This window comes from Microcaecilia unicolor, chromosome 1 (genome assembly GCF_901765095.1).
Source record: "Microcaecilia unicolor chromosome 1, aMicUni1.1, whole genome shotgun sequence".
NCBI lineage: Eukaryota > Metazoa > Chordata > Amphibia > Gymnophiona > Siphonopidae > Microcaecilia > Microcaecilia unicolor.
The window spans coordinates 632,651,065-632,723,153 of record NC_044031.1 but is presented as its reverse complement, the minus strand read 5'-3'; the positions used below and the strand labels follow the sequence as shown (position 1 = coordinate 632,723,153).

General features: G+C 43.3%; 2 protein-coding genes across 2 annotated transcripts; one reads left to right on the top strand and one right to left on the bottom strand.

The window, feature by feature from the left end:
* Nucleotides 1-28,385: 28,385 nt before the first annotated feature.
* LOC115460500 (vacuolar protein sorting-associated protein 28 homolog) lies at nt 28,386-54,485 on the bottom strand. The gene is made up of 6 exons (XM_030190268.1): nt 54,393-54,485; nt 49,507-49,560; nt 37,312-37,413; nt 35,909-35,962; nt 31,113-31,204; nt 28,386-28,873 (listed from the first exon to the last, which is right to left on the bottom strand). Exons 1-6 carry the CDS (start codon nt 54,483-54,485, stop codon nt 28,756-28,758), a joined length of 513 nt encoding a protein of 170 aa, XP_030046128.1. The 3' UTR covers nt 28,386-28,755.
* On the top strand, nt 49,652-66,245 carry LOC115481676 (vacuolar protein sorting-associated protein 28 homolog). Its single transcript, XM_030221000.1, has 8 exons — nt 49,652-49,753; nt 51,119-51,245; nt 54,664-54,753; nt 55,259-55,364; nt 57,482-57,583; nt 58,931-58,984; nt 63,686-63,777; nt 66,012-66,245. Exons 3-8 carry the CDS (start codon nt 54,674-54,676, stop codon nt 66,127-66,129), a joined length of 552 nt encoding a protein of 183 aa, XP_030076860.1. The 5' UTR covers nt 49,652-49,753; nt 51,119-51,245; nt 54,664-54,673; the 3' UTR covers nt 66,130-66,245.
* The last annotated feature ends 5,844 nt before the right edge of the window (nt 66,246-72,089 follow it).

The window sequence follows — 72,089 nt, the reverse complement described above, 5'->3', positions numbered from 1 at the left end:
TGCTGTCTAGATATCTCAATGCCACCTGAAATTAAACATGACCAAAACCGAGCTTCTCATTTTTCCCCCAAACCCACCTCCCCCTCCCCCATTTTCTATTTCTTTTGATGGCTCTCTCATTCTCCCTGTCTCCTCAGCTCGAAACCTTGGGGTCATCTTTGACTCTTCTCTCTCCTTCTCTGCTCATATCCAGCAGATCGCCAAGACCTGTCGTTTCTTTCTTTACAACATCCGTAAAATCCGCCCCTTTCTTTCCGAGCACTCTACCAAAACCCTCATCCGCACCCTTGTCACCTCTCGTTTAGACTACTGCAATCTGCTTCTTGCTGGCCTCCCACTTAGTCACCTCTCCCCTCTCCAATCGGTTCAAAACTCTGCTGCACGTATCGTCTTCCGCCAGGGTCTTTACTCATACTACCTCTCTCCTCAAGTCGCTTCACTGGCTCCCTATCCGTTTTCGCATCCTATTCAAACTTCTTCTACTACCTAAATGTACTCACTCTGCTGCTCCCCAGTATCTCTCCACACTCGTCCTTCCCTACACCCCTTCCCGTGCACTCCGCTCCATAGATAAATCCTTCTTATCTGTTCCCTTCTCCACTACTGCCAACTCCAGACTTTGCGCCGTCTGTCTCACTGCACCCTACGCCTGGAATAAACTTCCTGAGCCCCTACATCTTGCCCCATCCTTGGCCACCTTTAAATCTAGACTGAAAGCCCACCTCTTTAACATTGCTTTGACTCGTAACCACTTGTAACCACTCGCCTCCACCTACTCTCCTCTCCTCCTTCCTGTACACATTAATTGATTTGATTTGCTTACTTTATTTTTTGTCTATTAGATTGTAAGCTTTTGAGCAAGGACTGTCTTTCTTCTATGTTTGTGCAGCGCTGCGTATGCCTTGTAGCGCTATAGAAATGCTAAATAGTAGTAAGTAGTAATAGTAGTAGGGAGGGAGGGAAACTTCGGTCCCCTGCCACCCTACGCAGCGATTTCTCTTCGTTCCCCAGCCACCCATACCCAGCGATTTCTTCGCTCCCATGCCCCCCTCCAGCCACCCATACCCAGCGATTCTCTCGCTCCCCTGCCCCCCTCCAGCCACCCATACCAAGCGATTCTCTTCGCTCCCCTGCCCCTCCAGCCACCCATACCCAGCGATTCTCTTCGCTCCCCTGCCCCCTCCAGCCACCCATACCCAGCGATTTCTCTCGCTCCCCTGCCCCCCTCCAGCCACCCATACCCAGCGATTCTCCTCGCTTCCCTGCCCCCCTCCAGCCACCCATACCCAGCGATTCTCTTTGCTCCCCTGCCACCCATACCCAGCGATTTCTCTTCGCTCCCCTGCCCCCCCTCCAGCCACCCATACCCAGCGATTTCTCTTCGCTCCCCTGCCCCCCTCCAGCCACCCATACCCAGCGATTCTCTTTGCTCCCCTGCCACCCATACCCAGCGATTTCTCTTCGCTCCCCTGCCCTCCCTCCAGCCACCCATACCCAGTGATTCTCTTCGCTCCCCTGCCACCCATACCCAGCGATTTCTCTTCGCTCCCTTGCCCCTCCAGCCACCCATACCCAGCGATTTCTCTTCGCTCCCCTGCCCCCCTCCAGCCACCCATACCCAGCGATTCTCTCTCCCCTGCCCCCCCCCTCCAGCCACCCATACCCAGCGATTCTCTTCTCTCCCCTGCCCCCCCCCTCCAGCCACCCATACCCAGCGATTTCTTCTCTCCCCGCCCCCCCCCCCTCCAGCCACCCATACCCAGCGATTCTCCACGCTCCCCTGCCTTCCAATTTCCTACGGTCTTAATGCAATATTTCACAGTCCACATGTGTTTTAACAACCTTGAATAGTTTTGTATTGGCTGCAAATTTAATCACCTCACTCGTCTTTCCGAATTTCCATATCGTTTATAAATATGTTAAATAGAACCGGTCCCAGTACAGATTCCTGCAGCACTCCACTGTTCACTCTACTCTATTGAGATAAATGACCATTTAACTCTACCCTCTGTTTTCTGTCCAATATCCAATTTCTAATCCACAACAGAACCTTTCCTCCTATTCCATGGATCTTAATTTTCTCAGGAGTCTCTCATGAGGAACTTTATCAAAAGCTTTCTGAAAACCTAGATACACTACATCAACTGGCTCACCCGTATCCACATGTTTATTCATGCCTTCAAAGAAATGAAGCAAATTCATGAGGCAAGACTTCCCTTGTCAGAACCCATGCTGACTGTCCCATTAAACCATGTTTATCTACGTGTTCTATAATTTTATTCTTTATAATAGTTTCCACCATTTTGCCCAGCACCAACATCAGACTTACCAGTCTATAATTTCCTGGATCACCCCTAGAACCCTGTTTAAAAATCAGCATCACATTGGCCACCCTCCAATCTTCAAGCAAGTTTCTCTTCAGATTCTCTTTTAGCCTTCTTTATTAATGCTTTGCATTTGACTTGCCAGTGCTTATGCTGCTTATTTTCTTCGTTTGGGTCCTTTTTCTGTTCTTTTGGCTCTAATGGCCTCTTTTACTTCACCTTTTAACCATGCTGGCTGACTTTTTTTTTTTTCTCTTCTTTGCACCTTTGCAAATATAAGTACATAAGTATTGCCATACTGGGAAGACCAAAGGCCCATCAAGCCCAGCATCCTGTTTCCAACAGTGGCCAATCCAGGTCACAAATACCTGGCAAGATCCCAAAAAGTTCAGAACATTCTATACTGCTTATCTCAGAAATAGTGGATTTTCCCCAAGGCCATTTAATAATGGTCTATGGACTTTTCCTTTAGGAAGCCGTCCAAACCTTTTTTAAACTCTGCTAAGCTAACCGCCTTTACCACGTTCTCTGGCAATAAATTCTAGAGCTTAATTACACGTTGAGTGAAGAAACATTTTCTCCAATTTGTTTTAACTTTACTACATTGTAGCTTCATCACATGTCCCCTAGTCCTAGTATTTTTGGAAAGTGTAAACAGACGCTTCACATTTACCCATTACCCGTTCAACTCCACTCATTATTTTATAGACCTCTATCATATCTCCACTCAGCCGCCTTTTCCCCAAGCTGAAGAGCCCTAGCCGCTTTAGCCTTTCCTCATAGGGAAGTCGTCCCTGGGATGCATCTAGACTGGGCTTCCAAGATGGTATTTTTGAATAACGTCCACGCCTGATTTAGTGTCCTAACCTTTGCAGCCAATCCTTTTAGTTTCTTTTTAGCCATTTTCTTCATTTTATTATAGTTGCCCTTTTGAAAATTAAATTCAGCTACAGTAGATTTCTTTTGCGGGTTCATCCCAGATAGTAGCTCAGACTTGATGATATCATCACTGTTTCCCAGGGGACCGAACACTGCCACCTCTCGCATTATGAATTCATGCCACCAAGGACCAGATCCAAAATGGCTCCCTCTCATCGATTTCTGGACCTGCAGCTCCAAGAAGCAGTTGTTTATTACATCCAGACATTTTATCTCCCTGGCACTTCCTGATGTAATATTTATCCAGTCAATATTGGGGTCATTGCAAATCACTCATTATTATAGCATTGCCCAAGTTGCCAGCTTTCCTAATCTCTGTAAATAGTTCTTCATCCGTCTATTCGTTCTGTCCCGGCGGATGGTAGTACAGGCCTACAAGAATACTCCTTCCCTTCACACATGGAATTTCTATCCATAATGATTCCACACTGCTATCTGTGTCAGGTGGAATGTTTATTTTATTTGATTCAATTCCCTCTTTAACATATAGTACAACCCCTCCCCCCTCCAATTTGATCCTCTCTTTCATTGTGATACAATTTGTACCCTGTTAACAGGGTGTCCCATTGTCCTCTTTCCACCAAGTCTCTGAGATGCCTATTATATCTACCTCATCATTTAGTGCTATATACTCTAAATCTCCCATCTTATTTTTTAGGCTTCTAGAATTTGTATACAGGCACTTCAAATTGTGTTTTTTTCCATTGATCTACAAGCTGCTTAGAAGTTGAAGGGGATAATGTGCATCCTTTATCCTGCTCTCTCATTAAGGGAAATGGAACTTGATAAACTGCCTTTCTGAGGTTTTTGCAACTACATTCAAAGCGGTTTACATAATTCATGGGCAATGGAGGGTTAAGTGACTTGCCCAGAGTCACAAGGAGCTGCAGTGGGAATTGAACTCAATTCCCCAGGATCAGAGTCCACTGCAATAACTACTAGGCTACTCCTCCTCTCCAAGCACACCTGGGTTACTTTAATCATTGTTGAAACCTCTGTACTAGGATTCCCTAGATGTCCTCTTTCAATAGTATCCTTCAAGGATATTCCACACCGAACCATACGCTCCTGGGCGACTGTTGGCTTTCCCCCCCATTCTAGTTTAAAAGCTGCTCTATCTCCTTTTTAAAAGTTAGCACCAGCAGCCTGGTTCCATCCCAGTTAAGGTGGAGCCCATCCCTTTGGAACTGTCTCCCCCTTTCCCAGAATGTCGCCCAGTTCCTAACAAATCTGAATCTCTCATCCCTGCACCAGCTTCTCAATCACGCATTGAGACTTCGGAGCACTGCCTGCCTTTTGGGTCCTGTGCGTGGAACGGGGAGCATCTCTTAAAATGTGACCCTATAGGATCTGGACCAGCTTTATACCTAAGAGCCTAAGTTTGGCTTCCAGATCCTGCCTCCCACATTTTCCTATGTCACTGGTACCCACATGTGCCAAAACAGCTGGCTCCTCCCAGCACTATCTAAGATCCTGTCTAGATGACACATGAGGTTTCAGGCCATCCTGGGGTGTGGTCTGGTTTGGGCCATTGGGAGATTTCCCGGACTTGAGCATGGTTGAAAAATTGTGCTGATGGTTCCGGAGGTATCAGAGTGCCTTGGGACCACTGCACCACCAATTTTATTTAATTATATAAAGATGGGGAGCATGTTGTGACCCGGAAGGGTCTTGATTTGTGGCTGCATTTTAAAAATTATACGCAATCATGAATGCGCGAACGCACATGCAAGTGACACACTTTTAATTAAAGTAAGCCCAGTGGTTGCAAGGAGAAGGAGAGGGGACTCTTGTGGACTCTCTGGCGACTCCAGTGACCCTGAAACGGTGCGAAAATTTGTGCAAGCACAGTGAGGTTAACAGAGACCTGCACTGATATCTGCAATCTAAATTGAAGTGTGTGCAAAGTTTTAATTTAAAGAATTCAGGTGTGGGAAGCATGTATGTTTGCTTTGGCTTCATTTTGACTCTGTTTCTATGCAAATTGGTCCGTTTTTTTAATAAAGTTCTAATTTGAGTATTTGGGGGTTTAATGCAGATTTTTACATGGTCAGTGTTAGGCCATGGCTCTGACCTGAATTGTGCTATTAGAATTCAAAAATGAGAGTTTAAAGGTTTATTTTTAATATAAATACAGGTTGGAATGTTAGGAAGTGCTGTGTGATTGTAAGCAGTGCTCTGATTGACTGCACAAGTCACTAAGGGAACCTGTGCAGAAACAGCTTTTGGGAGAGCGACAGTTTTGAAGAAGACAGAAGCACTGAAGAGTGTCTGACTCTCTATGGTTTGAAAAAGAATTAGTGAATAAAAATTTGAAGTAGTTTTGCCTGAAAATAAAGATATAAGCTGTCAGAAGTGTGTGAGAGAAAAAAAATGTATATTTTCCAGAGAATTTAAATGAAAAATTGAACTCTGAGGGGAGTTCTGTTGGCTTCAGTTCAAACTAAAAGTTATTTCAAAGGTAAATTTTAATCTGTGACAAAAGGAAATTGTCACTGGCAATAATATATAAATTTTGTCTTAATTACTAAAGAATTTTCAGATCAGAAAGTGATTAAAAAAAAAACCTGTTCTTGACTTTACAATTTTCTTCTGGTAATAAAAATTCAGAAAGGATATCTCCATATTAAATGAGATTCTCTGTAAATTAAATTTAAAGCATAAAGACCTTTTTAGTTTAATTTGGGTGTGAAGACAAACCAAGGGTCTTGTCTTGAATTTAAAGAAATTGTTGTTACTTTATAGTGATTGTTTTAAAAAGAGTGAGTGAATGTGTGATATTCTGAAGAAGAAGACGGAAGAAACTAAAGAATGATCTGTAGTTGGAGTGAGGGAAAGTAAAATAAAAGTTTTAGTGAGGACATTCAGACAAATTTTTTTCCCGTTTTAAGGGAATTTTGTTTTATTAGGAAAGCTCAGTACAGGTATCCTGTGACAGGCAGGCACATAACAGGAGGCAACACACACTGAAGGGAGGAAGTCTCTTTCCTTTATTTTAATTTGCAGCTAGGATATTAGGGTGAAGATCAACTTCCAAGTCATCCAAGACAGATGAAAAATGAATAGCAAGAGAGCCTGAAGAACAAATAAGTAAACAAGAAAAGTAAATTAAATGACATTAGGACATTTAAACACCAAAATAAAACTTTTCCTGAAATCCATACAGAACTTGAATCTTAACAAAGAAGGTTAGAGGAATGAAATGTTTCTTGAACATATTTTGAGGAGAGTTTAATAACTACACTTAACTTTTTATACACTCTGTAGGAGAAAGAAAGAGAGAAAAAAGTTATTTAGAAGTAATTTATTGGATACTTTAAATTTAAAAGTTCTTTAGTATTGTATATTTTCCATATACAATACTTACCTGAATGTTGTTGCTGACTGATTACGTGTAAGAGAAGGAAAATAATTAGCAATCGTAGACACTAAAAAACGGATACCTAATGTGTTTTTTAACCTATTTATTTGTATATTTAATAATTTTTAAAAACTTTTAATTAGAAATACTTTAACTTATAGTGCAATAAATGTCGCACGATGTAGTATTTAAAGCAGTTACCCTTGTGTGTGATGGAAAAATTGGTAATATCTCTTGATTCTGTAAGCATTTCATCACCCAGAAAAAAATTCCCAACAAACCTACATATTTTCACCACGATTCCATCTTAAAGGGTGGAGTATTTCTTTTTGTATCACTTTCTTCTAAGAGTTGGACCTCAGACTGAGGTAACTCGGCGGCACATGACTACATAAAAAAGGTAATAAAGAAGTCTGAGTTCATCTCTCGGTGGAGAGATACAAAAGGTTTCTGGAAGAAAAGTCCATAAACAGAAAAGTAAACTTGGAGAAGACCAACTTCTTATCCCGGGGGGTATACCAGGAAATTTGTGAAATGGTATACTGGGCTTGATGGAACTTTGCTCTGACCTAGTATGGTGGTTTTTATTGTCAGGTTTTGGATAACGCATACGGACACACATGAACTGTGGGACAGAAGGAAAAGATTTTTGAATTGGGTGTGGCCATAATTTGTTTAATAGATGACTTCAGAATAAGCTAGACACATTAAAACAGTGCAAGGCGGACACTAGCGTTTTGAAGACGAACTGGGGCTGCTTTAATGATTTTTGGCCAGGTCTAGACTGAGTGTAGTATCTTCCCACTAATGGTCCAAAGCAGAGTTTCTTTCCCATGGCCCACAAGTCATTGTTTGAAATAACACTATGAAAAATGAAGCTGAACTTTCTCCAGAATAATGTTCCTTAACAATAACATGTTTCTCTCTTTTCTTTCTCTCTCTCCTTTATTTATTATTTTTTTTGTTTTTTAATAGCTCTGCTTTTCAGAAATGGCTCCTGTTTGTGCTGTGGTTGGGGGTGTGCTAGCACAGGAAATTGTAAAGGTAAAAGTCCTCCTCCATCCTTCTTCATCTGTTCTTTTTTAATGTACCATAAAGTCACTGCTGCTTACAAGGCATACTCTAGACACCTTCACCCTCCCTATGATGCGGTAGGGAAAGATGAAAACCCCCTCAAAACCTTCATGTGGCCAACAGCACCCACTATAACTTGAATGCCTCCTTGGGGCTGAAATAGGCAGCAGCAGACCCCAGTTGCTCTCATCACCCATGACACTGCCTGGCCCTTGGCTCCTCGTATGCCATGCTTACACAAAGGAGTGCTAAATGTCAGCAGGGCAGGAGTGATGGGATTGCTTCTGTCTCTTTCAGCCCAATGGGAGGCATCTAGGATAGGGGAGATCTGAGGGCAGGGCATTGGTTATGTGGGAGCAAAGCGTTTGCATATTTCTGCACAAATGTTTTGCCTTGCTAAGTGGATTTCCAGAGATCATCTTTTGCCAGAATAGTGTGGGACAGTATCTTTGCCTAATGTTAGTTTTTCTGCTTTTTTAGCAATTTTGACTATTCAAACAAGCTCTTTGGTCTAGGACACTTACTCACCTTTGTTTATGGATTGTTGTGATCATTGAGAATTTCTGAAGAAATTGCAAAGAGCCATGGTTGTATCAGGAAATATCACTACAGACTGGCAAGGATCCATGCTAAAAAACATGGCTCAGTTCTTTGAGAAGAAGGTTGATTTATTTACCCCATCTAGCAGATGGGTCTGTTTCATATGTCTGGTTTTGATCAACAAATGATTCCTGGAGCAATACATTATTCCCATTGTACTGCATTTGCCACTTATTTTCCTCATTTGCTGATCTAATTTTTTGAAGGTTTTTTTCTCTTTTGCAAGTCTGTTGCTTCTTTATACTGGTCGACTCTTACTCATTCCTTCTACTCGCCGCAATGTTGTTCAAGTTTAATGATGAAGACAAATTCTGGGTGTTTACATTCCTATTTCAACACCTTTTGCATATTTGGTTCTGATGATGCTTTTAAGTAAGCCTGAAGGGCTAATGACAATAGCTCTATAGGTATAATCTATTTCTTTTACTTGTTTATAGACATTTTATTAAGCACCAAATAAATCAACAAACAAGGACATAGTGAAGTAGTCCAAGGTAATAAAGACACACAAGTGCTGAGAGAACCAAAAAGTCAAATGAGATGAGGTTGGGAATACAAATAAATTTGGTTGAATAATGAGAAAAAGCATACAGTAACTTCTAATTATTTACAGTAACAAATAACACCCCCTTCCTCTCCTAATAATCCTCCATTCCCCTACGAGCACTAACAGGCCAGTGATGAGAGAGACATCAAGAGAAAAAACTCCCCTTCCCCCTCAATATAAGCAGTTAAGATGGGCAATTCAATAGGAATGGTTACCAAGTCTTTTCCCACTTGGGAAGAGTATGGTGCTTAAAGGGCTAGCAAACGTTCAAATCACAAAAGTACCCCAGCTTAGTAATTATTTTACCAATGAAGGAACAGAACTTTGCTTCCCATTTTCAGCCAAAGCTATCCTTGCTGTATTGGGTGCAGGTGTGCCTTGGACAGATCTCCAATATGCCTGTGCTTTTACACAAGTCCACCAAATAGTACCAATAGCATCACAGCCCCTCCAACAATATGGAGAAGCCCCTGGAAACATATGGCAAAGTCGGGCAGGAGTAAGGTACTACCTATAAAATAAAAACATTTATAGCATTTTCCTTTACTGAAACAGCCAAAGAAACTTTTGTTAAAACTTTTTCCAGTCGTCTTCTTGAATAGCGCTTCCTCTCCCAGTTTACTCTATGCAAGTTATAAAGTCTGGCATTTTTACACTGATATTTCTAAGATATGTAATAAAACCTTCAGTATCTCTAGAGTCTTGCCTTTTGGGAGTCCTCCAAAAAGGACTGGCTCCCGCAAAACCTTCTAATAGAGGGTGTGGACAAGAAGTGTTTCAGTTGAGTTTAAGCATAACTATTGTGTGTGGAAAGCTGATAATCTTTCAGAAGGGCTAGGGAAAGGGATCAAAGTATCCTCTTCAAAAGTTGTCCCTAGGGATAGGCAGGCCACTCCCACCTTTGGAAGAAACAAAGGATTGCCCGTAATCGGGGAATGGTGCAATAAGGGGGACACAAATTTGGAAAAGAGAGAATCCCAATAGAAAAAGTAGTGTCAACTATGGGGCAAGCACCCAAGCCTAAATTCCTTTGTTTACAAGGGAGCACAGAAGATGGCTTCATGTTTTTTTTCAACTGACCATAATTTGAGGTTGATCCTGGAACCACTTAACCGCAGCAAGGGCCTGAGTAGCCCGGTAGTGCCAAAGTAAGCTAGGGACTACAAGGCTCCTCAGCGTCTTATCTTTGTAAAGAAATGATCGAGGAAGGCCGGGCCTTTTGTACCAAATAAATCTAATCCATTTCTGAAGATCGGATAAAAATATTCTTGATAGCTTAAGGGGTAGCACCTGAAATAAGTATATCAGGTGTGGCAGAACATTCATTTTCAATGTAGCTAAACCACCAAACCATGAGAGATCTTATGTTCTAATAGCCATACTGGTTCAGATCAGTGGTCCATCTAGCCCAGTATACTGCTTCCAACAGTGGCCAATCCAGGTTGCAAGTCCCTGGCAGAAACCCAAATTAGTAGCAGCAGTCCATGCTACCAGTCCCAGGGCAAGCAGTGGCATCCCATGTCTGTCCTCAACAGCAGACTATGGACTTTCCTCCGGGAATTTGTCCATACTTTTTTTAAAACCCAGAAATTGCTAACCGCCATTACCACATCCTCCGGCAACGAGTTCCAGAGCTTAACTATTCTTTGAGTGAAAAAAAGATTTCCTCCAATTTGTTTTAAAATGTATTTCCATGTAATTTCATTGAGCATGCCCTGGTCTTTGTACTTTTTGAATGACAGAGAAACCAATTCACCTCCACCTGTTCCACACCACTCAGGATTTTGTAGACCTCAGTTACATCTCCCCTGAGCCGTCTCTTTTCCAAGCTGAAGAGCCCTAACCTCTTTAGCCTTTCCTCATACGGGAGCAGTTCCTTCCCCTCTATCATTTTGGTTGCTCTTCTTTGAACCTTTTCTAATTCCACTATATCTTTTTTGAGATAAGGTGACCAGAATTGAATACGATAATTATTTTGCATCCCTCTCCTAATAATTCTTAGCATCCTGTTTGCTTTTTTGGCCGCTGCCCACACTCGGCAGAAGATTTCAGCGTATTGTCTACAATGACACCTAGGTCTTTTTCTTGATTGCTGACTCCTAAAGTGGATCCTAGCATTAGATAACTATGATTCAGATTATTCTTCCCAATGTTCATCACTTTGCATTTGTCTACATTAAATTTCATCTGCCATTTGGATGCCCAGTCTTCCAGTTTCCTAAGGTCTACCTCCAATTCTTCACAATCTGCATGCGTTTTGGCAGCTTTGAATAGTTTTGTGTCGTCTGCAGATTTGTTGTCATTTGCAGATTTAATCACCTCACTTGTTCCGATTTCCATGTCATTTATAAATATGTTAAATAGCACCAGTCCCAGTACAGATGCCTGAGGCAATACTTTTCACCCTCCTCCACTGAGAAAATGGCCATTTAATCCTACCTTCTGTTTTCTGTTCAATAACCAATTCCTAATCCACAACAGAACATTGCCCCTATGCCATGACTCTTTAATTTCCTTAGGAGTCTTCATGAGGAACTTTGTCAAAAGCTTTTTGAAAATCTAAATATGCTACATCAACTGGCTCACCTTTGTCCATGTTTATTCACGCCTTCAAAGAAATGAAGCAGATTGAGGCAAGACCTCCAATAGCAGGATCCATGTTGACTCTGTCCCATTAAACCATGTTTTTCTATGTGTTCTATAATTTTATTCTTCATAATAATTTCCACTATTTTGCCTGGCACTGAAGTCAGGCTTACTGGTCTGTAATTACTCGGATCACCACTGGAACCCTTTTAAAAAAAATTGGCGTCACATTGGCCACCCTCCAGTCCTCATACAAATAGTATATTCAAAATTCCACCCCACCGCCATCCCCCATCTCTCCTCCCCATCCCCAGTCACACAACATATTCCAGTTCCAGGCCAATAAAGACCAAGGAACAACAGAATGCAGTGAGGTCCTGACTCCCCATGCTGAAAACACCCCCCCCCTCCCTCATGCTACATTGCTGATGAAAACGAATAAATAATCCCTCTCCACTAAGATCACAAATCTCAATCTCTTCTTTAAAGAGTAATAAAAAAAACAGCAACAGAGCAAACAGAAGTCAACTGTCAGAGTCCTGGTACTCAGTTCAAGCCAACCGCATCTGCGGCTACTATGGAACTGCCGTTTATGTCCTCCGGGACCTGCTGCCAACGTTGTAGTTTCACTTAGTTGCAGGTACCACAGTACTTGGGGGCTGCAGGTGTAGATGTCAACCGGCCACATGCACTATGTTCCAAGTATCAACAGAGTATGGGTATGATGTATTTTATCTGCAATCGCTAATACAGTGAAAATGGGAATGCCAATGGTAATTCATTTTAATCAGCAACTCCAGCGCCAGTTTCACTGTGCTGTTGCATCAGCATGTAACTGGATACATCTTGGTACACTGCAATCTGGGCTGCTTATATTGTGTGCCTTAGTCAAGATGAGCTCTTTATCTGCAAACTTCACAGGAATGAGCAGTGATATCACGGGCCTATTCTCTTGAGGACATCCCCAGTGATGATGTGCTCTTGCCAAACCTCTGGGACCACGTCAGAAGCATAGATTCTTTCTGCAGCCTCTATTGTTCAAGATCAAGGTTTATACAAGAGTTCTTCATAATGGATATCCAGTTGAGATGGTCGCATCTGAGAGGTGGCAAGATCATCTGCGTGTTCCTCCACTCTTTGTCTCCAAATCTTCCACGCGGCCCACCAGCTCCCGAGATTTGCACTAACATTGTCAATATGCTCAAATATCTATTCTCTGGAGCTCATCCCGAATCCTGAAGACCTGTTTGAGATTGCAGGGAATCCCCCTTTTACTTGGCCAGCAAGAGAGAAAGTCTGAATCAGGACACTGAGGCCTATGCAGAGGAGATGTGGCAATGCGCGTTCTTAGTCACATGGTGGCTTGACTGCTGTTCCTGCTCCTTATGTGTAGAATTTAAAGATTTATTCATAGGGTGGGATACCGGTGTCGGAAATGGTATTTCAAGCGGACGAGTCGGAGAAACTTACCGACTTCACAGTAAACCTGGAGGGACATAATTGGGGCCGTGCAGCAAACTGAAGAGTATCAAATCTCCTGGGACGCGGATGGTATTCATCCTAGAGTACTGGATAGAACTGAAAAATGCAGCTTGCCGGAGCTACTGTTAGTGATATGCAATTTATCCTTAAAATCCAGCGTGGTACCGGAAGATTGGAGGGTGGCCAATGTAACGCCGATTTTTAAAAAAAGGTTCCGGGAGATCCGGGAAATTATAGACCGGTGAGTCTGATGTCGGTGCCGGGGAAAATGGTAGAGGCTATTAAAAACAAAATTACAGAGCACATCCAAGGACATGGATTACTAGACCAAGGCCCAGATGCACTAAACCTTAACGACCCTCTAACAACCCTTTTAACGAAGAAATTCCTAACTGTTGCATGCATTAAAGGCCTTTTTCCGACGAAGCAAGCAGCTAACGAAAACGGAATACAAACGAGTAACTACCATTGTAATGTGGACAATTTGGGATGCACTAACAATACCGACAATTACACTGAGTCATTTACCGCAACAAATTTAATGTATGGTCAGAGCAGTCGTAAAGGCCAGAGCTGTCATCTCCCCGCTTCCCCCGCTCCATAAAAACGCAAGCTGGCATGTTTAAAAACAAAAGTGAGATAAAAAAAACAAACACACTTTCCCCTGCATAAAATCTAAACAAAAATCAAAAAAGGATCGGGAGGGGGCAAGGCACTCATCAGGAGCGTCCTGTATGGACGGCCTTGCCCCCCCCCCCCCCCCCCCCCCCCCCCGAGGTCGCTGCTGTTCCCCGCTTCTTCCCCTGTATGAAAATAAAAATCAAACTTTTGCAGTGAATGGGCCCCCCTCCTTCCTGTCTCTCTCTTCTCCTTCTCCCACCCACTGCTTCGCCGCCACTCCCCCTACCGCCTTAATGGCCGGCGCAGCACCTCTCACCTGTGTGTGAAGGCGCTGCACGGGATGGAACAGCTGCGATCGTTCTGCCTTCACCGACGTCTCTTTCCTTCTTCCTGTGCCCCACCCTCCTCTGGAAGAGAGCGAGGAATTGCAAGCTGTTTACTGGCTTGTATCTTATTTTCGTTATGTTAATGCACTCTTCAATATCGTTTTAGTCTCCTGTAATATCTTTACTTTTCTCTCAGTGATTATGCTCGATTGTTATGCCTTCCTCTAATACATCATTCTGTTCAAGTTCCTTTATCTCACAATCATCAGTCAGTGATGTCTTCAGTTTTGTTCAATTTTCCTCAAGGAAAGTTGCCTTAGCACTGTTGTTCAGACCAAAGTCAGTGTAATCTAAAGTTTTTAAATACACTGAATTATTTTGCTAATCGTTGATCACTGGAACTATAGAGCTTCAGGTCCATCAACACACGGTAAGCAACTGCTCAAATTCATTGACCAAACTCATGCTGCTACATTCCTAATCAAATTGGCTTTTGGCCACATCTCACCACCTGCATTATCTGTCACCTAAGTCAAGCTAAATCTGTTATCCTCTTTTCTATTGACCGCTGTTTTCAACATGATTGACCATTCCCTTCTACTACACCATCTTCAGAGGGATGACACCTACATCCTTTTCCTGGGCGGGCGACGCCTAATGTGAAACCTTTCATCACGTAACTATAGTTTGGGTTCCTTTTTCCCATTACATTAAGTCATTTGCCATTTGGATGGCCCAGTCTCCAAGTCTTTAAGGTCCTCTTGCAATTTTTCTCAATCCTCTTGTGATTTAACAACTTTGAATAACTTGTGTCATCAGTAAATTTAATTATCTCACTAGTTATTCCCATCTGTAGATCATTTATAAATGTTAAAAAGCAGCGGTCCCAGCACAAACCCCTGGGGAACCCCACTATCTACCCTTTCCCATTGAGAATATGGACCATTTAATCCTACTCTGTTTTCTCTCTTTTAACCAGTTTTAATCCACAATACCTCCCCATCCCATGATTTTCTAATTTCCTCAAAAATCTTTCATGAGGTACTTTGTCAAATGCCTTTTTAAAATCCAAATACACAATATTGACCGGCTCACCTTTATCCACATGCTTATTCCACTTTAAAGAAATGTAGTAAATTGGTGAGGCAAGATTCCCCCTGACTAACTCTGTTAGCTTTGTCTCATTAATCCATGCTTATGTATATGCTCTGTAATTTTGTTCTTTATAATAGTTTCTAACATTTTCCCGACTCCGTCAGGCTCACTTGGGTTACCTCTGGAACCCTTTTTAAAAATTGGTATTACACTGGTCATCCTCTAGTCTTCCAGTACCATGCTTGATTTTGAAGATGAATTGCATCTTGCTAAGAATAGCTCTGCAAGTTCATTTTTCTATTCTATCAGTACTCTATATGTGTACCATCTGGTCCAGGCAATTTGCTACTCTTCATTTGTGAAATTGCTCCATTACATCTTCCATGCTTACAGAGATTTGTTTCAGTTTCTCTGACTCATCAGCATTGAATACCATTTCTGGCACCAGTATCTGTCCCACATCTTCCTCGTGTGAAGACTGAAGCAAAGAATTCATTAAATCTCTCCACTATGGCCTTGTCTTCCCTGATTGCCCCTTTTATCTTCGGTCATCTAGTGGTCCAACTGATTCTTTGCTGGTTTCATGCTTCTAATATTCCTAAAAAAAATTATGTTTCTGTGTTTTGGGCACCCCTGACATAGTAGCCCTGACAAAACAGCCTTGTAACAAAACAGCCCTTGTCTAAACAGCCCTAACAAAATAGCCTTCTAATGTCGAACAAATAGCCCTAACAAAATTGCCCCCTAAAAAAAAAATAACACACCACAAAAAAGATGATAAACTACAAGTGAAATCTTCACTGATAAAGGCTCCTACCAGCATTGCATTGTATAAAGCGCATATAAACTAAACAAATTCTTATTTACCAACTGGTATTCATGATCTGTTCTGCTGTTTAAGGAAACTATCTTCCATCAACATGCTAATTAAAGAAAAACAAAACAATATTGTCATCATTTTCTGTAGTCTTGCCAACCTAACCAGTTTAGCAAGGTAAGATTATTAGGAAAAAAAATGCAGTGTTCCACAAGGTAAGTTCTCCCCCTGTCTGGTACTGTTCGGGTTACTTTGTCAGAGGCCATATTCTGGGCAGTTCTGATCAGGCTGTTTTGTCGGGGGGGGGGGGGGGGGGGTAATTTGTCAGGGGCTATATTGTGGGCAGGCTGTTTTGACAGTGCTGTTGGGAGCTTTTTTTGTCAGGGCTATTTGACTGGGTACCAAATGCAGTCTTCTGAGAGGCGTACCGCTCTTGGCTGTGTTCACTTCTTACCTCTCAGATAGTCCTACACTGTTCATCTCCCTGAGTCTGCCTCCATGGCGTCTCCTCTGGTTGCTGGTGTACCTCAAGGGTCAATTCTCTCTCCTGCTCTTTTTGATATCTTCTTGTCACCATTACTGACACTTCTTCAGTCCTTAGACTGTGGTTGTTATACTGATGATATACAGGTTCTCAGTATTGATTGACCCTATTGATCATCCCTTGCAGATGAGTTCTCTTACTCAAAAACTTACTAAAGTTATATCTTGGCTCCAGATTCCCAAATCCCGATAAATCATGGGCAGTTCTGTTCACCTACCTGTGCTAACAAAGTACTAGCTGCACCTGTTGTCTTAGGCTTCCGTGCCTGTTCCACTAGTCAGTAACATCAGAATCCTGGGTGTCCTTATTTATAACTGTTTCATTTGCCTCCCTCCTCTCCTTGATATCCTCAGTTGATACAGCGCTCATTTTACAAGCCTAGACTGATTCGTTCTATTCGCCCTTTTCTTTATTCTTCTGCATTGAACATTTTAGTTCACTCTTTAGTCATTTCCAGCTGACTACTGTAGTGCTCTGTACATGAGAATCAAAATGAAAGAGCTTAGGACTTCTACAACTTATTCTAAACATAGTCATCAAGTTGTTTTACTTGACATAAGAAATACGTTCATATTGCTTCCTCTTCTGAAAGATGTCCACCCTGGCTGCCACTTTCTCATCGGCTCACTTATAAACTCCTAGTCTAGGTATACAAAGTCTGCTTTGCTGGTGAGTCCTCTCCTGCCTTCTGACTCCTTTTTGTTCCTCTAGGACCCTGCGTTCCTTGCATTACAATCGATTCGTTGCCCCCTCTTTTTGCGAGATCCATTATCCTTCCTCTTTGTAGATGCCTATGGCTGATCGCTGAGATGTCGTTAGTGCACCGCATACTGCGCTACCTATTGGTTTTCCCTTCCCTACTTTTCTTGCTGATATTATAGATCCTCTTTTCCCTATTGTTGCGAGCCTGGTATATTCTTTTCCTACTTCCTATTCTCTCTTTCTAGATTGTAAGCCACTCCGATGCCTGTTTGATAGCAGAATAGAATGCCCCTATATTAAACTTGAAACTTGTTGTAACGTGTGGATCATTACTATCTTTTTTTTGTTTGGTTTTTTTTTTTGAGGAGCACATGTCTAAAACAAGCTTGGAGACAAACTTATCTGGAGAAGGGCCATATAACTTCTCTCGTCATTTTCAGCCCTTAGTTCAGGGAAAGAGGTCTCTATTCTATTGGGTACTGCTGTAGCTTATACAACAGAGGCACTAGGATACCTCATCTGATGTAGGAGGCAGCTGTTCTCTTGGCTTGGGAAGATTGTATTGGGCATAGATTATGTCCAGGTAGAGTTCTTGAGCGGAAGTGCCCTAGACTGGGAAGAATGGAAGGTTTTTAGATGAAGCATTTGCCAGGATAATGTGTAAATACGGCAAGTCCCAGGTGGATTTCACTGCCACCTTACTAAATTCCAAGATGTAGACCTCCAGCAGAAGAAAGGAATTAGGAGCCAAGGGTATAGATATGTTAGTCAAGCCTTGGCCAGTTGACATCCTTCTTTGTATCTTTCCTCTATGGTGCCAGTGGGGGCAGAGTGTTAGCTGTGGATAAGTTGTGCCTGGTTCTTCTAATTTGCCCCAGGCTGACTTGAAAAGCCTTGGTAAGTGGGAGATTCTCTCTCTGTCTCTCAGAGCAGAGGCCTTCTTCACTAGGTTCTAGTTCTCCTAGAGTAACTGGTTTTTGTTCTGTTGCAGTCCTGCTATTGAAAGGGTTAGACTGAACAAGACGAGGATACTCTGCATTGATTGATGTATCCCATTTGAATGCCCAGAAACCATCTGTCTCATTTGTGCAAATCTAACATACATTACCTTGAAAGCTTGATGTCTGCAGGAGTCTGTCCTCTGAAGACTCCTATGCCCTCTATCCTGCCCTTTCTTCAGGGATTTTGGACAGGGGATTAATCTATACTTGAATACAGCTAATTGTACTGATTTTTTTTACAGGGGAGAAGTTCAAGGAAATGCTCTGGCATCTCACAGAGATGATACTGTTACTCAGAGGGGGTCAAATATGCTGTCCCTCATTTTCTACCAATAATCCTGCCATGGGATCTCAAGCTAGTTATTGGAGTTTTCTCTCTTCCTCTTTTCAAGTACTCCAGTCAACCTCTGCTGAGGATTTGCTACTCAAAACCGTGTTCTTGACAGCTGGTCTGCTCAACTTGGCAAATTTCTGAGGAGAAAGTAACCATCTGACCTACAGTAGTTTCTCATCTGAACCAGACCATTTCTTTTTAGCCTTTTGGAGGAAATAATATTGGTGGAACAACGAAGCCCTTGACTCTCATGTGCATAGCATACTTAAGGTCACTAATCCCTTTCAAAAACGTAATGGATTTTGTGCTGTTTACTAGCAAAAGAAAGGGGGAAGCAGCATCCACAGTCAGAATTTCTAGATGGAAAGAAGTTTGCTTCAGCGTAGATTGAGGGCGTGTGTGCTCATTCATTTAGGGTTGAGGCCTTCTCTGGGGTGGGGGTGTATTCATTTTCCGCAGGGGGCAGTGGTGTGATCTTCTCTGCATTCTCCAAGCACCATAGATTGGATGCTCATGCCAGGGAAGACTGCCTTTGGTATATGTGTTCTAGAGTCACCTTGACTTCCTGCCACTCAGTCTGCTTCTGCTAGGTTGCTCTGGTAATGGCAGTGAGGAAGGAGAATTTTTAAACTTTAACTGTTATTTCCTTTCCTTGATTTACCACATTAGCCTAGAACCCACCCAGGAAGGTCATGATTCTGTGCTCAGATCCTTCCAGTGAAAGGAAGAACGCTTTGCTGTTTGTTTTTATTTGTACTTCTCTCAAGGTGTATTCAGTATTCGTGTCTCTGAAAGACCTAATGGGTGATAGTCTGGGTTTGGACTTTGATATGAGTATACTGACGGAATTTCTAGCAGCTTCAGCTTACAGGAGAATAATCAGCTTGAATTTTGTTCTGTTCCCCTCTGCTGGCAGAGGAACAAACATGCTACTACTACTTACTACTATTTAGGCATTTCTATAGTTCTACAAGGCATACGCAGCGCTGTACAACATAGAAGAAAGACAGTCCCTGCTCAAAGAGCTTACAATCTAATAGACAAAAATAATTAAAAAGTAATCAAATCAATTAATGTGAACGGGAAGGAAGAGAGGAGGGTAGGTGGAGGCGAGTGGTTTACAAGTGGTTCGAGGTCAAAAGCAATGTTAAAGAGGTGGGTTTTCAGTCTAGATTTAAGGTGGCCAAGGATGGGGCAAGACGTAGGGGCTCAGGAAGTTTATTCCAGGCGTAGGGTGCAGCGAGACAGAAGGCGCAGAAGTCTGGATGTTGGCAGTAGTGGAGAAGGGAACCGATTAAGAAGGATTTATCCATGGAGCGGAGTGCACGGGAAGGGGTTGTAGGGAAGGAAGTGTGGAGAGATACTGGGGAGCAGCAGAGTGAATACATTTAAGGTTAGTAGAAGATTTGAACAGGATGCGAAACGGATAGGGAGCCAGTGAAGGGTCTTGGAGGAGAGGGGTTAGTATGAGTAAAGGCGCCCTGGCGGAAAATGAGACGGCAGCAGAGTTTTGAACATGCTCATCTGGACTGATGTGGTAAGATCCAAGGGAGGAAAACTAACACTTTTGGTTGTTGTAATGCTTGCAGGGTAGATGTTGCTCTCTTGCCCGCCATCTAGAATTGTCTAGTGAAAAAAGAGTGGGACAGTCTGATCATTTAGTTCAGTTTTAATAAAAAAAAAGTTGACCTGGAAATGTCTTCCTTGTCCCCCACATCCTCCCCATACTCCATATTACCCTTCTTTTGGCTCACTTGAATTTTTCCTCTGCAGGCCTTATCACAGAGGAGACCCACCTCACAACCTCTTCTTCTTTGATGGAATTAAGGCAACAGGATTGTGGACTGCATGGGTCCCAAATGAGGGCAGTATTCCCGGTTTCTGGTCAGAAGCCTGAAGACGGGAACCACAGGCCGTGTAATTTTGCCTCTCAGTGTACGAAGGAGTGGCTGCTCTGCTCATCAACCCACGCAGCTTAAAATGCTACTAGTTTAATTTCACTGTTTTTCTGTCTTCCAAATGTCAACTGTAGAGTAGCAATGAAATGGAACACTGACACTGAGTAGTAGAAATAGTGTAATGATTTTTAAATGGAGCAGATTGGGGAGCTGAGTTGGAATTGCTGCAGGGCATTGCTCAGAAGCCTCTTGTATGAGAATAAGGTTTAGGTTTATTCACTATTAGTTGATGGCAGTTTAGCAGTGGTAAGATCCTGTGAAACCTGCTGGATCTCCTGCCTCTCATCTGTGCTTAAAAGGAAAATAGAATGTAGTGGTAATCTTGCCCGTGTCCAACAGCTTTATGGCCTGTGGTTCCGGGTACCTGTCTGACAGGAAGCAGCTATCTAGTTGTGGGGATTATTATTTAACTGCAAACGGGGCATTACACATGGGCTGGCTGTAATAAAACATTGTTAGTGTAAGTTATGTATCACAGCTCTATTGTGTTAAATGGGTTGCAATTTATAATGTATAAGTGTGCTGACACAGTGGTGAGTTTTTATTACATTGGCCATTAATGCAGCTCTTTACAGTTTACGCTGAAGTATAAACCTGCCTACTCCATGATCTCTCCTCCTTTCCTCTGTCAGTCTTATTCTTGCTTCCCTCTTTTTTGCCCAGACATTTTTGTATTTTTCAATTTTTAAACAAGTGTAAAAAAAAGCTAAGTTTTTGGATTAAAAATGTTAAAAAGTGGTGTATGTTGTATGTGTATCTGAGCAGTGTTGACCTCTGAGTATTAATGGGGTGGCTGGTTCATGATTCACTGCTGTAGACATTTCACCGGGGAAGGAGTAAAAAGCAAGGATGATGCCTACAGCTTGATTTTTTTTTTAGTAGTAAGCAGAATTTGACTGCTATAATTACACAAAAAGCATAAGGGAATACCTGCGTTAGCCACAGAAATGTTTTTTTTAATGAATTGTTCCTGCACACCTGCTATGCAGGTAGATATTTGCTTATTTGAAGAGTTGTTCCCAGGGCTGGGGTATGGTTTATTGTAAGCATTTATATTTTATCCCTTCACTACAGTAACTTTCAGAGTGGATTTCAGTCAATGAAGTACACAGCAAGGAAAACACTAATAATATATTGGTATTTTCTTTTTATTGAAGTCTCAAAATTATATGCATGTTGTAAGCTAGAGAGAGCAAGACCTTCCCAGCCAGGTTTGTTTTCAGGGTATCCACAATAATAGGCATGAAAGATTGTGAATATACTGAAAACCTGAGTGGCTTGAAATACAGCTTGTTCTACTCCTTCCAGCCCCCCCCCCCCCCCCCAACCTCCAAAAAATAAAATGATCTATATAATTGAAAAGCACCCTTCCAAAACTGACTCGGTCCATATTTTTCCCCTTTCAGTTTTGAGCTATACAGTTAACTCATGGACTGAGGGAGGTTTGGCACATCTGGGGACAAATGGCCTGGCCAACAATAGTAAGCTCAGAGCACAGTTCCAGAAGCTTGGGGAGAGACTAAGTCTTTGGTTCAAACTGCAGCTTTCTCTGAAGTAATTCCTACATGTGAGAAGGGAGAGGGAAAACTACATAAAACAGAGGAAGGTTTTAGTTACATAGGAGGATGGGGTAGTATGTGGCAAAATAACAGGCTGTACTTTGATAGGCTACATCTTTCTGTGACAGGAAAAGATCCTTGGGGACAAATTCAGACAGTGTGTTTCTAGACATTTAAACTAGAGGGCGGGAGTGACAAAAGGAGACAAGGAAACTCAAAGTCGTCCCCAGAAAAAAAACATGATGGCAGAGGCAAAGGTCATGTAAATATAGAAAACCCTCCAAACTCACATAGCACATGGAAAGCAATGAGCACAAATGCTCATAGTCTAAGTAAAAAGCTTCAAGATTTGCAAGCGCTGATGTTTGAGGAAGACTTGGATATTGTTGCTATTACAGAGACATGGTTCAATGATTCCCATGAATGGGATGCAACCATACCATGCTATAATCTTTTTAGGGAGGGCTGAAGAGGTGGGGGAATGTTGCTGTATGTGAAAAACAATATGAGAGCTGCTGAAATGTGGGGAGCCTAGGGAAAGGAAGCGGCTGTATGGATCATCCTGGAAAGAGAAGATGGAACCTGTATCCACACAGGTGTTATCTACAGACCTCTGGCACAAATGGAGAAGCTGGACAAGGATCTGATAGAAAATATTCATAAACTTGGTATGAAGGGGGAGGAGGCACTATTGTTGGGAGATTTTAACTTGCCTGATGTGGATTGGAATGTCCCGTCAGCAGAATCAGAAAGAAGTAGAGAGATCATGGATGCCTATCAAAGCACCTTACTCAGACAAATGGTGACGGAAACCCATGAGGGAAGGATTGATCTAGTGCTCACAAATGGAGGAAGTGTTCCAATGTCTGTGTCGGTGCCCACCTAGGTAATAGTGATCATCTCACAACATGGTTGATATAGGAGCAAAAGTGGAGTGCAGATGCACAAAAACTCAAAGTACTGGATTTCATACGTACTGATTTTGGTAAAATGGGGGAGTACCTGAAGAAAGAGCTGATGGCAGGGGTAGGCATTGCAGAAGTGGAAGTGTAATGGTACAAGCTGAAAACTGCTATAAATATGGCAGCTGATTTTTACACAAGGAAAGTACCAAAAAAAAAAAAAAAAAGAGAAACAGGAAGCTTGTATGGATCTCCACATGGCTGAAAAAAAAAGAGCAGAAGAAGCTTCGTTCAAGAAATACAGGAGAATGCAATGGGAAATTCTGGCCCTTTGGTGGCTGACTCCGGCAGACCTGCGCAATGAAGGTGTTGGGTCCAGTTCTTGATTTCCATGGGGGTGAGGTGTGGACCCGGATTACCTCAGATCAGTGGGTGCTCGAGGTAGTCTGTGACTGCTGTGCACTGGAATTCGCCCGTCCTTTGGTGGATGCCTTCATGGCGTCCTTGCCAGGCTCCTTGGAAAGTGCTGGCAGTTTGGCAGTCTGTTCATTGTCTGTGGCTTTAAGGGCAGTGGTTCCCGTCCCCAAGTTGGAATGTGGCACAGGTCGTAATTCCATCTATTTTATGGTTCCCAAAAAAGAGAGTTCCTACCAGCTTATTCTGGATCGCAGATGGGTAAATCACACTCCTCAACTCTTTCCTTTCTCAGTGAAACCTTGCGCTCCATTATTCCTGGCTTGTGCAGCCTGGAGAGTTCCTGTCGTCATTGGACCTGACTGAGTCATACCTCCATATCCCTATTCACCTGACTCATCAGCATTTTCCTTCGCATCGCTGTTTTGGGAAGGCATCAATTTTGCACGCGCCCCCTTTGGTTTGGCCACAACCTCCCCATACGTTTTCCAAGGTGATGATGGTGGTGGCAGCAATGGGCAAGGAGGGCATTTTGGGTGGCCAATGTGACACAGATTTTTAAAAGGGTTCCAGGGGTGATCTGGGAAATTACAGACCAGTAGGCCTGTGTCGGTACCGGCGAAAAATAGTGGAAACTATTATAAGTAATAAAATTACAAAACACATAGATAAACATTTAATGGGGACAGAGCATGGATTCAGCCAAGGGAAATCTTGCTTCACCAATTTGCTTAATTTCTTTGAAGGTGTGGATAAAGGTGAGCCCGTTGATGTAGTGTAGCTAGATTTTCAGAAAGCTTTTGGTAAAGTTCCTCATGAGAGACTCCTGACAAAATTAGTCATGGGATAGGAGACAAGGTTCTAGTGTGGATTAGGAAATGATTATTGGACAGAAAACAGAGGGGTAGGGGTGAATGGTCATTCCTCTCAATGGACGAAGTGGGACAGTGGAGTGCCGCAGGGATATGTACTGGAACCAGTGCTGTTTAACATATTTACAAACAATATGGAAAATCAGAGCAAGTGAGGTAATTAACTTTGCAGATGACACAAAAATATTCAAGGTTGTTAAAACACGTGCGAACTGTTAAATATTGCAGGAAGACCTTAGGACATTGAAAGACGGCACCCAAATGTCAGATGAAATTTAATGTGGACAGATGTGAGGAGCTGCAGGAGCTTATTTCCCAGGTGTTTTCAATGCTGCGCTTCAAGGAGTTTGTTCCGAAAGCCCCTAAGATGGCAGATCTGCTTCTTAAGGAAGTTTGGAGATCCTCCTGCTCTTTCCCCATGCACCAGGATATTCAGGTGTAGTGTGCTTCATCCGATGCACATTGGAAAGAGTAATCCGAATCATAGTTACCTGATGCTAGGGCCTACCTTGGGGGTCAGCACTGTAGGTGTCATTGTAGGCAATACGCTGAAGTCTTCTGCTGTGTGCGGCAGTGGCCAAAAAAGCAAACAGTATGCTAGGAGTTATTATGAAAGGGATGGTGAATAAGACCACAAATACTATAATGCCTCTGTATCACTCCATGTTGTGACTGCATCTTGAGTATTTCATTCAGTTCTGGTCGTAGTATCTCAAAAAGGATATAGCGAAATTAGAAAAGGTTCAAAGAAGAGCGACTAAAATGATAAAGGTGACAAAACTCCTCTCGTACAAGGAAAGGCTAAAGAGGTTAGGGCTCTTAAGCTTGGAAGCTTGACAGGTGTCGTTTGGGAAGCTTGCAAGGTGCCCTTGGCCTGGATTGGCCGCTGTCGTGGACAGGATGCTGGGCTCGATGGACCCTTGGTCTTTTCCCAGTGTGGCATTACTTATGTACTTATGGAAAAGAGAGGAATGAGGAGAGATGATAATTGAGATCTACAAAAGCCGGAGTGGTGTAGAATTAGTAGAAGTAATGCCCTGGGGGGAGAAGTTATCTTTAAACTGTGACAAATTTACCATCTGCATGAAATTGTAGCTGAAAATCTAGTAAATAGCATACAGAGTTTCTAGAGGCCAACTGAGTTTGTTTTGGTTACAGTGTCGAGAGATGTGCTAGCAGTGTTAGTACACTTTTAAAGGTGATCAGTGGAAATAAAAAGAAAAGAAAATATACCTTTTTTTTATTGAACTTAATACATTTTTTGATTAGTTTTTGAATGTAACTGTTCTTCATCAGATCAGAAATAAGCAAATGTTGATAAATAACAGTAGATGTAATGAAACGTCAAAGCATTCCAGTGGCAGTCTCACAGGGTGGGGTGGGTTAGGTGTGAGGGAGAGAGCCAGGTGGCTGAGGAATAGGGAGCTATGGATGATAAGAGGGTGACAAAGATCTGGGTTTTCTAGCTCATTATAAACCATAAATTCTACTGGTTTGTCCTGTCTGAAATATTTAATCATTCTGACTCCAAAGGTCTTACGTTCCTGGATAGTCTTGGAAGTTTCCTTTTAGCATTCTCACCATAAAATGATTGATACAGTGTTCTGGTTTTGTAAAGTGTTGCCCCACAGAGGTGACATCCTGGTTGGCACTGGCATTTTTCATATGATGTCTATGTAAATTGTCTCTTTTTAGCATGTGGCTTGTTTCTCCAAATTTCACCCCTTTGTCACACTTTTTGCATTGAATTATATATACCATACTGGAAGATGTCACGCATGTTGCATATTTTTCCTTTGTGAATGACTGGGAACCTGTGAAATTTTTTGGCATAGTTTGCAGCTGGATGTATGCAAGGATGTGTGCCACTCTCTTTTTGAGTTTCTTTCGGGAGCTTGCTTCTCACTAGTTTTTGTTCTAACTTGGGTGGCTGTTGGAAGGTCAGCACTGGTTGGGATGGGAATATCTTTCAGTAGTTCATCCTCCTGGAGTAGTGGCTGTAGATCTTTTATGATTTTTCTAGCTCTGGGTTGTATGTCATTGTCTCAGGCTTTCTTTTCCTTGTACTGTAGCAGATTTTTCCTGGGTGTTTAAGGGAGGACAACATTTTTGAAGATTATTGTGAGGTTGTAGCCTTTGTGTTTTAAGGATTCAGTCAGGATTTTGAGGTGTTTTCTCTCTGTCCCCTGGGTCAGAGCCGTTATGGTGGTATCTTGTGCCGTGGCTGTGAATAATAGATTTCTTTGTATGTGAAGGGTGAAACCTGGAGTTGTGGAGGTAACTGCATTTGTCTGTAGGTTTCAGGGCACAGCTGGGGGAACTTCCACGGTCTATGTCCCAGAAACACCAAAGGAAGACCATGACCCTTATTTTATCATCCTCACTTTAATATTCCCTTATCTCTTGTTTGTCTGTCCTAATTAGATTGTAAGCTCTGTCGAGCAGGGACTGTCTCTTAAGTGTACAGTGCTGCGTACATCTAGTAGCACAACAGAAATGATTAGTAGTAGTAGTAATATAGCCATTGCTGACTGAAACTGTGGTGTCCAAAAATGGACTTTTTCTGGGGAGTAGTCCATTTTGAATTTGATTTTAGGATGGTATGTATTGAAAGAATTGTAAAATTGAGTTTTCTGCCCCCTCAGTCCAAATTATAAAAATGTCATTGATATAGCAGTAGTATTTAGGGGTTTAGTCTGATATGTATTCAAAAATGTCTCTTCCAGTTCAGCCATAAAGAGGTTAGCATATTGGGTTGAACTGGAAGAGACATTTTTGAATACATATCAGAGCTATTCCAGTGCTTCCTTTCAACTGGAGGCCTAACTCCTGAATACTTATAATACCCATATAGAACTAACTTTGTAACATTACCTGTCCCACATTTCTTTTAAAGCAGGGGTTCTCAATGCAGTTCATGGGATACACCTAGGCTTTTAAGATATCCACAATGAATATACATGAGAAGTTTGCATACACTGGTGATAGGGCATTAAAATATCTCTCATGCACCTGAGTGGCTAGGTGTGTCTTGAAGCCTGGTTTGAGAACCCATGTTCTAAAGTATACATAGTATATTTAAATCTGTCCCCATATGCTGTATGATGAAGACCACTGACCAGTTTAGTATTTATTCTTTGGACCAACTCTATCCATTTATATATTTTTTAAAGGGAAAGATGATGGGATTTGATATACCATCTTTTGGTTATTATAGTCAAAATGGTTTACATATAGGTACTTATTCTGTGCCTGGGACAATGGATGTTTACTTGACTTGCCCAGAGTCACAAGGAGCTGTAAGTGGGAATCAAACCTGGTTCTCAGGCCACTGTAGGCTGCTCCTCCACTGTATGCAAACAGATCTCATACATATTCATTGGGGAAATCCTGAAAACCCAGTTGAGTTGCAGCCCTTGAGGACTGAGGTTTCCCATCCCTGCTTTAAGGGGTTTATTTGTAAGTTGGGGGGAACTGTGTCAAAGGCTTTGTTGACATCAAGGGGGGGGGGGGGGGGAAAAGGACTTTTTTCACTTTGCTGTAGGGCTGCTGCTCTAGGCAAACACCTAGTCTGTCTTGGATTTCCAGTCTAACAAGGTCCACGGCCGAGGAGAGAGCAGCCCTGTGAACATTCCCTAACTCTACTTATAGATCATAATAGAGATGCAGGGTGGTCCTATCCCTCTATTTCTAACCCCATGACCCTGATGTTTCAAAACTGCTGTTATAATAACATAAGTGCTTTTTATTACTGATGTAAAAGGAGTACAAGTTATAATTAAATAAAACAGCAAATGTTACAGAAGACACATTTCATTCATCACTGGTATAGCAGATCTGTTTGTGCCAAATCCTGCCTAGTCCTCACCTCATTCTCATTTTGATAAATAACAAATAATACAAAGCTTGAGCATTAGAACCAAACTTTGTATTCTGGCTGCAAAAATCAGAGACTAAGGTGTCAGTGAAATGTGGCACTTCTGTCACTGCTTATCCATCAAGATTCACATACATGGTGCTGTCTAGCCATAACTCAACACTTCCCCCCCCCCCCCCCCCCCCCCCCAATTCTCACTGATGCTACCACCTCATTCATACTCTCCCACCAACATACTTGCCCTGCAACTCACATACCTCATACTCTGCATTCTCCTCCCTTCCCCTTGTTCTTTACACATCAGGTAAATGGTTTCCGACTGACACCTGCCATGACTAAACAAAAGGCCAGGACTGCTTTTAATAGGGTTGCTTCCCCTTTAGATAACTGGTCTGCCATCCTCAAATTTAGGTCCCAGCAGAGGTTTACAAATGTTACACTAATAAAAGAGAAAATTTAGTGGGGCTTTTATTGATCTCCATTGTAAAGCCAAACACCCAGGATGATACCCCACATCCGCACTCATGGATTGGCTGAGCGATGCAGCTTGCTTCTAGACCCACAATCAGTCATAACCCTGGGGGCCAATTCCTAGCATCCTATCCAATTGCTTGAGGAACACAGGTGCCACAGTTTCCACTGCCATTACCTTCATCACCATGTCTGTAATGCTAAGTTGGCCACAGTACTAGTGGATTAAAATGGAAGGCAGGAAGGTGCTCTTTATAAAGATGGATGTGGCTGATTTCTACATGGATGGCATTTTCCAGTGAGTGTCAACAAGTTCATGGAGGGAAGCATAGGCCAGGCTGGTCAGTATTCAGGAGTGAAGAAAACGGTTGAAGGCATTGTATGCAGACTCCAGATCAAAAAGCATCTGTCGGACCTGTGAATCATCCAGCTCATCTGAGGCAGACATGTTACTGAGCTTCTGTAACCTGCAATAACAAATCGGAGAGAGAGCAGAGTGAATACAGAATTCAGTTACTGCAACATTTGAGAATCTACACTTATATTTGAATATGATTAATAAGTAGCTGAGGGGAAATCATTTGAAGCTCAACATGTTAAAAACTCAGATTTTGTTATCTGACTATGCTTGGATGATATAAAAACAGATTGCTCATAAACTGTGTAATTTAGAGGTGGCCATGGGGGAAGCCACCGCTTGTCCTAGAATTTGTAGCATGGAATGCTAATTGGGTTTCTGGCAGGTATCTGTGCCCTGGATTGGTCAGTGTTGGAAACCACTGGTCTGACCCAGTATGGCTACTCTTATGTTCTTGATACTGGACTAAGTATGAAATATCAAGTCACCAAATTAACTAGTTTGATTTTTTTCTAAGTTAAAAAAAAAATCTCAATTGTCTTACAAGCTTTAAGACCTTTTAATTTTAGGATGGTGGTACAAAGTCTGATTTTTCCTTATTTTGATTATTTCTACAGTTTGTTGCTGGGTCTTACAAATAATTGCCTTAAAGCTTTGCAATAGGCACAAAATGTGACCGCCGGAGTTCTGGCTGGTGTGCCTAAGTACACTCATTACACCTATTTTAAAAAGTTTCCATTGGTTACTAATTGAGCAAACAGTAATGTTTAGTTTTTAAGGCGCTTCATAAATTGATTTCACCTACTCTTGCGTCTTTATCAGCCTAGCAGAGTTCTTTGGTGGTGTAACCGGGACTTACCAGAGGTACCCTCTTTTCATCTAATTAGAATGGCTGTGCATAGGAGATCTATGTTTAGAGTGATGGGTCCCAAGCTTTGGCATGAGCTACCAGCTTTTGTCATAAGGTTACTCCTTTCTCTCAAGGAGTTCAAGACAGTACTATTGGAAGAAGCTTATCGTAGTGTAGTCTAATGTGTATGAAATCAGTCTGGCCTATTAGCTTAAGAATAAATCTGATCTAGCCCTGGTTATTATAGTTAATATTTTTATATGTAAGTAGGAAATTGGAATGGTTTGTTTTGGAATTTTTGTATTGTTTAATTATTGTGCATGTTTTTTGTAAACCCACCCAGATAGTGTGAGATATATAATTTTTAACAAGACATTATACTAAGGTTCTGTAACTTGCAGTCACAAATCATAGGGGGACAAAAAGACAGACATGCCAGGGTCGTTATGCTCATATTAGCCCTCTCCTCAAGTCACTTCACTGGCTTCCTATCCGTTTCCGCATACAGTTCAAACTCCTCTTATTGACCTATAAGTGCATTCACTCTGCAGCTCCTCAGTACCTCTCCACTCTCATCTCTCCCTACATTCCTCTCCGGGAACTCCGTTCACTGGGTAAATCTCTCTTATCTGCACCCTTCTCCTCCACTGCTAACTCCAGACTCCGTTCCTTTTATCTTGCTACACCATATGCCTGGAATAGACTCCCTGAGCCGGTACGTCAAGCTCCATCTCTGACCGTCTTCAAATCTAAGCTAAAAGCCCACCTTTTTGATGCTGCTTTTAACTCCTAACCCTTGTTCACTGGTTCAGAACCCTTATTTTATCATCCTCACTTTAATATTCCCTTATCTCTTGTTTGTCCTAATTAGATTGTAAGCTCTGTCGAGCAGGGACTGTCTCTTCACGTTCAAGTGTACAGCACTGGGTATGTCTAGTAGCGCTATAGAAATGATAAGTAGTAGTAGTAGTGGACTTCTGCTATACACCAGCCCAAGAGTATGAGACAGAAATACACACTACTATACAACAGCCCTACAGTGTAAGCGACAGACAGACATGTTGCTGAACTTCTGCTCTACACTAGCTCCTGAGTGTGAGAAAGTTACTCAGACAGACAGACACACACACACACAAGCTGGATATTAATGGTTTACAAAGCAATACTTATTTCTACATTTGTTTACTGTCTGTTTTTAAATATATTTTATGTTTTTATAGTACTTCACATGTTTTTTTAGAGAAGCAATTTACACATTTTATGAAGAGACTTGCTAGAGGTGTGTAGGGAAATAATTTCTTTCAATTACTATCTCATTTTGTTTTTTATGTATATCATACATTTCATTATTCAGTAATAACTTGCATTATTTGGTGGACTCTGGTACAAAACAAAAAAGCCCCAGAGAATGAGACAGATGCAGTGTGGAACTTGTTTCCTTACACCTTTCCTCTCCTTTCTGTACAACAAAGTGATCGCCAGCAGTGACACCACTCACCACAAGTTGACCTTCTCTCTACCCTCAAAGTCTGGAGGCAGATGGCTCATCCGGTTCATGGTCTCCATCAGCTCTCGCAGATCTGGTTGGATCTGTGAACGAAGACCCAACAAACCACAATGGCAGCAGCGAATGCCCGTTCATCACATGAATGTATATAGACCACAGTGGCATTGTATAGCAATTCAGATCCAGTCCCCTGACACTTGGAGACTAAAGAGTTGACTGGGACAGAAATCTAACCTGTCCCTACCACAAGTAATCGCCATCCCTACCCCTGGCCCACCTAGCCCCGCCTACCACCGCACAGTCAGCTTGTTCCCCTCCCCCCCCCTACACAATTCCAAAGAAAGCCAGATTCTGAAAGCAATGAAAATGTACTTTTTAAAAATTTTGTATTTAACAGAGTACAAAATTTAAAAAGATGTACATTTTCAAAAAAGCAAACATTCATGAGCAGCATATCGCCTTAACCTCTTCCCCATATGCTCTATTTCCCCCTTTCCCCCTCGCCAATCTTTTTCCAGCCCCCCTCCTGCACCCACATTCCATCCACCCCCCTCCCTCCCATGAGTCCATCCATTCATCCACCTCCCCTCCCCTCCAGCACTGAGTCTGGGTGCCCTCTCCAACCATACCTCAATGCACCCTGGTGGATCTAATGGCCTCTTAGGGGTAGAAAAGATCCCCATTCTTTCCTGCTGGAGCTGATCCAATTGTTACCGCCGCTTCTTTAAAATGGCTGCCAAGACTTCAAGCAGTGACCTTGCAAGACTTCCGTGGAAGTCTCAGCGGCCATTTTGATGAAGCGATGGTAGCAGGCAGGAAAGAGGGGGGATCTTTCTTGCCCCGAAGAGGCCACTAGACCAGCAGGGTACATTGAGATATGTTCAGGGAGGGCAGGCCTACACTTCCGCTGGAACCCCACACACCCCGGTCCATCTCTGTGGAATCCCCGCTAACCCCATTCCCGGGCAGCTCGCTATTGGAGACCACCATACAGCAGGTTTGTGAATCTTTGCATTGCTCTGTTAAATAGAGAATATATAGCACTAGGGGGAGCAAGTGCTCCTCACAGATACTACTAAAGGGAAAACACATTTCCTTTTCTCACATTCTCAGACTCTGCTTTTATCTGAACCCTTCTAATTTTCTTTGGCCTAATGCGCAGCTCCTGCCTCTGCTTTTCACTGCCAGGGTAAGGGCTTTAACTCAAGCCTTTTCAGTGCTAGTTCAAGGCAAGCTATATACAGGAACAGTAGGTATTTTCCTGCCCCCAGAGGGCTTATAATCTAATTTTCTACCAGAGGGTTAAGTGATTTGCCCAAGATCACAAGGAACCACCATGGCATTTCAACCCTGGATTCCCTGATTCTCAGCCCACTGCTCTAACCACCAGGCTCTTACTTCCGTCTCTAGGATGAAGTAGCTTAACTTATACCACAGAAAATAAAGGTATTCTGTATTACAAAACTGTTAGTTAAATTAATGAGTCCAGTAGTTAGGTTAAATGGTGCTGTGCTACCATGTACACAAGTATGGATTATGGGACAATTCTCCAACTGGGCTCCTCTATTTAGGCACCCTGAGAATGAGGTAGGAGGGTATTTTATAAGGGAACCTGGGTGTCCAGATTCCATGATAAAACACTGATGTAACCCAACATTTAGGTGCCCACAGCTGAGTGCCACGTCCAACTGTAAGTTACATGTGTAACTGGGAGCCCCTTGCAGAAATTCTCACTGTAAGTGAATCGGGTATTTGCAGAATAGAACTCATGCGAGTAAGTGTACATGGACATGTGTAAATGCTAGTATTTTACACAATTATGCATGTAAAGGCGGATGCCCAGATTCTAGAATTACCTTTCATATCTTCAACAGGATAAGCAGATTTTGGCAACCAGATAGACTTATTTCTGCTTGTGTTTACGGATGTACATTTACCTGTTCCTTGATAAAAGTGCTGCTTATGGTGGTCCATTCGATGAAAACATCAAAACAGAATGGATTTAAGGGCTTTGTACTTTAGGGCTCTGGGTATGGCTCTTAAGAGTGCATGGGTTCTGGCATCAGGTAGTTTGAAAGGTATTCCACAGACCATGCAGAGCCTGGCAATCCTGGTGGATAATCTCTTCAACTTCCCTCTCTGTGAGAGTTGACAATGCAGCTGTCGTGTGAAAGATCCTCCCTTTGGAGCTGAGAACACTGCAGTGTTGCAGCGGAATTGTGCAGCATATCTCAAACTATGTCACTAGCATTGGTGGACACTTTTCACAAAGGTAAAGCTTTTACTACAGGCGACACAGCAAGAGGAAAAGCTGCAGGTCAAGGATGAGGAGCTACTGAAAGTTAGTTATTCCTATGATCTGCTGAACAGCTTCCAGGAAACTAAAGTCTTTGGTGTTGGGGGGTAGAATAATGCAAAGGCTGAGGTTGTTCCAGCTTCTATTACTCACTTAGGAACTCACTGAAGCACAGTTTGACCAGAAGTACCTAAACATTTCCACACAATGGAAGAAATCTTTGTTACTTTTATAATCCCATGCCTCTTTTCTACCTTGTATTTTATTTATATGTATAACCCACATATCCTTAAAACTACTCTATAAAAGATGCAGCCACTTGTTATTATGGCCACAGCTCCTGTTTTTGTACATCTCATCTTGTAGTATCTTCACTGTTTTGACATCAATTAGCACAACAGCTCTTTGATTACCAAACTCAAGATGTGGGGACATTAGTTCTAAGACCTAGGGCACTAGCCAAAATTGTTTTTAAGAGCCAGGGAAAACCTTCCCACCCTGGCTCCACTTTACCTTGTATAACTTTTCTCTTTTGCATTTTATTCTATTTTAGTACTTTTCCCCTATATTTAGTATTATTTTACCGATTCTTATAATCAGGGTTGTAGAGTCAGAGTTGATAAAAATGTACCAACTCAAACTTCAGCTTCAAAATAAAAACTTACTATATGTAATATATATATGCATTTATATATAATATATACATTATATTTACCAATACTTTAGATTGAGAACAAAAAATGTAAAGCTTAATATCGGTAGGAGTCAGAGTTGGACAATAGAAAAATAGAGTTGGAGTAAAAGGTTTGGTGTAGCAACTCCACAGCCCTGTTTATAATGTCATTTGACTTCAATATATTTTCTTTTTAACTTTTTGCCTTCTCTCTCTCCCCCCTGGCAGTGGTGACAGCAGTAGTCTTCACGTGCAGCCCAGACCAATGATAGTGTCTCTCAGTAACAGAAGCAAATTTTCATTCAGGTCTGCCATTCTAGATAACAGCACATGCACCTCCTCCTGGGCTAGTCACACTGCGGTACAAGCAGCTCTTCACTGGAGCCCACCACAGTGGAAGCGGTTCTTCTGGCCAGGACTTGAAAAGCAGAGGATCCAATTCCTTTTCTGTGCAAATGCAGTGGCAGACTTCCTTTTTAAGGCATGGGCCTGAGTACAGCAGATGCAGATCCTCCTTAGCTGGGCCAGTGCGTATGCAAAATTGTACATGTTTAATAATAATGGGAGTGATAGTAAAAAGAAATCTGTCTTGCCATATACGTGACACAGACCGTAGAAGTCTGCCAAGCACTGGACTTAGTTCCCCACAGCCAGAGTCGCTCTCTAAGCCCATTCAACACATCAATATGCATGCAGTCATTTACGATTTTTTAATTTTATATACCATCCTCTTTCTAATTAGAGGATCCTCTGTGTTCATCCCATTCCTTTTTCAATTCCATCACTGTTTTTATCTCCACTACCTCCCTCAGGAGGGCATTCCCGGCATCCACCACCTGCTCTGTGAAAAAGTACTTCCTGACGTTACTCCCAAGTCTACCACCTCACAACCTTAATTCATGTCCTCTAGTTTTACCATTTCCCCGTCTCTAGAAAAGATCTGTTTGTATATTAACACCTTTCAAGTATTTAAGCATCTGCATCATAACTCCCAAGTCCTTCCTTCCTCTAGGGTATACACAGTCAGGTCTTCCAGTCTGTTCTCCTAGGTCTTTTGGCACAACCCCCCATACCATTTTCATCACTTTCGTCTGAACTGCTTCAAGTCTTTTAATGTCCTTAGCAAGACACGGCCTCCAAAAAACACAATACTCCAGGTGGGACCTCACCAACAACTTGTACAGGGGCATCAACACCTCCTTTCTTCTGCTGGTTTATACCTCTCTCTATGCAGTCTAGCATTCTTCTATGACCACCGCCTTGTCACACTATTTTGTCACCTTCAGTCACTATCACCCCAAGATCCCTGTCTGTACATATCAGCCTCTCACCTCCTAGGACACACAGCTCCTTAGAATTTCTACTCCCCATGTGCATCATCACTCTACCCTTCTTTGCTTTAAACTTTAACTGCCAAATATTAGACTATTATTCTAATTTTTGCAGATCACTTCATTTCACAAAATCATGGCATTTGCTCAGACAGCATGCTACGCTCCAGGCTTGGCTTCTGGTAACATGAGATACTGTCCTCAAAAACCGACAGCCATGAATCAGGACAACCATCCAATCAATCCTCAAGTTTAACTCATGATGCAATTTATAGATTTTTCCCATCTACTGGATTAATCCGTTCATTAAGCAAATAAAAAAGGAGAAGATTCCAAAATACCTTTGTTCAATTATTTAGCACCAGGAGAGAATACAGCAACAATTGAAACTGAAACAAGATCTTTCTCTTAACTAGAACCATGTTTTGGTAGCACTACATGAAATATGGTTAGACACGTAAAGGAATGTCTTAGGAGTCTTTCTGACCTCATCCATGGCACGAATCTCCAGACGTAGCTTGTCCATCACTGTGATAAAGAGCTGAAAGAAAGCAAATGAGTCAACACAGATGCCTCACTACACCATGCAGCCCGCAGTACAAAAAAACTTTACAGAAAGGCATTTTACAGTGTTTGGACCTGGCACGCACACTGATACTTATAGCGCTCCTAGACTTACACAGCGCAGTACATGTTATATGCAGTACTTTCTCTGTCCCTGGTAGGCTCACAATCTAAGGTGTGTTTTGGTTTTTTTTTTGGTACCTGGAGTAATGGAGGGTTAAGTGACTTGTCTAGGGTCACAAGGAGCTGAAGTGGGAATCAAACCCAGTTCCCCAGGATGTCAGCTCACTGCACTAACCATTAAACTACTCCTCCACTCCATGTCAATAAGGGCTAAATCCTCAGCAGCCAATCACACAGCAGGTAATAAGAGTAATTTTCAAAAGCTATTTGCTGGTCTAAATGTTCTTTGAATCTACCCACCCTATATGCAAGGACAAGTCCATATGCTGGACCGTAATGCATGCACTTGGACCTTCAACTTAATGGAGGCATTCCTGGAGACAGGTTCAGGACAATGGCTGCTACAACATATGTTTTGCATTTTCAAAACCATGCACTTTCTTTTAGCTGTAAAAAGTACCCTCAGAAAACAGGTGCAATCTCTGCAGAACGTTTTGATGTGGGGTGTTTTAAAAGATTTTAAATAACTAAAATAAAATAAAGGGAAAGCATATACATACTTTCCCTTTGTACCTGCAGACTTCATATCTGCCCATACAGTTTTGAAAGTTACCCTCAATATGCATGCATTGTGTCCTTTCATTCACCTGTATGCCAGGGGCGTTGCCAGATCTTGATTTTTGGGGAGGCCAAACATTTCCTCACAGTTCTACCCCCCTCCACCAATGCTGCCCCACCAAATCATACCTTTGTTGGCAGGGATGCTCAAGCCCTACCAGCTGAAGGGATTCTTAACGGAGCCTCCGTTCGTGCTGTTTGAGCAACATGAAAGTCAGCAGGGTGCTCTGCCCTCTGACACTGGCACTTCCATGCATATTCAGTTTAATGCTTGAAATGAGCATGCACAGAAATGCCAGCATCAGTGGCTGGAGCACCCCATCGACTTCCTGCTGCTCAGGCACCAGACAGGAGCTTGGGCAGAGAATCTCTTTGGCTGGTGGGGCTTGAGCATCCTCGCCAGCCAGGCATCTGGTGTCACAATTCTGGAAGAGGCCTGAGCCAAAAAAAAAGGGGGGGGCAGACCCCCCTCTCCCCCGGTGGCTATACCCCTGCTGTGTGTGAGCCATATTACTTATCCCAAGGATGACTTCCAGGTAAACACGTCACTGACAGCCAAGGATGCTCATGTTAATGGCCACTTACAGAGACAATGTCTGCGATGCAGCGGTTGAAGTTCCCCTTGTCGTCCTTGATGGTGATGGGCCGATCCTCCTTAATCCTCTCCATGGCTAATGGGCAGTCCAGCTGTAGGGAGACATGAACCACAGGCAAGTTGGAGAGATTTCATGTATGAATGTTACTCCTATCGGAGCTCGGATCATGAGGAGAAAGCAAATCTATGTTTTAAACCCTTGGGGGACAGCAAAATACCTACTAACAGAATGTAGATCACCTTGAACTTAATTTCCCAATATTCAGATTTTAATATTTAATTACTCACCTTTTGAAAAGGTACACAATATTTTCCCACTCCAATATATTAACCAGAAAATGTGGCAGAATAATCCTTTTCATCTATAATGGGAAAAGCTTGTATGCTTTTTAACTTAGGAGATGTGAAATGATACTTGTAGCCAGTGCAGATCTTTCCATAATGGAGACAAGTGTCACCTTTGCTGCAAAAACTATCTACTTCATCTTGTCCTTTAGATAGCTGCACTTCCTATCTTAATCCTCGCTGACAAGTAATTGAGTGGCTTACTTCTTTTATTAATAAGTTGTTAAATATTGAGCAGTACTCTACAGTTTTAGGTAGTATCGGAGGTCTAGATTTAAGTGAACCAGCTAGCTTTCACCCCACTGCAAGTGTACCTCTGTTGGCAAAGCTGTCAGAAGGAATAGTGGATAAACAATGAACAGATTACCTTTGGGACAATAACTGCTTGCATTATACACCACTACTCGCCAGGCTGACTGAACTACCAAAGTTCTGGGATTTATACTTGATTCACAGCTTACTCTGCAAACTCAGATATATTATACTTAAAAAGAAAAAAAAATAAAGTATTTTTCAAACTTCACCAGTTACGGTCAATATGTTGCTTTTTGAAGGTCCTTTCTCTCTTTTGGTTCAAGCCCTGGTTCTCTCTCTCAGATTGACATTACAAACCTTGCAGAATGTAGCAGCAAAAATGATCTTTCATTGTCATAAATTTGATAATTTTTGCAAGAATGGAATTCACATTGGCTTGCATTATCTATAAGTTTTGGAGGACTTTGATCCAGAATGTTCAATTCATTTTTGAAACCAATTCTACAATGTCACGTTCGAACTTTGTCCCTACCTTACTTTTCCCTTCTGTGAAAAAGTATGTTTTAAAAAAGTACTTGAAGGTTCTGTTAGTTATCAGGCAGTGGCAATTTGAAACGCCTTACCTAGGAAGTTAAGACTTTTGAAGCCTAATCTAATTTTCTGACACTCCTTAAAGACCTTTTTATTTAGCATATTTTAAAAATCATTTATTTTTAGCCTCTTATAGATTGTTTGTATCCTGCATGTAACCTTTTGGTAATCTGCTGTGGGGACCCTAGATTAGATTTTCAATTTCCATAAACATTTACGTTATCACCTGACCCACCAAGAATAACTCAATAGTCAACAATTTATTAGGGTTATTATTATTTAATTTGGATTTAGGATTAATCCATAGACTCCGAACAGAAGAGGATAATGGAATAGTAACAATGCCCAACATTGCATTTATAAGTGGTCTCTTAATTCTGCACCTTCCAATCCAAGGAATTTTATTCTTTTTCATCTAATGCTTGATCTTTACAAAGCATTTTTAAACAACTGTATAAGCTTCTTCTATCCTATTTAGGATCAGAGATTGCAAAACCCAAGCATCAAGTCACAAATAAACCTAAAATTTGGCACATGAAAGCTGCCTTAGTTTGAAACCGGACTCCAGTCGGAATGGCACTACGCACCGGGAAAAAGGAGAAAGAGAAGAGTAAAGTGCCTACCCCGGAGTTCAAAAACCCGCCAATGCAGTGCGGACCCCCGGCGAAAGACCCCCCCCCCCCCGCGTGAAAGAGCCCCCCCCGGGTGCATGCCGCTGGGGGGGGTGCCGCAGCGGGCGCCTGCTGCGAGTTTACTAACTTTGCTTGTTTGCTGCAGCTCCCTCTGCCCCGGAACAGGAAGTAACCTGTTCCGTGGCAGAGGGAGCTGCAGCGAACGAGAGAAGTTAGCAAACTCTCGCAGCAGGCGCGCGCCGCGGCACCCCCCAGCGGCGTGCACCCGGGGTGGACCGCCCCCACCGCACCCCTTGGTACGCCACTGTACTTGTGACATGTGGATTGGCCACTGTTTGAAACAAGATACTGTGCCATTGATCTGACCCAGTATGGCTATTTGTATGTTCTTAAACATTTAGGGCTCCTTTTACAAAGCCATGCTAGTGATTCTGGCACAACAAATGTGACGAAGCTTATTCAATTCATATGGGCTTCATCACATTTGTCATGCGGGAATCACTAGCGCGGTTTTGTAAAAGGAACCCTTAATATTACAATACATTTTCTGTTAACAATTAACTTCCAAAATTTCTCCACCTAATACCATTGTTACCTAAGCAGTGATATTCAAAACATTTTAGCCAGATACCTTTGGAGTTAACTATCTAAGACATTAGTAGCTCAGTACTGTAAATGGATAACTTTTAACTGGAATAATTGGAGATATGGCAGGTTTCAACTTAAGTCAGTTAGTGGTAATATTCAACTGCTTTCTAATGACAAAGAAAAAAGTTACCTGCAGGTATTATAACAGACCTAAGATATCCAGATAACGATTTCCAAATATCTTAAACTTGTTATATTCTGTAGCACTGACTTAGGTTAATTTTCTAAATATCCACTTAATCCAAATCATAGTTACCTGATGCTAGGGTCCATCTAGGGGGTCAGCACTCAAGAAAAAGATCTAGGTGTTGTAACCGGACTGATCGGCAAGTAAATCAGGAGGCCGAGACGCTGACTTCCAAAGCAAGGTAACTTTTATTAGCTAGCTGTCACAGTACTAAGTTCAGACTCAGGATACTGCGCCCCGAGCGTCACCTGACACTCATTCTTATACAAATTAGTGACCATGCGCATAACACATATCATACATCACACATACACATGCGCAGTGCATGCACATGCGCAATACATTAGTAGTTCTGTAGTTCTCACAGAGAAAGATACGTTAGTTTCATAGAAAATGTTACTTTGCAAGAAATGTAACTGATTGCAGTGTTTCAGCACATTCACATAATACAGCCTCTGTGTATGGATCACGAGACTGCACTGACAGAACCAGCTGTCTCCCTTACAAGCCCTAATTGCTAACTGCTACAATTTGTTATCTAGCTGCTGGTTAACAAATAGATGTTACTAGTAAAAAGTTCAGGCTACACAGTTTTAGGTTAGGCTCATCATAGAAAATCTGAGGTTTTGGTAAAACGCAAATAGTGCAAGTAAATAGTGCAAGTTTTGCCCCCTACAATCCCCCCTTTGATACTTTATCAATTGTCCAAGTGAAAAGTATCACAACAAAGGCTGGAAAGTTCGAAAGAGGTGGTGCAAATGGAGAGAAGGTCAAGAAGTGGTGGCCCTACGACTCCTTTCTTGGCCGTTGAGTTCTTCACCGGGGTTGAGACGAAAGGCCCCTATTGGACGCTCCCCCCTTTGTAGCCGGTCTTTGCCAGGAAAGGTGTGGATGGCCCAGAGGGCAAGTGGTGTACAACATCTGGAAGAATACAAAAGAGGGGAGGTTAGTATTGGAGACTCGAGGTATAGTGGAGTGCTGCTGAAGTTAGGGGTCATTGTCATAGGAATCAGGATCCACATCCACTGATGGCAAGGAAGAATACATCTGTAGAGACATAATTTGCAGAGCTGCGCACTGGTCAGCAATACGTTCCATAGCCCTGTGAGCAAAAGACAAAAGACATGGCAGTAAACATGGTAAAAAAACAAGGCCACCAAACAGACAGACCCCGAAAAAGATGAACTTCTTCCACCAAGTGCCCCCAAATAGAGAATCCCACCAACTATCACCCAGCATAGAGGTCCACTTCTGGACAGGGACATGTGCAAGCTTCCTAATGTCAGTAGCTATATTCATTACCGCAGCTCCAGTATCATCAATTTTCAAGCAACAATTGGAAGTATTCCACTTCCCACAGACCCTGCCTTCTTCCGCAAGAAGGTAATCCAATGCCAACCGATTCTGATAGATGGCAGTGCGCATTTGGGTTTGTTGCTTTGCAATAAGTTCTAGAGCTTCAGCAGTATGATTGGTAATGATTTCTACTACAGCCTGCAACCAGATGATACGATTCAACATATAAATAGGAGTGCGATACCCCCAAGACCCATCTTGGGCCCACGTTGCGGGTCCGTATGTTTCTATGATCCGCTCTGGAGGCCACTCATCAGATCCCCACTTCTGTTCCCCCCCTATGGGGAAGGATCTGCGGGAATGATGAGTTAAATCATCATACAATGGTGTGCCTAAATCTGCAGCCGCAGAGTGAGGCAACAAGAAGAAACCAGGATAAATTAACCCAATAGTACAAGATCCTGACCAGGTACCCGGCAAGTGGGCATATGCAGTGTATCCACAGATCCAGAATAACCCATCGGGCGCTTGCCAATGTCGAGCACCCCGGAGACCTGGGTTATTCCAGTGGCCTCTCAACTGAGAGACTCCCTGAAAGGGGTTAGGTCCAGTACAATTAAACAGTTGGATAGTACCAGTAAAATTATAAGGAGAACATAATTTGTTGGCTACAGAACTGGGATACCATGTGACAGCGGCCGGCCAGTATTGCACCTGAGTGCCATTAACAGTAAGGATGGAGATACAGGGGGTATCTCCCACAGGACTAGTGAAATTGCCATCAGGATATCGGGAAATACATTCATGGCCTATCACCAGTGAGCTAAGAGTCCATTGGCCGGTACGCTGTGTATAGGAGGGGCGCTTAGTCCAATTCCAAGCTGCTAGCTGTTCCGGGGTCATTGGGGAACCTCGCCAGGGCCAGGATTCTCCCATCAAGGCTCCCCCACAAATCCAACAGTTGGTAACATTAAGAGCCCGTCCGATGCGGGAAGTCAGATCAATAAATAAATTCTTCCCTTGCTTAAAAACATCATCAAAATCATAAGTAAGGTGTACAACAGATTCATATAAAGCAGTACTATGGTTAGTCCCCGTAGTAAGGGGTGGGGGTTTGACAGGTTGGGTAATTCGTGCGATAGCTTTCCGCACTAATAATTCCTGTACCATATCCTGTTTCCCTCCCCCGTCAGACAGGCCCCACTGTCCAGCATAGGTGGCACAAACTATCGGTCTACCTTTGGGACAGGTGTGACATGCCCCTGAACACACTGAGCCAAACCGGTATGCATGGGGCTTGAAGTTACCTATCCAATATTTCTTGTTGTCCTCTATGCAGGTAGTGGGTGGGGCTAACCAACAGTCTTTGTGAACAGAAGTGTGGGTGATAAACATAATACCCCCTTTATGTGGTCCACTCCGAACCGGGGCAGTACAACTCTGACATGTCTGGGAGTGGACTGCTGAAGGGCAGGGGCAGCTACAGAGGAAGACCCCCCAGATCAGATACCGGATGACTATCATTTGATGGCAGGGAAGGATAGAGGAAAATTATGAGAACGCTCCGTATTTCAGAGGCAGCCTATGCGCTGGCTGCTGTATGAACCTATGTGTGGAGCTCAGTTATTGACTCCTTGCACTTGCTCACATTAAACATCATCTTCCATTTAGCCTCCCAGTCTCGTAAGGTCCTTCTGTAATTTTTCACAATCCTGTCGTGAGTTAACGACTTTGAATAACTTTGTGTCATCAGCAAATTTAATAACCTCGCTAGTTACTCCCAAATCATTTATAAATATGTTAAAAAGCAGCGGTCCTAGCACAGACCCCTGAGGAACCCCAGAGTAAAGTATATCATAGACAAGGTAAAACACCAGAAATATTAAGGAAAAAGAGGCTGTTTAGAGTCTTGTCTCCAAAGAGTTTCATTCCAAGAGGCAGGAATACACTGTCCAAAATCTTCTACTGCTATTTTCATAAATATTTGTATATCTTTCCGTTTCACCACAATTCCAGGATAAGTTGGTAAAGGTGTCACAGTCATTTAAAAGAATTTCAGAAAGTTAAAGAGGTGCTTAAAATGAGGTTCTCAATGACATTACAGGTATACTCTTTATCTAAATCTTTAATTGTCAACCTTCCTTTTAGAGAGCTGGGGAACATTACAGAGAAATAACAATGAGTAATTGCCTCCCATTTCACATTAATCTACCTATGTGCACAAGTACACATACAGTTTTGTAAATATATGCATGCATTAATGTGGAGTCTCTACTTCTAACGTTCCTGTAAATGATAACTTCATTCTTAAAGCTGCTGTCACCAAGGCACCTCTCCTCCAGGAAAAAAAAAAACCAAGAAACGATAGTTTGAAAGCGAGTCAGTCAGAAGTGCTGCCAAAACCTGAGCTGAGCAACTTCTCCTACAAGGCCCTCCCTTTAGGGAATCTGCAAATCAAAGGCAGCTCAGGAAGCCCTTTTCAGAGAGGAACAGAGATCCTTATTGATACAGCTTCTGTCTGCAGCACTCTGCCTTGCCAGGCTTTTTGGCTTTTAATCTCCGTCTCTTTCTTCCCTCCATTTTGCCTTCCCCATTCCACCTAAATACCTCTCGCCTTCGATGCCTTCGTGGCCACACCTCTCCTACTCTCCTCCGCTCTCTTTTACTCCTTCTCTTACTCTCAGCTGGTGACATCAATCCCAATCCTGGCCCTCCTCACCAACTATTATCCAAACTCTACAGATCTCACCGTGACCTCTCTAACCTCATCTCTATTCCTCTACTCCCCTCCTCTTCTCTGCCCTTCTCTTGCGCCCTATGGAATGCCCGCTCTATCTGTAACAAACTCCCCTATATCCAGGACCTCTTTATCTCGCGTCACCTCCATCTGCTCGCCATAACAGAAACCTGGCTCTGCCCTGATGACTCTGCTTCAGTCGCAGCCCTGTGCCATGGTGGTTATCTATTTTCACATACTCCTCGCCCTGCTGGCCGTGGGGGCGGTGTTGGACTACTTCTCTCTCCCTCCTCCAGATTTCAACCCCTTCTTCCACCTCAATCTCACTGTTTTTCCTCCTTTGAAGTCCACTCTATCCGCCTTTTCTCTCCTCTGCCTCTTCGAATAGCGGTCATTTATCGTCCCCCTGATAAGTCCCTTTCATCCTTTCTCAGTGACTTTGATGCCTGGCTTGCCTTCTTCCATGATCCTTCCTCCCCCTCTCTCATCCTTGGTGACTTTAATATTCCTGCTAATGATCCTTCCAACTCTTATATTTCCAAGTTACTCGCTTTAACATCGTCCTTTAATCTCCAACTATGCTCCACCTCCCCCACTCATCAAAATGGTCACTGTCTAGATCTCATCTTCTCCTCCAACTGTTCACCCTCTAGTTTCCTTGCCTCTGATCTTCCCCTCTCTGATCACCATCTTATAACTTTCACACTTAAATCTCCTCCCTCCCAGTCCCGTCCTATCCTATCTAATTTATCTAGGAATCTTCACGACATTGACCTTTCATCTCTATCCTCCCATGTTTCAAACCTCCTCTCTACTGTGGCACCATCCACGTCTGTCAACGAGGCTGTTTCTTCTTACAACAATACTCTATCCTCTGCCTTAGACACTCTTGCACCTTTGATGACCCGCCCTGTAAGGCGTACTAAACCCCAACCTTGGCTGACTTCTAATATCCGCTACCTACGTTCCTGTACCCGCTCCACCGAACGCCTCTGGCGGAAATCTCTGGCCCTTGCTGATTTCTTACACTTTAAGTTCATGCTGACCTCCTTCCAATCTGCTCTTTTACGTGCCAAACAGGATTATTATATCCAACTGACCAACTCTCTTGGCTCTAATCCTCGACTTCTCTTCACCACATTGAACTCTCTCCTCAAGGTGCCCCCTCCCCCAACTCCCCCTTCACTATCTCCTCAGACCCTTGCTGAATTCTTTCACAACAAGGTTCAAAAGATAAACCTTGCTTTCTCTACCTCACCAGCTCTCCCTCCACTAGTCCGTTCCCCTCTCTCTCCTTCCCCTCATTCCCTTTCCTCCTTTCCTGAAGTTACTATTGAGGAAACTACACTTCTCCTTTCTTCCTCAAAATGTACCACCTGTTCCTCTGATCCCATTCCCACCCACCTTCTTAATGCCATCTCTCCTACTCTTATTCCTTTTATCTGTCACATTCTCAACCTCTCACTTTCCACTGCGACTGTCCCTGCTGCCTTTAAACATGCTGTGGTCACCCCTCTCCTTAAGAAGCCTTCACTTGACCCTACTTGTCCCTCTAATTACCGACCCATCTCCCTCCTTCCTTTTCTCTCCAAATTACTTGAGCGTGCTGTTCACCGCCGCTGCCTTGATTTTCTCTCCTCACATGCTATTCTTGACCCATTACAATCTGGTTTTCGCCCTCTCCACTCAACCGAAACTGCGCTTACTAAAGTCTCCAATGACCTATTACTGGCTAAATCCAGAGGTCAATATTCCATCCTCATTCTTCTTGATCTTTCCGCTGCTTTTGACACTGTCGATCACAGCATACTTCTCGATACCCTGTCCTCACTTGGATTCCAGGGCTCTGTCCTTTCCTGGTTCTCTTCCTACCTCTCCCTCCGCACCTTTAGTGTTCACTCTGGTGGATCCTCTTCTACTTCTATCCCTCTGCCTGTCGGCGTACCCCAGGGTTCTGTTCTTGGTCCCCTCCTCTTTTCTATCTACACTTCTTCCCTTGGTTCATTAATCTCATCCCATGGCTTTTCCTACCACCTCTATGCTGATGACTCCCAAATCTACCTTTCTACCCCTGATATCTCACCTTGCATCCAAACCAAAGTTTCAGCGTGCTTGTCTGACATTGCTGCCTGGATGTCTCAACGCCACCTGAAATTAAATATGACCAAAACCGAGCTTCTCATTTTCCCCCCCAAACCCACCTCCCCGCTCCCCCCGTTTTCTATTTCTGTTGATGGCTCTCTCATTCTCCCTGTCTCCTCAGCTCGAAACCTTGGGGTCATCTTTGACTCTTCTCTCTCCTTCTCTGCTCATATCCAGCAGACCGCCAAGACCTGTCGTTTCTTTCTTTACAACATCCGTAAAATCCGCCCCTTTCTTTCCGAGCACTCTACCAAAACCCTCATCCACACCCTTGTCACCTCTCGTTTAGACTACTGCAATCTGCTTCTTGCTGGCCTCCCACTTAGTCACCTCTCCCCTCTCCAGTCGGTTCAAAACTCTGCTGCCCGTCTCATCTTCCGCCAGGGTCGCTTTACTCATACTACCCCTCTCCTCAAGACCCTTCACTGGCTCCCTATCCGTTTTCGCATCCTGTTCAAACTTCTTCTACTAACCTATAAATGTACTCACTCTGCTGCTCCCCAGTATCTCTCCACACTCGTCCTTCCCTACACCCCTTCCCGTGCACTCCGCTCCATGGATAAATCCTTCTTATCTGTTCCCTTCTCCAGTACTGCCAACTCCAGACTTCGCGCCTTCTGTCTCGCTGCACCCTACGCCTGGAATAAACTTCCTGAGCCCCTACGTCTTGCCCCATCCTTGGCCACCTTTAAATCTAGACTGAAAACCCACCTCTTTAACATTGCTTTTGACTCGTAACCACTTGTAACCACTCGCCTCCACCTACCCTCCTCTCTTCCTTCCCGTTCACATTAATTGATTTGATTTGCTTACTTTATTTATTTTTTGTCTATTAGATTGTAAGCTCTTTGAGCAGGGACTGTCTTTCTTCTATGTTTGTACAGCGCTGCGTATGCCTTGTAGCGCTATAGAAATGCTAAATAGTAGTAGTAGTAGTAGTAGGGATTAGTCTGGTGGAAGAAAAAAATGGCAATATCCAACTCGCCGGTCTTTTGTTCTCTAGCTGACCTATAGATTTTCTCTTCACTGTAACGTCCCCCATCTTTCTTCACAAGTGCATTTGTCATTGCTTACTAAGGCGCTCAGTTAGTACTACAGACTTCCTGGTCAGCTTCACACCCACCCTAAGATTACTTGTAGACTCCAAGCATACATTAACTTTTGTTACAGAACAGGACATGGATACTCGCCAAGATAGCAGGGCTGCCAAGAGTGGGGGGGGGGGGGGGGCAAAATTCCCCGAGCCCGGGACTCCAAGGAGGGCCCGGCGGCGGGATTTCTCGCCCTCTCCTGCTCCCAGGCCGCCGGTGCCGCAGTCCCTAGTCTCCACCTACCTTCCCACAGCTCCCTTCTGTCTGCCATTCGACCCCTTCCATTAAAAAAAAAAAAAATCTTGAAATCGGCAGCGCAGTGCCTTCTGTGTCACATAGTAAATGATCCTATATAATAATTTGCACATCCGTCTGGAAGCCTGGGTTCGTAACACACTTCCCATTGGTCCACCCTGGTGATAACGTCACAGGGCGGACCAACGGGAAGTGAGAGGGCCGAAGAGCTAAAAAAAAAAAAAAAAGGCTGTAGCAAGGCCTCCCCCCCCCCCCCCCCGCGAACAAACGTCGGCCAAGCGCTGTCCCCACCGATCCCTTCATTCCCATTTCCTCCCCCGCAGCCAACTCCGTCAGCCACAAAATGCCAAACTTTCCCTTAAGAAGCGCCATGTCGACAGATTTCAGGGGACAAAAAAAAAAAGAGTTCCCAGCCACCCCCCCCCCCCTCCTCCTGGAACTACTTCACCGGGCTAAGAAGTCTGCTGAAAGAGTGGGGGGAAAGGAGAAAAGAAGCTCGAGATGCCGTGACTCTTCAGGAACACTGAAAGCAAGAGACGAGACACACTTTACCTTTCCGGAGGACGCTCTCGGTCCTGGGGCTCTTTTCACATGCGCAGTTGCAGCGCAGGCAACAGTCCATTAGTGAACATGCGGAGGCCTGATGCCAGCGTCACATATCCCTCCGCCGGATGAGGCGTCCGCTGCTGCGGCAGTAAGCTATTCCCAGAACAAGGAGGCGGGCATAGCGCAGTGGCAACTGAAACATCATGACGCACGTCAGCGAACAGGTAGGTTTAAAAAGTGTGGTTTCTTTTACCACGGCAGGGCGGCCCTGGAACTCGAAGGGGAGGGGCCAGCCCTGGGGGGGGGGGGGGGAAGGAGGAGAGCCCTGGAGGGGGGGGGGAGGGAAAACTCTGAAGACAACCTTGCTAGCGCCCGTTTCATTTCACACAGAAACGGACCTCTTTTACTAGTGGCAGATAAAGACCTGTACGGTCCATGCAGTCTGCCCAACAAGATAAACTCATTTTACATGGTATGTGATACTTTATATGTATACCCGAGATTGATTTGTCCTTGCCTTTCTCAGGGCACAGACCGTAGAAGTCTGCCCAGTACTGATCTTGTACTAAGTTCTGAAGCTAACATCGAAGCCCCTTAAAATTTACACTCCAGCCCATCCCTATCTATTTAGTCACGATCAGGGTGTAGACCATAGAAGTCTGCCCAGCTCCCGTTTTGTTTCCAATTACCGGCGTTGCCACTCAATCTCCGCTAAGATTCCGTGGAACCATTCCTTCTAAACAGGATTCCTTGTGTTTATCCCACGCATTTTTGAATTCCATTACCATTTTCATCTCCACCACCTCCTGCGGGAGGGCATTCCACATATCCAAAAATACTTCCTGACATTAGTCCTGAGTCTGCCCCCCCTTCAACCTCAATTTATGTCCTGTCCTCCTCTGATGTAACTTCCTATTTCCGCAAGGGCGAGACACAGTGAAGGAAGGAAGGCCCGCCCGCCCGCGGCGATCTGCTGCTTTCACACAGAAGGTGTTGCGCTGCCAATTTCGAGAATATGCCGGGGGAGGGGGGGGACTGGGTGGCAGACAGAAGGGAGCTGAGGGAAGGTAGATGGAGAGTGTGGAGTGCGGCGCCGGCGGCCTGGGAGCAGGAGAGGGAGGCGAAAGCAGTAGCGATTCGGGGGAGGCAGAGATTGAGGGCACAGTCTCTTGGAAGCCCTGCAAGATAGTATCCCCCGATTATGGAGATCTCGCTGTATCTGGAACCAGTGCTACAGAACTGAATCCACATAAAGCTGCAGAAACTGCAGCTCAGCCTCAGGCCGGGTTTTCTCCCTTTAGTCCACACAGTCGGGAAAAACAGAAAACTCAAACTAGACACACACGGGAACGCGCGCGAGACAGAACAAAAGAAATATTTCTCTAATCTAGTACCAGGAAGAAGAATGCTTCGGATTAGAGCACAAGGACTTTTCTCTCCCTCTCGCTTTACTTTTGTACCTTTTCTACTTCGTCTTCTAGTTCTTTTCCTCTTCGCTTTTCATTTCCTGGTAGCTACCAGCTTGATGAATGATGACATCAAAGCACGAAGGTGACGTAACATCCGGCGAAGGGTCGGCCTCCTTCCCGGCTTCTGCTGATTGGTTCTTGCTGGCGTTGGCACCAGGTTTGTTGCTTTCCTGGCTGGCTGGCACGGAAGCGGCGACGGCGTAGTCTCTGAGTCGGCGACGGACGGGACAGGAGAAGGGTGAGAGAGGATCGTGAGACTGTGAGGGCTGGAAGGAGGTGTGCTTGAGGGGGCGCGAGACCAGTGTCACAGGGTAGACTGTGGGTAAATGGCATTTAATGTCAGCAAGTGCAAAGTGATGCATGTGGGAAAGAATAACCCGAACCACTACAGTTACTAGATACAAAGGTTCCACATTACGAAATCACCACCCAGGAAAAGGATCAATGTTGTCCAGTGGCTGCTTGCTAAGAAAGCAAACAGAATGTTAGGTATTATTAGGAAAGAAATGGAAAACAAAAATGAGAATGCTATAATACCTTTGTACTGCTCCATGGTGTGACAGCACCTCGAATACTGTGTACAATTCTGGTCCATCTCATGTCAAAAAAGGTATAGTGGAATTAGAAAAGATACAAAGAAGGGCGATGAAAATGATAAAGGGGATGGGGTGACTTCCCTATGAGGAAAGGCTAAAACGGTTAGGGCTCTTCAGCTTGGAGATGGCTGAGGGGAGATATGATAGAGGTTTATAAAATACTGAGTGGAGTGGAACAGGTAGATGTGAATCACTTGTTTACTCTTTCCAAAAATACTAGGACTAGGGGCACCAATGAAGCTACTAAGTAGTAAATGTAAAACAAATCTGAGAAAACTAATTCACTCAAGCTTATCTGATTTTCTTTTCTATGTTTTATTTCTATTTATTACCATTAAAGTGGATTACTGTGCTACCACTTCACTTAAGGTAACATAGTATAAGGTGCAATTACATTCTGGAATTCATTGCCAGAGAGTGTCGTAAATGCAGTTAGCTTAGCAGGGTTTAAAAAGGTGTAGTTAAGTTCTTAAAAGGAAAGTCCATAAGCCACTATTATGATGGACTTGGAAAAATCCACTGCTTATTCCTGAGACAAGCAGCATAAAATCTATCCTACTCTCTTCGGATCTTACCAGATACTTGGACCTGTATTGGCCACTGTTGGAAACAGGATGCTGGGCTTGATGGACCTTTGGTCTATCCCAGTATGGCACTGCTTATGCTCTTATGTTCTTAGATACAGGCAAGGGGGCACAAAGGGTATAGGGGCATGTTAGGGTTCCTGAGACTGAAGGCTGAAGGTGATTGCAAGGCCCGGGATAGAGAAATGCAAGGGAGTGTGGGACTAGGGGTATGGGAAGATGTGAGGGTGCGCAAGGGTGGAGCTGTGCATGAGGAGACACAAGGCCTGGGATAGAGGTGTATGTGAATGAGTGGTGGGATGTGATAGTAGGAGTGAGGATTGGGTTCTTTGTGTGATGAGCCAGAGCCCCCCCCCCCCCCCCCCCCCGTTGTCCCTGCATCTTCAGCTGGACTGTGACACTCAGCAGGGGTTTCTTTTCTAGTGAAATGCAGACTGAATTTGCATCTCCTGCAAGCAGCAAGCCCACAGAGAGGTGCAGCCAGCTTAAAGTCCTGCTGAAAAACTGGGAAGCAGCTTTCCTGCTGCAGCACAAGAGGAAACCCAACAAGGTAAGGTGGCAGATGGCACTTAAGTGGAAAAGAGAGAGAAGAGCTGTCTTCTGTCTCCCTTCCACGAATCACGAGAAACCAGAAATCCTGTGGTCTGGCCGTCAGCCTGCACCTCCCATGGACCTCATCTCTTCTATCCCTGCCCCCTTAGACCTGATAAACACCAAGAGGCTGATTAGTACAAATTGCCTCCCAAGCCATAGTGAAGGTGCTGTGACCAGTTCTGAGTATAGTGAATAAGCTGGGAGTCAGCATGCATTTTCCACTTAATCTGTGCTTCCATGTTTTTCTTTCTTCCTCTACTAGTATCTCTTGCCCAGTATTTACCTACCTCCTGGAACTTGGTAGTTCTGGTGACTTGGTGGGAGAGGGTGAATACTTTTAGGCCATCTCTGGTATTAGGGATCGGTGGGAGGCAGGGATCTGCGATACAGTGACCAGCAATAATAACAGCAGACCACCAAGCAAACTCAAAAGCAGCAGTAGAAGTATAAAAGCTTTAATGCACAAATAAAACTGCCCGATGTGGCCATGTTTCACCTACAAGGCTGTGTCAGGGCAACTGCAGACCAGACACAAAACAGTTAGTATCAAAGTGAGGTGATTAAATTTGCAGATTACACAAAACTATCGAAGGTTGTTGAAACACATGGACTGTGAAAAATTGCAGGAAGACTGGACATCCAAATGGCAGATGAAGTTTAATGTGGACAAATCGAAAGTGATGCACATTAAGCTCTGGAACTCTTTGCTGGAAGATGTAGTAACTACAGTTAGCGTATCTGGGTTTAAAAAAGGTTTGGACAAATTCATGGAGGAAAGTTCATAATCTACTATTGAGACAGACATTGGGAAGCTACTGTCCAAACCTTTAGTAGCATGGAATGTTGCTACTATTTGGGTTTCTGCCAGGTACTTGTGACCTGGATTGGCCACTGCTGGAAGCAGGACACTAGGCTACATGGACCACTGGTCTGACCCAGTATGGATATTTTTATGTTCTTATGTAAAGTAATAAGCTATCAATAATAAACAATAGAACAATCCGATATAATAATTCTCACCACCAACGTTCTGAGTGACTACCTGTGTCTGTGGCTCCTGGAGTTGCTGAGCTAGACTCCGTAGCCAGGCTGACGTCACTCACACCTGATTCCCAGGCAGGGGGAAGAGTAGGGAAACCGTGTTTCCCTACTCCTCCCCCTGCCTGGGAATCACTCACACCTGATTCCCAGGCAGGGGGAAGAGTAGGGAAATCAGCTGTGAGTGCGCCGCTCCCTGCCACTTGCTCCGAGCAAGTGACAGGGAGCGGTGCATGAAAAATCGAGACGTGCGGCACCGTAAACAGCCATCAGACAACTCCCCCCTCGGTGCATCACCCAAGCACCCCCCCCCCCCCGGCGCATCAAACCCCCTCGCCACCCACAGCTGCCACTGGTAACGCTGTCTGGCCGCTGCTGCTTCTGTTGAGCAGCAGCGGCCGCTACAAAAAGAAAAAAAAGCAATACATGTTTTTAAACATCAAGTGCGGCACCGCAGACAGCCATCAGGCATTGGCTGTCGGCTCTGCAGCCGCTCCTCCTCTCGCCTCCACGCCACTGCCCCTGGAGTAAGACCCCGGAGGAGCGCAGCGACGTGAGAGGCGAGAGGAGGAGCGGCTGCACAGCCGTCAGCCAATGCCTGATGGCTGTCTGTGGTGCCGCGCTTGATGTTTAAAAACATTTATGGCTTTTTTTTCTTTTTGTAGCGGCCGCTGCTGCTCAACAGGAGAAGCAGCAGCAGCCAGACAGCGTTACCAGTGGCAGCTGCGGGTGGCGAGGGGGGTTTGATGCGCAGGGGAGGGGAGGGTTGCTGGACATGGGTGGCTGGAGGGGGCATGGGGAGAGGAGGGTCGCTGGACATGGATGGCTAGGGGGGCAGGGGGGTGGGGAGGGGGTCCTGAGGCCAGAGGGGTGGGGAGGGGAGGGGAGGGGGGCCCTGCGAGAGGGGGGGTGGGGGACCTGCAAGAGGGGGGGAACACACACACTGTCTCACATACACTCTCTCTGACACACTCTCTGTCTATCACACTAGAGAGGCATATTTTCAAAGCACTTAGCCTTCCAAAGTTCCATAGAAACCTATGGAACTTTGGAAGGCTAAGTGCTTTGAAAATATGCCTCTCCGTCTCTCTCACACACACACACACTCTGTCTCTCATTCTCTCTCTGACACACACACTCCATCTCTCACACACACTCTCTCAAACATACACACTCCAAGGAAAACCTTGCTAGCGCCCATTTCATTTCTGTCAGAAACGGGCCTTTTTTACTAGTAAATAATAATGATGAAAATCATAAAGATACAATTCAAATGAAAACATAAATAGAAGCCATGCAGATTAAGTTATAAAAGTAATAAACAGAGTGCTACAAAACAAACAGAATGCGTGAGCAGCTTAGGTTGAAGTCACTAGTTGTGTCCGCATTCCACCTGCAATTGTGAATTCAGTGGCAACTACATTCAGTGTGCCTTATTCAATGTACATCAAGGAAGAGTGACTTATATCAGAGGAATATTACAGTAAATGATGGGACATACCTAGGGAGCGATAAAGCAAAACTTGCATCCCTCTTGAATCACAAAAGATCAAATCTAAAAAGCCATAGAACTAAATCACAAAAAGGCAAATCTTTAAACAAAGTCTTAAAAGTACTTTAAGTACAAAACTAATAACTTGGATCCAAGATGGCATCTAGAGAAGCTTGTGTGTTCTGAGCTCCTGAGAAAATCTGAAGCAGCCAAACGCTAAGGAGATTTCCCCATATGATATGATGGGGAAACAAAAAGGGAAAGCTAGGGGTCTTACCTCCTCAACCCCGGCAACGATCCCTCCTACGCGCCAAGCAACTTTAGAAAACTTTGGGGTGAGAGCACTTGGGGAACAAAGGCTTGCCTCGATGGGTTCCACATCATCAGACGCGGATCATAGCATAGAGGGAGTGTCACTGAGCCCTCCCTCTTGCACAGCTCCCCCGCGACCCGGGAGAGATTTGGCGCCGATGGAGTTACAGCGAGTGGAGTTGATTGATGAGCCAGTGCTTGCTGTGAGAGGAGGACCTCGCAACGCCCCAACCCCGACCGGATTGACAGCGGAGGGGATACCGGGAGTGCTGTTCTCCTCTTCTTCTGCTCGGGGTTTACCTTCCAGTGGGAACAGAGGTTTGTTGAGACCAGCTGTGGTGACGATGGAGTCATTGTGGGACACTATACAAGGATTGAACTCCACTCTCACATCTATTTCAAACTATTGACCTTGCCTGCTGTATGTTTATGTAGATTGTTGTAAGCCACATTGGGCCTACCCTTGGGTGGGAAATTGTGGGATATAAGTGCTGTAAATAAATAAGTTAATTAATTCTGTTCCTCTTTGTAGATTTGATAATATGGCTGAACTTTTTGCTGTGGTGAAGACCTTGCAGGCTTTGGAAAAAGCTTATATCAAAGACTGTGTTTCTCCAAGCGAGTAAGTGATGTATGTCCTTACAGAGCTATTGTAAGATATTTAGGGGGTATAGTTATCAACATGGGCCAGTGTTAAGATGTGCTATTTTAGCACAGGTCCCATTGTATGCAGTGAGACCTAGTTACTAATAACTGGAGTTAACAGTAAAACAACAGATTGATAACTGCGTCACTTAGAAGGCAGTAGGTGCCCAATTTCCAGGACAAGAACCATATCCAGTTCCCAAGGGGAGGGATTGTCCTGGTCAGGAACAGTATTCAGCCCCTCTCTCCCCCAGAAAAGCGATTCCATGAAATAAGAGGGTGATTCCCAAGGCCAGGAATAGATTTGTCCTGAGGATGAAGGCTTAAAACGTATTCTTGCCAATGATATAAGTGCAGTGCATTGGTATCCTGGAGAGAGTACAGCAAAGGGATGCTGACATTCTGAAGAAATCATTTTTTGCTGTAATCACAGGGATGAGGCTATGTGTGTTTTACTTTGTAATTCTGTTCTGGTACTGCAGGTACACAGCCGCCTGCTCCCGATTACTGGTGCAATATAAAGCTGCCTTCAAACAGGTGCAGGGTGCGGAGGTGGGATCTATTGATGACTTCTGCAGGAAATACAGGGTGAGTCTTGCTGTTGGAACAGGAGAAACTCCAGTGAGTAGGTCTGCATGGACATTTCTGGTAGCCATCCGAGTTGGAGTCACTCCTGTCAGAGTTCCTGGAACTCAGTAAAATATGTGCCTGATTTGGGGCAAATCCTGTGCTACTGCATGGAGCTTCAATTTACATGGCTTTTCCTTCTGAACTACTCTTTGCTAGAGCAAGTAACTTCTCCTCCCAAGAGGGGACAGTAGAAGACTTGCTCAGCTTCCATTCCATTTTGTTTTGTACCTTCATCTTTTTGTTTCGACTCTTGCTTTTCCCCTCCGCTCTTAACCTTTCTCCAACAGCCTGTCTTCCTTGGAGGCCAACTGTACTAGCAGCTCTTGTTTCCCAGCCTGGAACTAGCTGCCACTCCTGCCTCTACTCCTCCCCACCCTTGGCCTGATGGTGGCTCATACCCAGCCCAAACCAGAGTCCGGTTTCAAACTAAGGCAGCTTTCATGTGCCAAATTTTAGGTTTATTTGTGACTTGATGCTTGGGTTTTGCAATCTCTGATCCTAAATAGGATAGAAGAAGCTTATACAGTTGTTTAAAAATGCTTTGTAAAGATCAAGCATTAGATGAAAAAGAATAAAATTCCTTGGATTGGAAGGTGCAGAATTAAGAGACCACTTATAAATGCAATGTTGGGCATTGTTACTATTCCATTATCCTCTTCTGTTCGGAGTCTATGGATTAATCCTAAATCCAAATTAAATAATAATAACCCTAATAAATTGTTGACTATTGAGTTATTCTTGGTGGGTCAGGTGATAACGTAAATGTTTATGGAAATTGAAAATCTAATCTAGGGTCCCCACAGCAGATTACCAAAAGGTTACATGCAGGATACAAACAATCTATAAGAGGCTAAAAATAAATGATTTTTAAAATATGCTAAATAAAAAGGTCTTTAAGGAGTGTCAGAAAATTAGATTAGGCTTCAAAAGTCTTAACTTCCTAGGTAAGGCGTTTCAAATTGCCACTGCCTGATAACTAACAGAACCTTCAAGTACTTTTTTAAAACATACTTTTTCACAGAAGGGAAAAGTAAGGTAGGGACAAAGTTCGAACGTGACATTGTAGAATTGGTTTCAAAAATGAATTGAACATTCTGGATCAAAGTCCTCCAAAACTTATAGATAATGCAAGCCAATGTGAATTCCATTCTTGCAAAAATTATCAAATTTATGACAATGAAAGATCATTTTTGCTGCTACATTCTGCAAGGTTTGTAATGTCAATCTGAGAGAGAGAACCAGGGCTTGAACCAAAAGAGAGAAAGGACCTTCAAAAAAGCAACATATTGACCGTAACTGGTGAAGTTTGAAAAATACTTTATTTTTTTTTCTTTTTAAGTATAATATATCTGAGTTTGCAGAGTAAGCTGTGAATCAAGTATAAATCCCAGAACTTTGGTAGTTCAGTCAGCCTGGCGAGTAGTGGTGTATAATGCAAGCAGTTATTGTCCCAAAGGTAATCTGTTCATTGTTTATCCACTATTCCTTCTGACAGCTTTGCCAACAGAGGTACACTTGCAGTGGGGTGAAAGCTAGCTGGTTCACTTAAATCTAGACCTCCGATACTACCTAAAACTGTAGAGTACTGCTCAATATTTAACAACTTATTAATAAAAGAAGTAAGCCACTCAATTACTTGTCAGCGAGGATTAAGATAGGAAGTGCAGCTATCTAAAGGACAAGATGAAGTAGATAGTTTTTGCAGCAAAGGTGACACTTGTCTCCATTATGGAAAGATCTGCACTGGCTACAAGTATCATTTCACATCTCCTAAGTTAAAAGCATACAAGCTTTTCCCATTATAGATGAAAAGGATTATTCTGCCACATTTTCTGGTTAATATATTGGAGTGGGAAAATATTGTGTACCTTTTCAAAAGGTGAGTAATTAAATATTAAAATCTGAATATTGGGAAATTAAGTTCAAGGTGATCTACATTCTGTTAGTAGGTATTTTGCTGTCCCCCAAGGGTTTAAAACATAGATTTGCTTTCTCCTCATGATCCGAGCTCAGATAGGAGTAACATTCATACATGAAATCTCTCCAACTTGCCTGTGGTTCATGTCTCCCTACAGCTGGACTGCCCATTAGCCATGGAGAGGATTAAGGAGGATCGGCCCATCACCATCAAGGACGACAAGGGGAACTTCAACCGCTGCATCGCAGACATTGTCTCTGTAAGTGGCCATTAACATGAGCATCCTTGGCTGTCAGTGACGTGTTTACCTGGAAGTCATCCTTGGGATAAGTAATATGGCTCACACACAGCAGGGGTATAGCCACCGGGGGAGAGGGGGGTCTGCCCCCCCCTTTTTTTTTTGGCTCAGGCCTCTTCCAGAATTGTGACACCAGATGCCTGGCTGGCGAGGATGCTCAAGCCCCACCAGCCAAAGAGATTCTCTGCCCAAGCTCCTGTCTGGTGCCTGAGCAGCAGGAAGTCGATGGGGTGCTCCAGCCACTGATGCTGGCATTTCTGTGCATGCTCATTTCAAGCATTAAACTGAATATGCATGGAAGTGCCAGTGTCAGAGGGCAGAGCACCCTCCTGATTTTCATGTTGCTCAAACAGCACGAACGGAGGCTCCGTTAAGAATCCCTTCAGCTGGTAGGGCTTGAGCATCCCCGCCAACAAAGGTATGATTTGGTGGGGCAGCATTGGTGGAGGGGGGTAGAACTGGGAGGAAATGTTTGGCCTCCCCAAAAATCAAGATCTGGCAACGCCCCTGGCATACAGGTGAATGAAAGGACACAATGCATGCATATTGAGGGTAACTTTCAAAACTGTATGGGCAGATATGAAGTCTGCAGGTACAAAGGGAAAGTATGTATATGCTTTCCCTTTATTTATTTTAGTTATTTAAAATCTTTTAAAACACCCCACATCAAAACGTTCTGCAGAGATTGCACCTGTTTTCTGAGGGTACTTTTTACAGCTAAAAGAAAGTGCATGGTTTTGAAAATGCAAAACATATGTTGTAGCAGCCATTGTCCTGAACCTGTCTCCAGGAATGCCTCCATTAAGTTGAAGGTCCAAGTGCATGCATTACGGTCCAGCATATGGACTTGTCCTTGCATATAGGGTGGGTAGATTCAAAGAACATTTAGACCAGCAATAGCTTTTGAAAATTACTCTTATTACCTGCTGTGTGATTGGCTGCTGAGGATTTAGCCCTTATTGACATGGAGTGGAGGAGTAGTTTAATGGTTAGTGCAGTGAGCTGACATCCTGGGGAACTGGGTTTGATTCCCACTTCAGCTCCTTGTGACCCTAGACAAGTCACTTAACCCTCCATTACTCCAGGTACCAAAAAAAAACCAAAACACACCTTAGATTGTGAGCCTACCAGGGACAGAGAAAGTACTGCATATAACATGTACTGCGCTGTGTAAGTCTAGGAGCGCTATAAGTATCAGTGTGCGTGCCAGGTCCAAACACTGTAAAATGCCTTTCTGTAAAGTTTTTTTGTACTGCGGGCTGCATGGTGTAGTGAGGCATCTGTGTTGACTCATTTGCTTTCTTTCAGCTCTTTATCACAGTGATGGACAAGCTACGTCTGGAGATTCGTGCCATGGATGAGGTCAGAAAGACTCCTAAGACATTCCTTTACGTGTCTAACCATATTTCATGTAGTGCTACCAAAACATGGTTCTAGTTAAGAGAAAGATCTTGTTTCAGTTTCAATTGTTGCTGTATTCTCTCCTGGTGCTAAATAATTGAACAAAGGTATTTTGGAATCTTCTCCTTTTTATTTGCTTAATGAACGGATTAATCCAGTAGATGGGAAAAATCTATAAATTGCATCATGAGTTAAACTTGAGGATTGATTGGATGGTTGTCCTGATTCATGGCTGTCGGTTTTTGAGGACAGTATCTCATGTTACCAGAAGCCAAGCCTGGAGCGTAGCATGCTGTCTGAGCAAATGCCATGATTTTGTGAAATGAAGTGATCTGCAAAAATTAGAATAATAGTCTAATATTTGGCAGTTAAAGTTTAAAGCAAAGAAGGGTAGAGTGATGATGCACATGGGGAGTAGAAATTCTAAGGAGCTGTGTGTCCTAGGAGGTGAGAGGCTGATATGTACAGACAGGGATCTTGGGGTGATAGTGACTGAAGGTGACAAAATAGTGTGACAAGGCGGTGGTCATAGTCAGAAGAATGCTAGACTGCATAGAGAGAGGTATAAACCAGCAGAAGAAAGGAGGTGTTGATGCCCTGTACAAGTTGTTGGTGAGGTCCCACCTGGAGTATTGTGTTTTTTGGAGGCCGTGTCTTGCTAAGGACATTAAAAGACTTGAAGCAGTTCAGACGAAAGTGATGAAAATGGTATGGGGGGTTGTGCCAAAAGACCTAGGAGAACAGACTGGAAGACCTGACTGTGTATACCCTAGAGGAAGGAAGGACTTGGGAGTTATGATGCAGATGCTTAAATACTTGAAAGGTGTTAATATACAAACAGATCTTTTCTAGAGACGGGGAAATGGTAAAACTAGAGGACATGAATTAAGGTTGTGAGGTGGTAGACTTGGGAGTAACGTCAGGAAGTACTTTTTCACAGAGCAGGTGGTGGATGCCGGGAATGCCCTCCTGAGGGAGGTAGTGGAGATAAAAACAGTGATGGAATTGAAAAAGGAATGGGATGAACACAGAGGATCCTCTAATTAGAAAGAGGATGGTATATAAAATTAAAAAATCGTAAATGACTGCATGCATATTGATGTGTTGAATGGGCTTAGAGAGCGACTCTGGCTGTGGGGAACTAAGTCCAGTGCTTGGCAGACTTCTACGGTCTGTGTCACGTATATGGCAAGACAGATTTCTTTTTACTATCACTCCCATTATTATTAAACATGTACAATTTTGCATACGCACTGGCCCAGCTAAGGAGGATCTGCATCTGCTGTACTCAGGCCCATGCCTTAAAAAGGAAGTCTGCCACTGCATTTGCACAGAAAAGGAATTGGATCCTCTGCTTTTCAAGTCCTGGCCAGAAGAACCGCTTCCACTGTGGTGGGCTCCAGTGAAGAGCTGCTTGTACCGCAGTGTGACTAGCCCAGGAGGAGGTGCATGTGCTGTTATCTAGAATGGCAGACCTGAATGAAAATTTGCTTCTGTTACTGAGAGACACTATCATTGGTCTGGGCTGCACGTGAAGACTACTGCTGTCACCACTGCCAGGGGGAGAGAGAGAAGGCAAAAAGTTAAAAAGAAAATATATTGAAGTCAAATGACATTATAAACAGGGCTGTGGAGTTGCTACACCAAACCTTTTACTCCAACTCTATTTTTCTATTGTCCAACTCTGACTCCTACCGATATTAAGCTTTACATTTTTTGTTCTCAATCTAAAGTATTGGTAAATATAATGTATATATTATATATAAATGCATATATATATTACATATAGTAAGTTTTTATTTTGAAGCTGAAGTTTGAGTTGGTACATTTTTATCAACTCTGACTCTACAACCCTGATTATAAGAATCGGTAAAATAATACTAAATATAGGGGAAAAGTACTAAAATAGAATAAAATGCAAAAGAGAAAAGTTATACAAGGTAAAGTGGAGCCAGGGTGGGAAGGTTTTCCCTGGCTCTTAAAAACAATTTTGGCTAGTGCCCTAGGTCTTAGAACTAATGTCCCCACATCTTGAGTTTGGTAATCAAAGAGCTGTTGTGCTAATTGATGTCAAACAGTGAAGATACTACAAGATGAGATGTACAAAAACAGGAGCTGTGGCCATAATAACAAGTGGCTGCATCTTTTATGGAGTAGTTTTAAGGATATGTGGGTTATACATATAAATAAAATACAAGATAGAAAAGAGGCATGGGATTATAAAGTAACAAAGATTTCTTCCATTGTGTGGAAATGTTTAGGTACTTCTGGTCAAACTGTGCTTCAGTGAGTTCCTAAGTGAGTAATAGAAGCTGGAACAACCTCAGCCTTTGCATTATTCTACCCCCCAACACCAAAGACTTTAGTTTCCTGGAAGCTGTTCAGCAGATCATAGGAATAACTAACTTTCAGTAGCTCCTCATCCTTGACCTGCAGCTTTTCCTCTTGCTGTGTCGCCTGTAGTAAAAGCTTTACCTTTGTGAAAAGTGTCCACCAATGCTAGTGACATAGTTTGAGATATGCTGCACAATTCCGCTGCAACACTGCAGTGTTCTCAGCTCCAAAGGGAGGATCTTTCACACGACAGCTGCATTGTCAACTCTCACAGAGAGGGAAGTTGAAGAGATTATCCACCAGGATTGCCAGGCTCTGCATGGTCTGTGGAATACCTTTCAAACTACCTGATGCCAGAACCCATGCACTCTTAAGAGCCATACCCAGAGCCCTAAAGTACAAAGCCCTTAAATCCATTCTGTTTTGATGTTTTCATCGAATGGACCACCATAAGCAGCACTTTTATCAAGGAACAGGTAAATGTACATCCGTAAACACAAGCAGAAATAAGTCTATCTGGTTGCCAAAATCTGCTTATCCTGTTGAAGATATGAAAGGTAATTCTAGAATCTGGGCATCCGCCTTTACATGCATAATTGTGTAAAATACTAGCATTTACACATGTCCATGTACACTTACTCGCATGAGTTCTATTCTGCAAATACCCGATTCACTTACAGTGAGAATTTCTGCAAGGGGCTCCCAGTTACACATGTAACTTACAGTTGGACGTGGCACTCAGCTGTGGGCACCTAAATGTTGGGTTACATCAGTGTTTTATCATGGAATCTGGACACCCAGGTTCCCTTATAAAATACCCTCCTACCTCATTCTCAGGGTGCCTAAATAGAGGAGCCCAGTTGGAGAATTGTCCCATAATCCATACTTGTGTACATGGTAGCACAGCACCATTTAACCTAACTACTGGACTCATTAATTTAACTAACAGTTTTGTAATACAGAATACCTTTATTTTCTGTGGTATAAGTTAAGCTACTTCATCCTAGAGACGGAAGTAAGAGCCTGGTGGTTAGAGCAGTGGGCTGAGAATCAGGGAATCCAGGGTTGAAATGCCATGGTGGTTCCTTGTGATCTTGGGCAAATCACTTAACCCTCTGGTAGAAAATTAGATTATAAGCCCTCTGGGGGCAGGAAAATACCTACTGTTCCTGTATATAACTTGCCTTGAACTAGCACTGAAAAGGCTTGAGTTAAAGCCCTTACCCTGGCAGTGAAAAGCAGAGGCAGGAGCTGCGCATTAGGCCAAAGAAAATTAGAAGGGTTCAGATAAAAGCAGAGTCTGAGAATGTGAGAAAAGGAAATGTGTTTTCCCTTTAGTAGTATCTGTGAGGAGCACTTGCTCCCCCTAGTGCTATATATTCTCTATTTAACAGAGCAATGCAAAGATTCACAAACCTGCTGTATGGTGGTCTCCAATAGCGAGCTGCCCGGGAATGGGGTTAGCGGGGATTCCACAGAGATGGACCGGGGTGTGTGGGGTTCCAGCGGAAGTGTAGGCCTGCCCTCCCTGAACATATCTCAATGTACCCTGCTGGTCTAGTGGCCTCTTCGGGCAAGAAAGATCCCCCCTCTTTCCTGCCTGCTACCATCGCTTCATCAAAATGGCCGCTGAGACTTCCACGGAAGTCTTGCAAGGTCACTGCTTGAAGTCTTGGCAGCCATTTTAAAGAAGCGGCGGTAACAATTGGATCAGCTCCAGCAGGAAAGAATGGGGATCTTTTCTACCCCTAAGAGGCCATTAGATCCACCAGGGTGCATTGAGGTATGGTTGGAGAGGGCACCCAGACTCAGTGCTGGAGGGGAGGGGAGGTGGATGAATGGATGGACTCATGGGAGGGAGGGGGGGGGATGGAATGTGGGTGCAGGAGGGGGGCTGGAAAAAGATTGGCGAGGGGGAAAGGGGGAAATAGAGCATATGGGGAAGAGGTTAAGGCGATATGCTGCTCATGAATGTTTGCTTTTTTGAAAATGTACATCTTTTTAAATTTTGTACTCTGTTAAATACAAAATTTTTAAAAAGTACATTTTCATTGCTTTCAGAATCTGGCTTTCTTTGGAATTGTGTAGGGGGGGGAGGGGAACAAGCTGACTGTGCGGTGGTTAGGCGGGCTAGGTGGGCCAGGGGTAGGGATGGCGATTACTTGTGGTAGGGACAGGTTAGATTTCTGTCCCAGTCAACTCTTTAGTCTCCAAGTGTCAGGGGACTGGATCTGAATTGCTATACAATGCCACTGTGGTCTATATACATTCATGTGATGAACGGGCATTCGCTGCTGCCATTGTGGTTTGTTGGGTCTTCGTTCACAGATCCAACCAGATCTGCGAGAGCTGATGGAGACCATGAACCGGATGAGCCATCTGCCTCCAGACTTTGAGGGTAGAGAGAAGGTCAACTTGTGGTGAGTGGTGTCACTGCTGGCGATCACTTTGTTGTACAGAAAGGAGAGGAAAGGTGTAAGGAAACAAGTTCCACACTGCATCTGTCTCATTCTCTGGGGCTTTTTTGTTTTGTACCAGAGTCCACCAAATAATGCAAGTTATTACTGAATAATGAATGTATGATATACATAAAAAACAAAATGAGATAGTAATTGAAAGAAATTATTTCCCTACACACCTCTAGCAAGTCTCTTCATAAAATGTGTAAATTGCTTCTCTAAAAAAACATGTGAAGTACTATAAAAACATAAAATATATTTAAAAACAGACAGTAAACAAATGTAGAAATAAGTATTGCTTTGTAAACCATTAATATCCAGCTTGTGTGTGTGTCTGTCTGTCTGAGTAACTTTCTCACACTCAGGAGCTAGTGTAGAGCAGAAGTTCAGCAACATGTCTGTCTGTCGCTTACACTGTAGGGCTGTTGTATAGTAGTGTGTATTTCTGTCTCATACTCTTGGGCTGGTGTATAGCAGAAGTCCACTACTACTACTACTTATCATTTCTATAGCGCTACTAGACATACCCAGTGCTGTACACTTGAACGTGAAGAGACAGTCCCTGCTCGACAGAGCTTACAATCTAATTAGGACAAACAAGAGATAAGGGAATATTAAAGTGAGGATGATAAAATAAGGGTTCTGAACCAGTGAACAAGGGTTAGGAGTTAAAAGCAGCATCAAAAAGGTGGGCTTTTAGCTTAGATTTGAAGACGGTCAGAGATGGAGCTTGACGTACCGGCTCAGGGAGTCTATTCCAGGCATATGGTGTAGCAAGATAAAAGGAACGGAGTCTGGAGTTAGCAGTGGAGGAGAAGGGTGCAGATAAGAGAGATTTACCCAGTGAACGGAGTTCCCGGAGAGGAATGTAGGGAGAGATGAGAGTGGAGAGGTACTGAGGAGCTGCAGAGTGAATGCACTTATAGGTCAATAAGAGGAGTTTGAACTGTATGCGGAAACGGATAGGAAGCCAGTGAAGTGACTTGAGGAGAGGGCTAATATGAGCATAACGACCCTGGCATGTCTGTCTTTTTGTCCCCCCTATGATTTGTGACTGCAAGTTACAGAACCTTAGTATAATGTCTTGTTAAAAATTATATATCTCACACTATCTGGGTGGGTTTACAAAAAACATGCACAATAATTAAACAATACAAAAATTCCAAAACAAACCATTCCAATTTCCTACTTACATATAAAAATATTAACTATAATAACCAGGGCTAGATCAGATTTATTCTTAAGCTAATAGGCCAGACTGATTTCATACACATTAGACTACACTACGATAAGCTTCTTCCAATAGTACTGTCTTGAACTCCTTGAGAGAAAGGAGTAACCTTATGACAAAAGCTGGTAGCTCATGCCAAAGCTTGGGACCCATCACTCTAACATAGATCTCCTATGCACAGCCATTCTAATTAGATGAAAAGAGGGTACCTCTGGTAAGTCCCGGTTACACCACCAAAGAACTCTGCTAGGCTGATAAAGACGCAAGAGTAGGTGAAATCAATTTATGAAGCGCCTTAAAAACTAAACATTACTGTTGCTCAATTAGTAACCAATGGAAACTTTTTAAAATAGGTGTAATGAGTGTACTTAGGCACACCAGCCAGAACTCCGGCGGTCACATTTTGTGCCTATTGCAAAGCTTTAAGGCAATTATTTGTAAGACCCAGCAACAAACTGTAGAAATAATCAAAATAAGGAAAAAATCAGACTTTGTACCACCATCCTAAAATTAAAAGGTCTTAAAGCTTGTAAGACAATTGAGATTTTTTTTTTAACTTAGAAAAAAATCAAACTAGTTAATTTGGTGACTTGATATTTCATACTTAGTCCAGTATCAAGAACATAAGAGTAGCCATACTGGGTCAGACCAGTGGTTTCCAACACTGACCAATCCAGGGCACAGATACCTGCCAGAAACCCAATTAGCATTCCATGCTACAAATTCTAGGACAAGCGGTGGCTTCCCCCATGGCCACCTCTAAATTACACAGTTTATGAGCAATCTGTTTTTATATCATCCAAGCATAGTCAGATAACAAAATCTGAGTTTTTAACATGTTGAGCTTCAAATGATTTCCCCTCAGCTACTTATTAATCATATTCAAATATAAGTGTAGATTCTCAAATGTTGCAGTAACTGAATTCTGTATTCACTCTGCTCTCTCTCCGATTTGTTATTGCAGGTTACAGAAGCTCAGTAACATGTCTGCCTCAGATGAGCTGGATGATTCACAGGTCCGACAGATGCTTTTTGATCTGGAGTCTGCATACAATGCCTTCAACCGTTTTCTTCACTCCTGAATACTGACCAGCCTGGCCTATGCTTCCCTCCATGAACTTGTTGACACTCACTGGAAAATGCCATCCATGTAGAAATCAGCCACATCCATCTTTATAAAGAGCACCTTCCTGCCTTCCATTTAATCCACTAGTACTGTGGCCAACTTAGCATTACAGACATGGTGATGAAGGTAATGGCAGTGGAAACTGTGGCACCTGTGTTCCTCAAGCAATTGGATAGGATGCTAGGAATTGGCCCCCAGGGTTATGACTGATTGTGGGTCTAGAAGCAAGCTGCATCGCTCAGCCAATCCATGAGTGCGGATGTGGGGTATCATCCTGGGTGTTTGGCTTTACAATGGAGATCAATAAAAGCCCCACTAAATTTTCTCTTTTATTAGTGTAACATTTGTAAACCTCTGCTGGGACCTAAATTTGAGGATGGCAGACCAGTTATCTAAAGGGGAAGCAACCCTATTAAAAGCAGTCCTGGCCTTTTGTTTAGTCATGGCAGGTGTCAGTCGGAAACCATTTACCTGATGTGTAAAGAACAAGGGGAAGGGAGGAGAATGCAGAGTATGAGGTATGTGAGTTGCAGGGCAAGTATGTTTGTGTGGGAGAGTATGAATGAGGTGGTAGCATCAGTGAGAATTGGGGGGGGGGGGGGGGGGGGGGGGGGGGGGGGGGGGGGGAAGTGTTGAGTTATGGCTAGACAGCACCATGTATGTGAATCTTGATGGATAAGCAGTAACAGAAGTGCCACATTTCACTGACACCTTAGTCTCTGATTTTGCAGCCAGAATACAAAGTTTGGTTCTAATGCTCAAGCTTTGTATTATTTGTTATTTATCAAAATGAGAATGAGGTGAGGACTAGGCAGGATTTGGCACAAACAGATCTGCTATACCAGTGATGAATGAAATGTGTCTTCTGTAACATTTGCTGTTTTATTTAATTATAACTTGTACTCCTTTTACATCAGTAATAAAAAGCACTTATGTTATTATAACAGCAGTTTTGAAACATCAGGGTCATGGGGTTAGAAATAGAGGGATAGGACCACCCTGCATCTCTATTATGATCTATAAGTAGAGTTAGGGAATGTTCACAGGGCTGCTCTCTCCTCGGCCGTGGACCTTGTTAGACTGGAAATCCAAGACAGACTAGGTGTTTGCCTAGAGCAGCAGCCCTACAGCAAAGTGAAAAAAGTCCTTTTACTCCCCCCCCCCCCCTTGATGTCAACAAAGCCTTTGACACAGTTCCCCCCAACTTACAAATAAACCCCTTAAAGCAGGGATGGGAAACCTCAGTCCTCAAGGGCTGCAACTCAACTGGGTTTTCAGGATTTCCCCAATGAATATGTATGAGATCTGTTTGCATACAGTGGAGGAGCAGCCTACAGTGGCCTGAGAACCAGGTTTGATTCCCACTTACAGCTCCTTGTGACTCTGGGCAAGTCAAGTAAACATCCATTGTCCCAGGCACAGAATAAGTACCTATATGTAAACCATTTTGACTATAATAACCAAAAGATGGTATATCAAATCCCATCATCTTTCCCTTTAAAAAATATATAAATGGATAGAGTTGGTCCAAAGAATAAATACTAAACTGGTCAGTGGTCTTCATCATACAGCATATGGGGACAGATTTAAATATACTATGTATACTTTAGAACATGGGTTCTCAAACCAGGCTTCAAGACACACCTAGCCACTCAGGTGCATGAGAGATATTTTAATGCCCTATCACCAGTGTATGCAAACTTCTCATGTATATTCATTGTGGATATCTTAAAAGCCTAGGTGTATCCCATGAACTGCATTGAGAACCCCTGCTTTAAAAGAAATGTGGGACAGGTAATGTTACAAAGTTAGTTCTATATGGGTATTATAAGTATTCAGGAGTTAGGCCTCCAGTTGAAAGGAAGCACTGGAATAGCTCTGATATGTATTCAAAAATGTCTCTTCCAGTTCAACCCAATATGCTAACCTCTTTATGGCTGAACTGGAAGAGACATTTTTGAATACATATCAGACTAAACCCCTAAAATACTACTGCTATATCAATGACATTTTTATAATTTGGACTGAGGGGGCAGAAACTCAATTTTACAATTCTTTCAATACATACCATCCTAAAATCAAATTCAAAATGGACTACTCCCCAGAAAAAGTCCATTTTTGGACACCACAGTTTCAGTCAGCAATGGCTATATTACTACTACTACTAATCATTTCTGTTGTGCTACTAGATGTACGCAGCACTGTACACTTAAGAGACAGTCCCTGCTCGACAGAGCTTACAATCTAATTAGGACAGACAAACAAGAGATAAGGGAATATTAAAGTGAGGATGATAAAATAAGGGTCATGGTCTTCCTTTGGTGTTTCTGGGACATAGACCGTGGAAGTTCCCCCAGCTGTGCCCTGAAACCTACAGACAAATGCAGTTACCTCCACAACTCCAGGTTTCACCCTTCACATACAAAGAAATCTATTATTCACAGCCACGGCACAAGATACCACCATAACGGCTCTGACCCAGGGGACAGAGAGAAACACCTCAAAATCCTGACTGAATCCTTAAAACACAAAGGCTACAACCTCACAATAATCTTCAAAAATGTTGTCCTCCCTTAAACAACCCAGGAAAAATCTGCTACAGTACAAGGAAAAGAAAGCCTGAGACAATGACATACAACCCAGAGCTAGAAAAATCATAAAAGATCTACAGCCACTACTCCAGGAGGATGAACTACTGAAAGATATTCCCATCCCAACCAGTGCTGACCTTCCAACAGCCACCCAAGTTAGAACAAAAACTAGTGAGAAGCAAGCTCCCGAAAGAAACTCAAAAAGAGAGTGGCACACATCCTTGCAATACATCCAGCTGCAAACTATGCCAAAAAATTTCACAGGTTCCCAGTCATTCACAAAGGAAAAATATGCAACATGCGTGACATCTTCCAGTATGGTATATATAATTCAATGCAAAAAGTGTGACAAAGGGTGAAATTTGGAGAAACAAGCCACATGCTAAAAAGAGACAATTTACATAGACATCATATGAAAAATGCCAGTGCCAACCAGGATGTCACCTCTGTGGGGCAACACTTTACAAAACCAGAACACTGTATCAATCATTTTATGGTGAGAATGCTAAAAGGAAACTTCCAAGACTATCCAGGAACGTAAGACCTTTGGAGTCAGAATGATTAAATATTTCAGACAGGACAAACCAGTAGAATTTATGGTTTATAATGAGCTAGAAAACCCAGATCTTTGTCACCCTCTTATCATCCATAGCTCCCTATTCCTCAGCCACCTGGCTCTCTCCCTCACACCTAACCCACCCCACCCTGTGAGACTGCCACTGGAATGCTTTGACGTTTCATTACATCTACTGTTATTTATCAACATTTGCTTATTTCTGATCTGATGAAGAACAGTTACATTCAAAAACTAATCAAAAAATGTATTAAGTTCAATAAAAAAAAGGTATATTTTCTTTTCTTTTTATTTCCACTGATCACCTTTAAAAGTGTACTAACACTGCTAGCACATCTCTCGACACTGTAACCAAAACAAACTCAGTTGGCCTCTAGAAACTCTGTATGCTATTTACTAGATTTTCAGCTACAATTTCATGCAGATGGTAAATTTGTCACAGTTTAAAGATAACTTCTCCCCCCAGGGCATTACTTCTACTAATTCTACACCACTCCGGCTTTTGTAGATCTCAATTATCATCTCTCCTCATTCCTCTCTTTTCCATAAGTAATGCCACACTGGGAAAAGACCAAGGGTCCATCGAGCCCAGCATCCTGTCCACGACAGCAGCCAATCCAGGCCAAGGGCACCTTGCAAGCTTCCCAAACGACACCTGTCAAGCTTCCAAGCTTAAGAGCCCTAACCTCTTTAGCCTTTCCTTGTACGAGAGGAGTTTTGTCACCTTTATCATTTTAGTCGCTCTTCTTTGAACCTTTTCTAATTTCGCTATATCCTTTTTGAGATACTACGACCAGAACTGAATGAAATACTCAAGATGCAGTCACAACATGGAGTGATACAGAGGCATTATAGTATTTGTGGTCTTATTCACCATCCCTTTCATAATAACTCCTAGCATACTGTTTGCTTTTTTGGCCACTGCCGCACACAGCAGAAGACTTCAGCGTATTGCCTACAATGACACCTACAGTGCTGACCCCCAAGGTAGGCCCTAGCATCAGGTAACTATGATTCGGATTACTCTTTCCAATGTGCATCGGATGAAGCACACTACACCTGAATATCCTGGTGCATGGGGAAAGAGCAGGAGGATCTCCAAACTTCCTTAAGAAGCAGATCTGCCATCTTAGGGGCTTTCGGAACAAACTCCTTGAAGCGCAGCATTGAAAACACCTGGGAAATAAGCTCCTGCAGCTCCTCACATCTGTCCACATTAAATTTCATCTGACATTTGGGTGCCGTCTTTCAATGTCCTAAGGTCTTCCTGCAATATTTAACAGTTCGCACGTGTTTTAACAACCTTGAATATTTTTGTGTCATCTGCAAAGTTAATTACCTCACTTGCTCTGATTTTCCATATTGTTTATAAATATGTTAAACAGCACTGGTTCCAGTACATATCCCTGCGGCACTCCACTGTCCACCTTCGTCCATTGAGAGGAATGACCATTCACCCCTACCCCTCTGTTTTCTGTCCAATAATCATTTCCTAATCCACACTAGAACCTTGTCTCCTATCCCATGACTAATTTTGTCAGGAGTCTCTCATGAGGAACTTTACCAAAAGCTTTCTGAAAATCTAGCTACACTACATCAACGGGCTCACCTTTATCCACACCTTCAAAGAAATTAAGCAAATTGGTGAAGCAAGATTTCCCTTGGCTGAATCCATGCTCTGTCCCATTAAATGTTTATCTATGTGTTTTGTAATTTTATTACTTATAATAGTTTCCACTATTTTTCCCGGTACCGACACAGGCCTACTGGTCTGTAATTTCCCAGATCACCCCTGGAACCCTTTTTAAAAATCTGTGTCACATTGGCCACCAAAATGCCCTCCTTGCCCATTGCTGCCACCACCATCATCACCTTGGAAAACGTATGGGGAGTTGTGGCCAAACCAAAGGGGCGCGTGCAAAATTGATGCCTTCCCAAAACAGCGATGCGAAGGAAAATGCTGATGAGTCAGGTGAATAGGGATATGGAGGTATGACTCAGTCAGGTCCAACGACGACAGGAACTCTCCAGGCTGCACAGCCAGAATAATGGAGCGCAAGGTTTCACTGAGAAAGGAAAGAGTTGAGGAGTGTGATTTACCTATCTGCGATCCAGAATAAGCTGGTAGGAACTCTCTTTTTTGGGAACCATAAAATAGATGGAATTACGACCTGTGCCACATTCCAACTTGGGGACGGGAACCACTGCCCTTAAAGCCACCAGACAATGAACAGACTGCCAAACTGCCAGCACTTTCCAAGGAGCCTGGCAAGGACGCCATGAAGGCATCCACCAAAGGACGGGCGAATTCCAGTGCACAGCAGTCACAGACTACCTCGAGCACCCACTGATCTGAGGTAATCCGGGTCCACACCTCACCCCCATGGAAATCAAGAACTGGACCCAACACCTTCATTGCGCAGGTCTGCCGGAGTCAGCCACCAAAGGGCCAGAATTCCCATTGCATTCTCCTGTATTTCTTGAACGAAGCTTCTTCTGCTCTTATTTTTTCAGCCATGTGGAGATCCATACAAGCTTCCTGTTTCTCTTTTTTTTTTTTTTTGGTACTTTCCTTGTGTAAAAATCAGCTGCCATATTTATAGCAGTTTTCAGCTTGTACCATTACACTTCCACTTCTGCAATGCCTACCCCTGCCATCAGCTCTTTCTTCAGGTACTCCCCCATTTTACCAAATCAGTACGTATGAAATCCAGTACTTTGAGTTTTGTACATCTGCACTCCACTTTTGCT

Coding starts and splice junctions, on each gene's coding strand:
- LOC115460500 (XM_030190268.1), bottom strand. CDS start 54,485: ATGACTCCATCGTCACCACAGCTGGTCTCAACAAACCTCTGTTCCCAC. Junction 31,205..35,908: donor AGATTCGTGCCATGGATGAG/GTCAGAAAGACT, acceptor CTTCGTTCACAG/ATCCAACCAGATCTGCGAGA. Junction 28,874..31,112: donor AGAGAGAAGGTCAACTTGTG/GTGAGTGGTGTC, acceptor TTGTTATTGCAG/GTTACAGAAGCTCAGTAACA.
- LOC115481676 (XM_030221000.1), top strand. CDS start 54,674: ATGGCTGAACTTTTTGCTGTGGTGAAGACCTTGCAGGCTTTGGAAAAA. Junction 54,754..55,258: donor GACTGTGTTTCTCCAAGCGA/GTAAGTGATGTA, acceptor CTGGTACTGCAG/GTACACAGCCGCCTGCTCCC. Junction 63,778..66,011: donor AGAGAGAAGGTCAACTTGTG/GTGAGTGGTGTC, acceptor TTGTTATTGCAG/GTTACAGAAGCTCAGTAACA.